We start from the raw sequence: 72,089 nt of genomic DNA, 5'->3' as shown, positions 1-72,089 counted from the left end.
CACAGAGGGCACTGAGACAGAGACAGGGAAATGAAAGCAGCCTCGCTGTGCAGCCGGACAGCGATTATCAGCTGTGGCCTCTCCTTCACCCCCTGCCCTGCCAAGCAATCACGCCGAGGCTGGGCTGGGGAGGGGTGATTGTTTGCAAGCATCGGCCTCCCAGGGGGCCAGGTGTTTCTCAGGCCTTTGAGCCATTTTCACCTCGGCCCCCCTGGGGCCCATGCAGCCCAGAAACGGTGTTAGTATTAACACCTCGCCCACAACCCTTCACATTCAGGGCATAGTGGGTGAGGAAGAATGGGTCTTGCTGTGGGGGCCAGGTGATGTTTGGAATTTTTTTTATTTTATTTATTTATTTATGCGATTTTATATAGCGCAGACTTTACCCGAAGGTTAGGAACAGCAATAATACATGAGGAGAAAAATTACAAGTGGACAAATTACAAAAGCAAACGTTAAGTTACATGAATCAAAAGTGACAATAGTGAGCAACCAAAATACATGAGGTAGCAATCTGTACATTACAGGAGGAAAAAGTGACATGTGTGCAGGTTACAAAAGCGTACAAAATACAAGTAGAGGTATAATACTGCAATAAATGGCACGTAGGCAATGGTGGCACTTGTGCAAGTATCTAAAGCAAACAAAAGTGAGAGGTAGCATACAGTGTGATACCAGAGAAAAGTGACGTGTGCAAGTTACAAAAGGGTACCATACACAGGAACAAGGGTAATACTACTGTAAATGGTAAACACTCAAACTGCCAGAACACACTGGGAAGGCACTTCCCATGCACCAGCTTCACCTCAGCCTCCCCCCTGGCTACCTGGCTACCTTGGATGACCCAGAAAGCTGTGTTTTGTGCTCCCCTGCCAGAACATTTTCCCGAGGCCTGGAGGGCTGATTAATTTACTAATTGCAGGGGCCTTACCTCTGTTCATCTGCTCCTGAGCTGAAGGTCTGGGGAGGGCTAAGTAGGTTAGTAATAGCAGGGGCTTTGCTGCTTTTCTGGTGCTCCTGTGCTGGAGGGCTGGAATAATTTTGTGACAGAAAGGGGCCTTGCTATTTCTTTTAGTTGCTCAGCATGTAGGCCATTGTCACCTTGGCCCTGTGTCCTGTGCAAGAACAGTATCCTCCCACTTTCATTCCTTGTCTGTGCAAATGGTGTTTCATGAAAGGGCACGCCCCTTGAATGTTGGCCACGCCCCTTAAATATGGGCCACGCCTCTTGAATGTGGGCCACTTTTTTCATCAGTGCCCGGTCCGAATTGTGATCCCAATCCGACGCTGCCCCAGCCTTGCTCTGAGAGCAGAGCAGCCCCGTCCACTCGCCCTCAAAGGCACATGAAGCATAACATGATAATAACTAAGTTATTATCATTTTATGTTTTGTACTTTGGGGCAACACTCCTCCGCCATAGTGGAGGAGTCACCACTGGACACATCACCAAGTAAAGTGCCTTGATTTGTTTTGATCATATTCAAATATTTGTTTCCATTGCAATTCTGATTTGTTTTTTAAAGTGCTTTATTTCTGCTTTCCTACCTGGTGATATATTTTAAAAATTGTGAACAGTACATATACAGATAGTTAAATGTTGTTGTGTGTTAGAAACCAAATGAACATCCTACAACTTTCTTTTTACACTCCAGCAAGATTGTTAGGTAATTAATTTAAGAAAATCGTCTAACTTTGCAGTCAGAGAAGAAAGTAAATAAAGACCAGTCACCATGTTAAAAAATTAAGCATCAATTTGTCAAAAGACATTTCCTGACATTTGTCCTCTTAATTTGAAGGCACAGGAAATGTAATAACATAAAAGCAACATTTATAGCCATTTGTATTGCTCATTCATCTTGAGAACTCCATCATGATTATAGGGCTGCATCCCTACTTCCAGCACCTATGATTCTAGAAACACTTGAAGTGATAAACCTGATCACTTTATCTGTCCTGCTGTTTTTGCAGGCTTTTTTTAGGTTACGCAAAAAGACAGTGCTAGGTACCCCATCAGCCTCATGTTTTCAGAAACTTCATAGTAAAAGCATCAAATATATGCCTAGTAACCTCACCACTGTAACACTTGTTCTTCAGCGCCATGAAACCTAAGGGTGTACGTGCGCTATACAAGCTCCTATTAACATAACATAACATGCCTATAGAGGAGCCTCTATTGAGGCCTCTTCATTCATTGGTCTGTTCAGGTGTAATTCAAAACTTTCTTCGCCCACCACAGACTGGAGCATAAGACAATGGGCATAGGTCAGCCACTGGCTCGCTTCACTTTGAGTGACGGAATGTGACTCTTGAACATGTAACTCTCTCCTAGAAGGTAGTACACTTCAATGCCAGGGTCCTTCATTCCTTTCATTCCTCCTATTATTTTTTGTTTATGTATACATTTTTGTGATGTGTCATTTTGCCTAATTGTTTTTGTAAACATATGTCTGCTACTTTTAGACTAAAGCAGTTTTTCTTTTTACCTAATGTTACCCCCGAGCAACTCAATGTCCAAAATAAGAGTCGATGAGTACAGAGTATGTCTTTGGTCTTCGTATTTTTAATTTTTTTTCTTCTTCACAGAGCATTAGGAGGCCTTCATACATTCAATAATGCCTTTATTGATTCAAGAGACATAAGTAGCCAACACGTGCTTCATCATTATGTGTGTCAACCTTTGACTTCATCAGGGCTATAATGAAAAAATGAACGCCATAAGGAGTAATCGTAATCATGGAAAAGCCACAAGGTAACCCGGTGCTCATTCATTAGCTACTCATGAGATAAACAATCAAGGTAATCGCAAGTGAGGTCACTAGTGAGCTAGTAGAAATAGTTGGCATGAGCGGATACTAAAGTTGTACTTAAAATCAGACCAAATCTATACACTGTTCTAGAAACACATGAATGAAATAAAGTGATATTAGACCAATAAAATTAACTGTTTCGCACAGTAAAGGTGGTCAATCCTCTCTCTATATCACAACCAAAATTGTATGCACCTGTATGGTTCCCAGCCGAGAAGGTCAGAAACCTCGGATTCTTACTGGACAAAAACCTCTCCTGCACAGCGCAGGTGAACCAAGTCACTTCAGCTTGTTTTCATATGATGAAGGTACTTAGAAAGATATTGCCTTTTATTCCACCCACCTTAAAAAAGACTGTCATTGCTGCCCTAGTAATGTCTCGGGTTGATTATTGCAACTCTCTCTATCTCGGTGCGGGAGAGAAGCAATTGATCAAGCTGCAGGCTATCCAGAACGCGGCCGCCAGGGTTCTCCTGAACCTGCCAAAGCGTCACCCCACTTCCCAGGCCATTCGAGAGCTGCACTGGCTGCCAATTAAGCGCAGAGTCCAGTTTAAAGCCCTCTGCTTGGCCCACAAAGCCGTACACGGAAAAGGATCAGACGATCTGGCCAAACTTCTCCCGCGCTATGTGCCCAACCAAACTCTAAGATCGGCTAATCAAGACCTGGTCTGCGTGCCTAGAATCCGGAAAGTGCGTTGGGGTGGAAAATCATTTTCTAATCAGGCCTCCAAACTTTGGAACTCATTGCCTGTCGAACTTCGCTCACAAGCCTCCAAACTGAGATTCAGAAAATCCCTGAAAACATGGCTGTTCTCCCTGCCCTGATCTGTCTCACATCACCTTTTATTCTACAGCGCCAAGACGCCACGGCATTCGAGCGCTTAATAAAAACTTCAGTCAGTCAGTCAGTCAAAAACAAGTGACTCAAGGAGGGTGACACAATGTGCTTCATGCATCACCATTGTGCTACCTTATATCCCATAGCTATATCGCCGTATTTGGATGTCATCATACGCGCTCACCTGAAACAAATAGCTGTATCTAAAGTAATAGCATTGGGGAAGACCATGGTTCATGTATCTCCATGCATCTAATATAAAAGAAGAAATACAGAATTCAGTACTACAAACTCAAAGTTGATAAATGAAAATCAAAATTTCGGACAACCCAGTGCCTAGTAGGCACATACTACAAATGGGTCTCACCGGTATTAAACCGAGAAGTAGGCTCCTCTCCATATTCAGTTCAGTTCCTTATGGCCAGGTATAATATCTGTAACTAAAGCCGATGCAAATTAGAATCAATTATCCAACCCAGGTTTAACATGACTAAGGCCAAACTGACTATTCATACAAACCACTATATACTGTGGTTTGTTCTTCAATTCCTTGTTGTCACTGTTATCAAATCTTTATGCCATGCTCAACCCAACTTTTGATAGAAATACTATCAGAGTTTCAAAATTTCCCATGCCATGTCCTGATCTCGTGAGCCCCAAATATCAACAAGCATTTGCAATGCAGTAGATCTCGCATTAATTAAGTTTGAGCTATTGGCATTGCGAAATACTGCAACACCAATTGCAACAAAAGTCAATAAATTGTAGGCAAAACAAATGTGTATTTATTTTTGTAGCAATGGTGGCATGCTGCGCTTTAGATGAATATGTTTAAAAGTAAAGTGTGCCATACTGCGATTGCTAAAATAGTTAATTGTGGATGCGTTAACAATTGATGTGTGCACTGATGGCTGGTGGAAGTGTGCATTGCCGGCTGGTGGTGTGTGTGCCTGGTGGGTGCGTGCACTGATGGCTGGTGGTGTGTGTGCCTGGTGAAAGCATGCACTGACGGCTGGTGGTGTGTGTGCCTGGTGAAATCGTGCACTAACGGACGGTGGTGTGTGTGTGCCTGGTGAAGGCGTGCACTGACGGCAGGTGGTGTGTGTGTGCCTGGTGAAAGTGTGCACTGACAGCTGGCGGTGTGTGCCTGGTGGAAGCGTGCACTGACGGCTGGTGATGTGTGTGTGTGCCTGGTGAAAGCGTGCACTGACGGCTGGTGGTGTGTGTGTGCCTGGTAAAAGCGCGCACTGACGTCTGGTGGTGTGTGCCTAGTGGAAGCGTGCACTGAATGCTGTGGATGTTTGTGCCCGGTGAAAGCGTGCACTGATGGCTGGTGGTGTTTGTGCCCCATGAAAGCGTGCACTGATGGCTGGTGGTGTCTGTGCCTGGTGAAAGTGTGCACTGACGGTGTGGTTGTGTGTGTGGTTGAATGTGTGGTTGTGTGTGTGTGTGTGGTTGTGTGTGTGGTTGTGTGTGTGGTTGTGTGTGTGGTGTGTATGTGGTTGTGTGTGTGGTTGTGTGTGTGGTTTGGATGTGTGTAGTGTGTGTGTGTGTGTGGTGTGTGTGTGTGGTTGTGTGTGGTTGTGTGCGTCGTTGTGGTTGTGTGTGTTGTGTGGTTGCATGTGTGTGGTAGTGTGTGTGTAGTTGTGTGTATGTGTATTTGTGAGTAGCTGTGTGTGTGTAGTTGTGGGTGTGTGTGGTTGTGTGTGTGTGTGTGGTTGTGGTTGTGTGTGTGGTTTTGTGTGTGGTGGTGTGTGTGTGTGGTTGTGTGGGTGTGTGTGTGGTTGTGTGGGTGTGGTTGTGTGTGTGTGGTTGTGGTTGTGTGTGTTGTGTGGTTGTGTGTGTGTGTTGCTGTGTGTGTGTGATTGTGGTTGTGTGTGTGGTTGTGGTGTGGCTCTGTTCAACAGAGGGCACCAGAACACTGCTGCAGGCCTTATTTTCAGCATGCGGGTGATCAAACTATAAGCCACAGCACACATAGAAGTCCTAATTTGGCAGTATAGTGAGTGCCAGGCAGTTTCATGACTTGGCTAAATGAGAAATTACCCTTGCTACTTTCCATACAACATGTTGTGTGTATACTCGTGTGGGGCTTTAATACCCATTATAACTACATTTTTGATGATATACATTGTCTTTTATGACATTAAATATTTTGAACAACTGTTTGTAAAAAAAATAATATATAAATATACACATTAAAAAAGAAATGGTCATAAGCATGAGAAGATACTTCTGTTCGCTATTTTGCTTTCAAGAGGGGTTTGTAATGTAAGGGCTCACTGTCGGCATCAGGTGTTGAATGCAGGCTATTAGGTGCAATCAAGGCAAGGTTAACTCAGCCATTCATCCTTTTGAGGTCGATAACTGGATTTTCTTAAATTGGTTAACAGTAACCCCTGTTGTTTACAGCACTTAGGAATGGTAAAAAAACTGCAGTTTGAAGCGGTTTTAAACAAACGTTATTCTGTTCTTTGAGACGGTCTTCAAATGATTGAAGGCTGATGAAGTATTTCTGAAGGTGCCTTGCAGGCAACAGAAGAGCTTCATCTTGTTTTCCTTCGCAGGTGAAGTTCGCAGAGGTCACTCTTGAGGAATAGAAAACCTGATCTTACTGCAAGAGCAGAATGGATGCTCTGCATTCAGTGTGCTGCAAACTCTTCACTGCTAAGGCAGGCCTGCAGCAAGGCAGTCATGTAAAAGAGGTTGGGGTCGCAGCTAAAAATTAACATTTTAATTGTACGCTTTCTGGACACTTGATAGCTTCGCAAGTGCATGAGATAATAGAACACTTCCCAAGAGAGAAAGTTTAATACGTGCCTGTCTAAAGGTACAGTTTTCTTTCTTTTTGTTTTTAATTAAAAACAAATCAGTCAAACCTTTAAAATGACACTTTATACTCAGGAACCTCTGAATTTGTAATGAAAGGGAGTGGACAAATAGCTAACCAAGCTTTCTTTACAAAGGGAAACGCACTGTAATGTACCTTCGAGCTGCCAGACTCACCTTCCAGCGCCACGGACACTTCTTTGGTAGTTAATGAGCCAGTTCCTTTGGCGTGCCCAAAACATCAAAGTGGCCGAAAGGGGAGAAAGGAGAGGTGAGTGTGACAATCCAGCGATCAGATAATAAAAAAAAACAATGATGCTATTTGCAACAAAATATAGCGCAAAATGCCAATTTTGTGTTTTGCCTAATATTGGGTATATTTTCCAAAATCCAACGTAATTATGCAAAAGGAAATTAGGTGCATTTCGCCCAATTCTATTATTTATAATTTGTCACTAATTCTCAAGATGTGCTTACAATGCTAGTTCCAACCGTCTTCCCCCTTACTTTTAAAGTTTTCTTTTCAGTCATGCGACCCTCAACATTTATCAATATTTTATATCATTTCATGTCACACTTCTTTGTGAATTCATGTATATCCTGAAGATAGGTCCGCAAAGAGCAAACCTAGTTTGAGAGTAGGAAAGAAAGGAGTGCAGAAGAGATGTGATAACGAAGAGGAGAACGCCTTCTATGGCGGTTGAGTATAGGGGGAAGAGTGATGACCTGAGAGGTGAGGTGAAAGAAAGTGACAGCACAAAGCAGAAGGTGGGAAGGCGCCAAGATGTCTAGTTCCACGGATTTTAATCAGTCTCGTGACATGGCTCCGCCATGCCCGGCGTGCTTCCCGCGCGCAACCACAGCGGAGAATGGCGCCCCCTGTCCTTGTCTGCGATGCCCTACATTTGCCATCTCCTCAGGGGGCCCCTTGTGTGGCAGCGCTGATTGAAATCGAGTAATGGTTGTGAATGACGTGCGAGGCTCTCGGGTGGCAGCGATGGTATCTCCCGGTCTGTCGTGCTGCTGGGCCCTCCCACCCTGATTACCTCAACTGGTATAAAACGTTGTGGCCTGAATGATGTGCAAGAAATACATTTCGGTAAAATCGCCTTTGACCGAACTTCGGTGGTTACCAGTTGACCCAAAATAATAATGTTCAAGTCATTATGCATTGTACAGAAACCTCTCCGTGACCCACGTTCTAGCTCTACGTCTGGCAGATTTTCTTTCCACAAACCAACAAGGATGCTAAGATTCCGGATTCTTACTAAATATATCAACGTTTAGAAGGAACACACTAGGAGGCAGAGCTTTTTCAATGCAGCAGCAAAACTTTGAAATAAGATGCCCTACAGCTACAAAAAGCCTCACACCTGCCAAACTTTAGGAAACTGCTGAAGAATACCTGGCTTTTTCCTGCTTCTGAGTTTGCCAGTGTATATTTCTGTACGTCTTACACCATACATGCCACATTTCAGGAGAGCAAAGTGGGAGATTAAAAAAAGAAAATCGGGAGAATGGGGCTTTGAATCGGGTTACTGGCATGTATGGGCTTTGGAAGTGGCTGCTGTAGGATCGGACATTTGAAACGCAAATGCACATTTTTTTCTTACCTTTCAGAAGCATGGAGCATAATGGCAGGCAGAGAGGGTGATGCAAGTGTTGGGCACTGGCCTGGCAGGTTGTTGGCAATGCATGCACCCCCCACCCCCCTGTGGCAGCCCGGGCTGAAACAGCCCCCTCCCCTCCCCCCCAGTACTTCGCAGGTCTTTAAAAGACAATTCCCTTGTTAATTATGCTTTGTTGGTTTTGCACCCCTTCGAGAGCCCCTGCATCGCCACTCTTTGCTGGAAGAATTAGCACTTTACACAATACCAAGCCCTGTCAGCTGAAACCCCCGAGGAATCGGGTTTTTGCTTGTAGGAATCGGGAGGCGGGAGACTAGCCTTCAAATCAGTAGTCTCACGCCTGAATCAGGAGGGTTGGCATATTTGTTTACACAGTCAGAAATCCAAATATGAATCTTTCATTTGATGGCTTTCTCCAAGCTGAAAGGGAGCGAGCATATCTTTACTGTGGTCTCTGATCTTTTTTATAAGGGACATAAGGAAATTCTTTGCCCCATGCCTTTTGCTTCACTTTTGTACTGCTCGTGGGTACAGATGTTACTGTTACGACTGTCCGGCTAGAAAACAGGGCCACTGGTTGTGGCTTTTGCTTGTACTTCACACTCTCCTGGACTCACTGGAGCACTGTGGGCTGCAAGCGGCCTGCGACTCTAGACAGAAGCTCCATTCTGTAGGGGTGCTATTAATCTGTATAGTGCACGGTTCATGCACTAGCCGTATATACTTCTTTAATATTGCACATTTAATTGTGTTCTAGTGTTTCCACCAAAGAGCGCCCACTTTTAGCTGAATTGATTGTTATGAACTAAATTTATATCCCGCGTCCTATTACAATGTATAGATAGTATCGTAACATTTCAAAATTGGCAGCGTGAGACGTTATTTTGAGATTTAAATATTTTGGCGAAGATCTGCGAGGGGTCTAGTGTGAATGCAGAGACCATGGGTTTGCATTTTTCATATAGCGTGAAGTCGTTAGATGGCTTTACATGAGCACCAAATTACATTACTCGAAGTCAGATTTTTGTGTGTTTTTTAGGCACGGAGATATTAATTGATAGAGAAATGAAATGATTTGCCTAGAATCATAGGCTGTTGAGCTGACGTCAGGGCTACACCCTTGTCCCCAGTTCCAAGTCGACAGCTCTTGCTCCTCCCCTTTCCTCTGCAGCAGGGCATGGACATAGCTGGGACTGAATGGGAGAGTTGGGAGAGTTGGAAGAGTGTAGATTAAACTAACTCGAGATGTAGGTTAGTCCATACCTACAGCTTAAAACAGAGCGCTGCCTGTTTGTAGGGAGGAAGCAGCTGCGAGGAGCCCAGCCTGTGAGAGGCCGGTTACTGACCCCGGAGAATGATGCAGAACATTTTACACAAACCAGAGTAAACAGAATGGACAGTGGGGGCTTGAAACTAACTATGCGCGACTTGGCAGAGAAACACGTCTGTGAGAAAGGCAAGCATTGTCCGCGCGGCCATGAAAGAGACACCGCCGCGCACCCGTGAAAGTGAAAGCGTGGCCGCGAGACGCGCTCTTTGGGGGGGAGGGGCTAGCAATAAAAAGGCAGATGTCGGCTGTGAATGCGCACGTTCAGAGATAATAAAAACAAGATGACACCACTGGAAGCTTAGCGAGTAGGGGGGAGGTGAGTAGTGCTTTGGGTAGAGGCTAGAGTGAAAAAGCGATGCGCGCTCTGTGCTGGGGGAGGGGGGGCCATTAAAGGAAGGGGGCGGAGAGGAGCCTGTGAGAACTCGCGGCAGAGATCAAAGGAAGGGTGGGAGGGACATTGGCGAGCGAGCATATGGGGGGTGAGGGGGTGTGCAGCCTGGTGAGCTGAATGCGCGTGGCAGCAGAGGCGCGGCAGCGCGCGCATAAAGTGTCTGGTGGCAAATGAAAGCTGTGCCCAATGCGCGTGGTTGTGCTCACATGCACTGTACCCGATCCGCACTTTGGGTGCACTTTTGAAAGCCCTTACTTTGATCTCACCAAAGCATCCCTAACGGGATGGCTTCAGCGAGACCTAAAAAGCAGGGAGTATAAAATAAGTTGTGAATTGGAAATTGTGTTTAACTGTCTAACCTGCTTGTTTCCAAAAGGAGAGTACTCCAACGTCGCGTGTGTGATGGCGAGTTAAATCAGCACCATGTTGTGTTTGGTTTAAATATCCTGTAGAGTCCACGCTCATCATTCACCACTTACAGACATTAGCCTAATTCACGAAGTTAGAGGTAACTACATTCCAACATAACATATTTACCTCGAGCGGTTCTCAGTCTTATCTTATAGACTAAAGGTATATACGATTCTTACCTGATATAAATGAGATGTTCTATTTATTTATCCATATGCCACTTAATCAACATGGTGACCAAAGTCGCGAGCAACAACTCCTATTCTATGAGGCTGAAAAAACGTCACCGTCCATCTTCAAATGGTCATATCCAGTTATGAGTTTGTGAAACCGAACCAGCGAAAAGGGGAGGGGGGATGTCCTAATGTCCCAGAGTAGGTAAATGTCCAAATAATACTAACAGGGTAGGTAATGTTTTAGAGACCAAGTAAGTTGATATATTAGATCATCCAAATTACGGGTGATTTTCTCTATCATAATTAATTACAGTAATCCATGTGTGCAAAGGTTTTAAGTATCATAAGTGAAAGCCAATGTGAAAGTTGACAACCCTAATATAGGCATGAGGTCAATGAGTTTCCATGTTTATCCATACTTGTGACTAGATATGGGCAACTATTCAGGGATCACCCGATGCAGGGATGTGTGGTGGCACAAAGTTCTGAAGGGTGTTGCAGTGTGCCATAACACACCGTACAGGGTGGCACACAATTATACAACATGCAACCACTTCCTCAGCCCCACTGCTATGCCTCGGGTTACACCACTAGTTTGGTGTAAGGGTATATCTAAGTCATGCAGAGCACAGACCAGTATTTAGGCTGCAAGCAGTGAGGCAATGATTCTTATGCCACTGGGACTCTCCTTTACAAGCACATGCAGTCTCGTTTGGGGGTGCAAAGGTGTCACATGAGACTAATATATGAATGTTAGAGTGGTTTGATATGTAGTGCCGAGATGGCCATTACCCTGCTGGACTGGTGCAGCTTGCTGTAGGAGAGCATTTTTATGCGAGCTGAATCCAGTAAGCTGACAGCTTACTGATTGCGTGGCTGCCATTTTGTGGTGTTACCGTCACTGTTGTGCAATCAACAAGGCAAGCTGGTGGTTGGCTGCAAGGTGATAGCAGAAATCATCTAATGAGCAATCAGCAATTGAACGATTTACATGGTCTGCTTTATTTCATGTATAGAGGGTAGAAGGCTCTCATGTGGTCTTGGAAACTTGTTGATGATATTAGCTGTAACATCAATTTATATCTACTAAGGTGACCAAGCAAAATGTACATGTCTCAGTATGTGGTGATTGCATTTAACTAATCATCAAGGCAGTACACACATTGCCTTTTGTACTGTGTTCACTTGCAGGACTACGGCAAGCAGAATTCCCTCAGCTGCCATTTTAATTCTGCTGATCGATTTGATCTTTCAGCGATCGCACGTAGCAGTATTCATTTAGTTGGCCCCGTTAAACCTCAGAGCTATTCAGGTTGTTTGGATGGCAGACTTCACCTTCTGCTATGTTTCAGAAGCTGTGTATGTTAGGTAGGGGGAATTTGTTAATTAGGACCCATCTGTGATCCTACGTCGGCATTGACAGAAGTGTACGTTTTCAGAGATTTATGCCATATTGTGATGTGGCACATGCCAATATGCCACTTTATTGGTGATTTAGCCCTCAATAGTTTTCAATGCCAGGATGACGCTAGATAGTTTGATGGTTACATGGCCGCTGGTAATTGTGCAGGGTGAGAGATTGCCGCTTCAAGTTGTTTGGTGTACGGCATAGCTATGGAGTCACCATTTTCGTTTCAGCAAGACTTGGCCTTGCAGCGGTGGGTGGCTTATTTCTATCGGTTTGCCATGTTTTTTTAGGTTTCACTTTGATGTTGTTTTTTGCCTTACTTGCTCACTACTTATTTTGGAAGTCCAGCACTGTTCATAATCTTGATGTTCTTAGGTCCCGTATGCTCCGGTGCAACTCCAACCCCTGCGGTATTTGCAAGAGGTCCAAAGAGAGACGAGTGGCAGCTGACAGTGATGTCTTAGACGAGAGCTAACAGGAAGCGGAAATGTATCCTTCTGCTCACCAGATCATCATCTCCTCAATACTGTCTTTCTTGGTTCGAAAGACCACCAGGAACACAGACTTTCTATCACATTAAGGTCTCCCTGGAGCGGAGCTGCAGGCTCACACTGCCGTCTTCCTTGCTCTCCAAGCCACGCCATGGTATCCCTGCAGGAGAAGAGGGAACAGAAGGCTCATGGAACCCCTTTTTAGAAAAATGGTTCATGAAGAACACAGATATAATCTTCAAAAAGCAACTAGATTTTGGTAGGGCACTCAGAATACCAACGAGGAAGATTGCTCACCAATCTCAACCACGCCCTATCATATGTAAGACACTTCGCTACCAGCATGTCGAGCAAATCACAGAATTTATGAGGGAGCATAACCACATACAATGAAAAGGCAACAAAATCTTTGCCTCATGAGCCTATTTTAAGTCTACAGTTGAAATCAGAAAGGGTTTTCTTGTCCTACGTCCCTGACTGAAAGTGATTAACTGCCAGTTTATGTTTGCAGGCCCCGCCAGATATCGGGTACCAATACAATGCATCTTACATGTCTTCAATGATCACACTACACTCAGGAAATTCTTGGATGAAAAAGGCGAAGCCAAAATGGTTACCTCAAACCACAAGACTTAATCTACAAGATCTAATCACTATCTTGATTTGAGTGTTTTACTGATCGCATACTCACCCGGTTATAAATTGCGTTACGACTAGTCTTCTCTTGGGGTGCAAGAATCTGATATAGAAAAGTGCTAAATGTATATATGGGTGTTAAGTAATATAGATAGACATCCTACAATGGTTCTATTCCAGTGAGCAGCTGTCGAAATGTAAGCAATGAGAACCTACGTTTTTCACAAATGCATCCTACTAAATGGCAACAACAACAACACCGTGTAACAGACAATAACTACCGTCTTACCCATCCTCCGCAGTAGTGATACCTTGCATAGATATTATATATAGCTTACAGTTGCATCAAGTAGTCTACTTTGATGATTATGTGCTTTGATTAATGAAGCTCTATAAATCACGTAGCAAAAGATGTATTTATGTACCTATATTTATTAGCAGCAAAGGAGTGACTAAGATAAAAGTGGTGTTGTCCCGCTTGATGTCGCAAGTGTGGTCAAGACTCACACATACATGCTGGCATCCAGCAGGGAAAAACACGCTGTCTCCCTTAGTGTACCCAGTTGACTTCTGTTTGCAGGAGGAAACAAAAACGGCCTGAAAATCACCATGTGTTCAAAACAAAAAGTATCCTAATTGTTTAGAAGGACCCTCACTCACCACTAGTTGGTGACATGCTTCATCATCGGGTCCCCGCAGGGGTGACCGAATGTCCCCCCAGCGTGCTACAACGCCTGATTGCAGCGGAGCAGGATGTGGTGAATGTAACAGTGCCGAAATTAAGAGGTGACTATTTGTGAGGTAGTGAGTGTGTTAAAAAATGCAGGATTGTGTCTTTACAAAAATCTTTAATATAGACCAATCTGCATTGTATAAAAACAAAGTGGGCGGATCCCACAGGTTCTAAATTAAGGAACCGGGATCCTGGTCAGTAAGAATCAATGGTCAACATGTTTCTGCTGTCAATTGCGTTTTGCTCAGCATTCATCAGGACCTAAATCAAAGTCCTCCGGTGGTGTGCGCGCGCTAAGGCGCACCCTCCCAGGAGGCTCGAAGTGTGAAAAATATTTACAGTGGTCAAGAAATTATCTTGATATGATCACTACAAATTCAGTAGTGAGAGGTAAAAACCTGTAAAAAAGGGACAAACGGGAGACAAACAAACAAAAAACATGAAATTAGCCAATGCTTTTCTTTTGTCAGAAGCATTTCTGATCACTGTTGATTACAGTTTGTTGCGTCGAAATTGAATAATAACGCGCCAGGACACAGGGTGTTGCCCCGTATCAAGAGGTTGCCTGTACCCAAATGTGAAAGTGATTAACTGCCAGTTTGTGTTTGCAGGCCCCGCCAGATATCGGGTAACAATACAATGCATCTTACATGTCTTCAATGATCACACTACACTCAGGAAATTCTTGGATGAAAAAGGCGAAGCCAAAATGGTTACCTCAAACCACAAGACTTAATCTACAAGATCTAATCACTATCTTGATTTGAGTGTTTTACTGCTCGCATACTCACCCGGTTATAAATTGCGTTACGACTAGTCTTCTCTTGGGGTGCAAGAATCTGATATAGAAAAGTGCTAAATGTATATATGGGTGTTAAGTAATATAGATAGACATCCTACAATGGTTCTATTCCAGTGAGCAGCTGTCGAAATGTAAGCAATGAGAACCTACGTTTTTCACAAATGCATCCTACTAAATGGCAACAACAACAACACCGTGTAACAGACAATAACTACCGTCTTACCCATCCTCCGCAGTAGTGATACCTTGCATAGATATTATATATAGCTTACAGTTGCATCAAGTAGTCTACTTTGATGATTATGTGCTTTGATTAATGAAGCTCTATAAATCACGTAGGAAAAGATGTCTTTATGTACCTATAACCTTAGTTACAATGCTCCGCATAATGTATGCATATGGAAGATGATCACTCTAACTAGCAAGCTTCTCTGATTATAGTTCCATGCTGTTAAAAACGATTCCCTATGTTGCTTTGAGAAGTCTCCTTACTGAGGAAATGTTTGAAATACCTATTATTTTATGTTGATGGGTTGTATTTTCCTGGAGGAGCAGTTTTTTCGTCTTATCACCATGCCCTTTGTGTATCTGGAGGAGGAGGGGTGGGGAAGGGTTACAGAAAGGGGGGATTGTTTATTTACATCACATTATTTGATTGCGTTTTTTATTTTCTACCTTTTGGTTTTCTTTTAACCATTTTATTTATCATCGCTAATATGAAATGGAGTTACTGTACTCGAATGGATACTGTCAAACAAATAACTTACACTGTACCCTGGGAATTAATAAACTCCCTGATAATCAGTCATTGGAGCTCAGCCAGACCCTACCATAACTTTAACGTAACCCTTGCTACATCGAACCACCTATCCAAGTCGGCCTTAGTCATGCAATATGTAACTCACTACATAGCTTAAATAACTCACAGATAGGAATTACATGCTTTTACAGACCCTCCAATGACAAGCTCCTCGTATAATTTTAAAGTAGTATCACTAAATGTGAAAAGGAATCAACCAATGGATCAAGAACAAGTAAATCATTGACTGTTTATACAAACTTAAAGGAGATATTATTCATCTTCAAGAAACCAAGGTTGATTTCACACAGGTGACATCTCAAAAATAAACAATTTTCTGATGTAGCATGCTCCGCCGCAGTTGGTAAAAGAATGGTGTTTTAACGTTGATCAAAGTGAAATCAAAAATAGACATTATATCATGTTTCTCAGACAAGCAAGGAAGATGGATTATTTCCAAACTCTCAAATGGTGCCCCACCATCTGGTGTAAACTCTCTGCACAACTCAGAATTATACCAGAAGCAGCCACACTCATCCAAGCAGGTAATCTTAACCTACCACTAAACCCTAGGCTAGACAGAAATTTACAATGCCCATTCCACTCTAATAAATCACATAAAGCTCTTAAGAACCTCTGTGATAAATTCAGCTGTGTAGGTGCATGGAGAACATAGAATCCAGATGAAAGGGAATATACCTTTTTCTCATTCCCCCATAACGTATATGCATGCATTTACTTTCTACGAATATCGGGCCACTCCATTAGGAAAGTAGATCAAATGACAATGGAGCCACGAGTAATATAAGACCATTGCTGTATAACGATGTCCATTACTAATCTCTCACCAGAGCCAAAACAAAAACAATAGTGATTCAACAATGAAATCATAGGACACCAAAATAACAAACAAAGTATCAAAGATGCCTTCCACTTCTTGGCAGGCACCCAGCAATGCATCATGGGAGATATAGTCAGGCACACAAGATTGACAAAAAATATTTCTAGCAGCATAGGCGCAGTTGAGAACCACATCCAAGAGACCAATGACCACACTGTATTTTGGTAGATGAAATCACTTTTCATTAAAGTTCAAAATGTCACAAAGCTGTAAACACTTAGGGCCTGATTCTGATAAGGTTAGGAAAGCATTCCCACCTAGGGCCTGATTCTGATGCGGTTAGGAAGGCCTCCTAATGGCATTTGCTCTTTCCAAATCAGATCAGAAATGTGTCCTTCCAACCCAGGGCCCAATTATGATTCGGTTAGGAACATATCCTCCCATTGAAGTCAATGGGAGTCCAACCAAATCGTATCTGGAAGCATCCGGATGCATTGTACTCCGCTGGTCGGACTCTCCCGATCTGAGTGGGTCGGAAACCATTTTCAAACCGATTCGGTCGGGAAGCTTTCCAACCCGCATCAGAATCAGGCCCATAATACTGAAGTTGTTTTGCTACATTTGCAGATACCCCTGCACCCCAGGGTGATGACAGAGCAACAGATGATCCAGAGGAGACCCGGGAGCAGGCAGGGGAAGAAGAGACATTCACCACAATGCCAACAACACCTGCACCAAGAACACACAGGTACCCTGTGGTTCCATTACATGAATTTGAGGTAAAAGGCGAAGACACAGAGGAAGAGCTGCAGTTGAGGCCAGATGAGCAAGCACAAACCAAAGTGATCAGTCCCACTTGCAGCATCACAACGCCAATCATGGGAGACGCAGAGCAAGAGCACACAGTGCTGCTGAGGAAGGAGAGGGCTCCTCTGTCTTTGCTGGGCTGGAGGGCACCATGGTGAAGGTGCACCACCTGCAATTAAAAAACATGCAAACCCAGCTGTTGCGCCTGAAGAACAATATGGTGGAAATTAAGGGCGGCATCAGGAAGTTGACCAAAACAGTGGCGGAGGGCCATAGGGCAAATACAGAAAGCCTTAGGTACATGACAGAAGCCATTAGAGCCCTTTGCAACACCATGCAGAGGGAGCATACCTCCAAACACAGAAAAAGTCACCACCTATTCGGCCGTTTGGATGGTTACACCAAGGCAGTAAACTGCCTGAGCAATGCCACAGCTGTCCTTTCCAGATGCCTTGTGGGAAGGTCACCATTGCTACTATAGCTGAGACAAGTATACTGGGTGCATGGGACAGTGAGGAGGCATTCATCCACAGCAGCATCAATGCCACAGTGACTGAAACCAGACAGCAGAGTGAGAGGCAAGGTACGCCATCCAAGGCCTCATCAAGTGAGGACAGTGTACACACTGACCATTCCAGTGCTGTGCGTGCCCGTAAAAAGTAGATAGTGATGTGACAAAGGCATGCCAATAAGTAGGGTAACCTGTTGCATGTGATGCTCAGTGTAGAATGCTGTGCAAGTTTATTTTAAATCCTATGATGTCCTACAAATTTACACACATGTAAAATGATGACAGTTGTGTTCATACAGTTTATCTGAGATTAAGGTGAATAAAACACAGGGGCAAATAAGTCATGAAGTGCATTGTTTCAGCATTGCTCACTTAAAACATCTCTGTTTACCATCTGCTGCCCTTGCACCATCTGGTGCTCTGCGGGGTGGACATGGTTAATTCTCTTCATCACACTTAGAATCTGCCCGGTCAAATGGTATGCCATTGGTTGTCGGAAGGTCGTGCAACTTGGCACAAGTGGCCACAATTTTGCAACATATCTCCAGCCTATACTGCAGTGCACCTCCACTTTTCTGTAGGCAGTGGAAGCTCTTCTTCAGAAGGCCAAAGGTATGCTCTGTCACATTGCGTGTTGACTAATGTACAGCATTGTATTTCCTTTCACTTTGAGTTGTAGGGTTTTGGTATGGGGTGGGTATGAAGGAGCCCACAGCATATGCGCTGTCACCTACAGGGCAAAAGTCAATAGGTTAGTAACTGGACTGTTTTACCATATTCAGAGAGTCTTCCAGACTGTGCTACATGCATTTAACTATCAGGTATCCTTCACCAAATTCACCCTCAAAGAGATGTGTATAAACCATTGTGTCTGAAAATGAATGAATCATGTGTACTGCCGGGAAATTTTGCCACTATGTCAGTTATTATGTTTGAGACAGTACATATGACCTGGATGTTGATTAAACAAAAGGATTTCCTGATCCTGAACACATACTCATCACCTGGGTTAAATGGTTACCTGTTTACCATCAATGCACCCATTTACATGAAGAATTTGGCTATCTAGTAGAAATATACTTTAGACTAATGCAATTCCTGTGGTTTAGTGGGGAATCTAATGGAATGGTGTGTCTTCTGGATCATTACGTCCAAGAAGGCATTGAAAAAGTTCAAACGTGCACTTTGGGAGACACCTCCTGCTACTGCTATCACCCACTGGTCGCTCCCTGAAGCTAGTGGGTGAAGTGAACATAGGAACTGCACATGTGTGGGAATGGCATTGGTCCTGCGAGTCTGATTCTGCAGTAGTGGATGTAGGTCAGCTATCAGGTCTAGGATTGTAGCGGAGTTTAACCACTTGGGTGCTCATGACGGCTCCACACTGTCATGAGCACCCAAGTGGTTAAGGCGTGTGCTCATGATGGTGTGGAGCCATCATGCTGCTACCGCTCCGCCCACGCGGCACTAATTCCCCACCTTTGTGGCCGAAATAATGAGTGGGTGGGGTCATGATGGCACCACACTGTCATGAGCACACGCCGCCTGTGACTCGTGACGCATGGAGCCGTCATGAGCACCGAAGAGCCACGCCCCCCCTAGCCCCCCCGCGCCGCGGCATAATTTGCAGCGCAGAGAAGGGGCTAATCTATATTTGTCATGGATTTCTTCCTCTGTCTACTAAAACAGGGTTAGGCGCACTCTAAAAATGTATTCTTGTCTCCTCCTCCTTCTCTGTGCTGCTGCTTGAATCCTCATCCATCTCACTGACATACAGCGCTGCCATTGTGAAAGATTTTGAGCCCCTCTGGGCCTGTTTAACTAGTTGGTACCTGGTTACCATCTGATTGGAATAGGTGGTAATTTGCCCATGCAAAATTGCTAATTTGGGATCATTTGCAATTTGCAAATGGTTCATACATTGGTCTGCGATTACCAATTTGCGAATTTGCAATTTGAGATTTGCAAAAATGGAATTTGCAAAATAAGGATTCTCAATTTTTGCAATTTCCAATTTGGGAAAGCAATTTGGGAAAGGCCATTTTGCATTCGCAAACAGATGATTTTTGCTATTCGCACCATTTGCAAATGCATAATAGTTTCATACATCTGGCCCATACTCCAAGGGTCCAATGTACGAAATTCTTATTTTGCATTTCCTAAATAGCAATTCCATAGGAATCACTATTTTGGAAATGCAAAATGAAATGTACAAAATGTTCAATGTCCTAATAGCAATTCTTACAAAGTAGGAACCTATATTAGGAAATCGCAAATAGGAAATGGTTTTGCATTTCCTAAATTGCGATTTGCTAATAGGAAATCGCAATTTAGGGAATCTATACTCAAGGGTGCCTCTGGGCTTCAGGCCCCCTTGAAGGCAGGCCGAAATTTGTAGTATACATGTAAGTGCACATATGCCTTAGTGGCATATGTACGCTTCTTGTCACATTAAAAAATGCATTTAAAAAATCTTTTTTTAATTTTGCACATGGTTGACGTTGACTTTGAGTCAATGGTGATAGCATTTCCTAAATTCCCAATTGGCATTTAGGAGATGCTTTGCACATGTTCTTTAGGTATTCCCTATTGGCATTTCCTAAATCGTGTTTGCAATTTGCAATTTCTAACACGTAGAAATCGCAAATTGCGATTAGTTTTGGCTTTTGTACAATGGCTGTTTTGCATTTCTTGATGGGCAGAAATTGCAATTCGGCTTGTTAAGAAATGCAAAAAGCTTTCGCACATCCGGCCCCAGGTTCTTTCCAGTAAACAAGACACCTTCTAGTTAAAAAAGAACAGTTTTTTTTTAAAAAGAACAAGCATTTATCAACATTTATCTGGAATGTATGCTGAAGAATTTGTTTATACAGGTTGTTTTTTGATGAAGTCGAAAATGGATTTTTATACCAATGAAGCTCAGAAAACCATGATACATTTTGATTGAATTACAATTTGGACTTAAATAATGACATAGAGTTATGTGAACCCAGTTCTCGAATATTCACGAGCCACTCTACAGCAGGCCCTGCTATCGGGCAGAGATCAAAAAGATGGCAACGGCCTCGAATGTCGGACTCATCGCAGCATTTTTAAATGAAACATAATAACAAGGTAACAAAAGTGGTGTTTTATATGTTGTTTATAGAGCGTCGCATTAACTCACAAAGCTATCTGATCAAAAGTAATAAAATACTACGCATGGGTGATCAAAATAAGTCAGTTATCTGCATAAACATTGTTATGAAGTGAAATCATGTTAAGGAATTGAAATGATGCTCACATTGTTTTCAATGTGAGAAAATAAAAGAAAAATTCGTGAAATTGCAGTATTTATGACGAATAACAAATTTGGCAGTAAACAGAGAGCAACATTAAAAACTCGTGGAACAGTGTTTCACGAAGAAAGAATGCTTGAATGGAGCAAAGCCTATCTTTGAACCTGCAAAGATCATGCTTGGACCACCCTTCACTGGATCTGACATCCATCACGAGTGATGTCGAGGGAAAAGAAAAAGAGATAAGCAAATTATTTTACCACTAACATCTCTGAAGCTCGCAGAGGCATCAATAGCCCTGCTGTTGACAGCACCGCACCGACATGTTTACAGCATCTGACAGCATTAAGTAATCATCTGAGATGGTTTGTGTTTTAGAAAGAGTAGATCAATGGAATAAACAGTACATAATGTATTTATTTTTTCATGTGAAAATGTGGGCTTCTGAAAGGTTTGCATCTACCCAACAAAGAAGGTCTCTCAAACGGAAATGGAATTTCGGGATAATGGAAGTTAAAACGGAACACTGGATATGAAAATGTTATAGTTTTTAAAAGAAAAGAAGGACTTGAAAGAGGAACTTAATTTACAGCATTATTATCTATCAAGCACTGCACACATCAACAAGAAAAGAACAGCATATTTTAGCTATGGCATGCATAGTTTATGTTCAATGGACGTGTGAATGCCTGGAGCACATAAGCTGAAATTATTCGTTCTCTAATGAATTTGTGCACACATGCTATTCTCACATTTTAATGACCCACACATATTTTATTTTCTTAAAGCAACATATGAATGCTAAGCATATTAAATTAAGAAGGTTCGATTAAGGTTATGATTATCGTGGAAGGTGGCCCTGCAAGTTCCAACATATGAATGCTAAGCATATTAAATTAAGAAGGTTCGATTAAGGTTATGATTATCGTGGAAGGTGGCCCTGCAAGTTCCAACATATGAATGCTAAGCATATTAAATTAAGAAGGTTCGATTAAGGTTATGATTATCGTGGAAGGTGGCCCTGCAAGTTCCAACATATGAATGCTAATCATATTAAATTAAGAAGGTTCGATTAAGGTTATGATTATCGTGGAAGGTGGCCCTGCAAGTTCCGTTTTTTCTGTAAGTTAAATATTTGTACTTTGATTAATGAATTATGTTTCCACCACAAACCCTGTGGAATCTGGATGTTTTGGTGCACTTCCACTGGTGTCTCTGATGGGGGCAGATTTGGCCCAAGCCCCAGAATATTTTTTTTGTGACCCACAAGGGGCTCTTCTTCTACAATTGTACACTGCATATACACATATCCAAAATATTACAAATACGATATCAGTTGTAAAGTCAATCAGATACTTGGGCGAACAGTCAAGCCCAATTTCCTATTCAATTCAGACAAACCGCACACTTAAAAATCCAGGGAAGTATCCCCATCAAACATAATATTGTGGATAAAAGTGCAAATAGTACAGGAGCCATAGAACATAGTGTCAGCTACAGCTACCAATGCTTGATGGAATACTAGAATTGGAACATGGGTGAAATGTAACGCTATTTACTAAATATATTATGACGCAGGTCATTAAGATACTCTCACAAACTGTCCTATGTATTGTAGCACAGTGCTCTATTGCCAATATTCCCTTTCCTATGAATCACTATATAGAGATACACTGGCTGCTAATTTGTCCTAATTATTAATTTTAAAGCGCTTGTGATTTCCAGTAGGGCAGTCTATGCCCGAACTCTAGAAAGACTTGGCTTACTGTTAGATGTGGTTCTTTACTCAGTAGTTCACGGTTTTAGATTATTTTAATGTCAAATAAGGTTTATGACAAACATCAATTTAGAAGGTCATGGCAAAACAACATTATTTTGTGTCTTCTCCTTAGCGTCAAGTCGTAGTCAGTGCCAAGAAGCTGCAGCACTAAGTGTATTTAATACACTGAAAGTAACATACCATTACATAAAATGATAAAACACAGTGGCTCTTGGGGTGTAAAGCAACACTACTGCAAATAATTCGTACCATACATCTCGACCACTGGCGGTCAGGGAGAAGTGTTATGCCAAAGTAAGGCACTGGCTACTAAATCTGCAAAATATAATTTCTCTACCACTGGATGGCTCCATCGCCAAATAGGAATGTAGACCTTTTGAGAAGAAGAAAAGTCCAAGGGCCACTGAACTTCCTAGATACTATATGTGAGCATAATTTGAGTTACACCTCTATCTTTCATTCTCACAAAGCTATTGCAACAAATCATCACTTAATCAGAAGGGCATGCCACGCTAACAAGGAAAATACTTGCTTTAATTCTGCACTCAACCCCTGACAGGTGATTGTTTAGTTTAGCACAGATATGAGCCTCAACCAAATTTCTGCACTCATGCATTCCAGTCCTTCTAGGGAATGTAGGCATACCAGGAAAATCCAATTTTAAGCATGCAAATAAAACAAACTCATGTAGGACCTATAGGTCTCCAGCTCTAATAGTGATTTCAGCAGCCATTAGTCAACGCTGACATCACAGGAGTGTACTCCTTAAAAGTTTGTATGGTACGATATTTAATACAAGAATGTTGAGGTACAAAAATATTATGACAAAAACATTGATGACCATAATATCAATTTTCCTAAATCCGTATGTCAATATAAAAAATATCGACAGCAAAAATGCCATCAATCAAAACCTCGCATTGTCAACAATTTCGAAATAGAGTATATAATATCAATATCAAACTCAATCAACTGTAAAACAGCAAATATATGATAACAAGCATATAGAAATGTAACCAGTCAAATTCAATATACATAAGGTTTTATTTCAAGCCTAAGTTCTGTCATTGCATGGTTTGTTTCCACATAATGTTCTGCAATAGGATAATGCATTATTTTGCAGTGGCTGTGTGATTTGTAGCCTCTCTGGGTCTCTGCCCCACTCCCCCTGCTTGGCTCCTAACACTGGGACTCACCTCCATGTGTCAGGGACTCCAGTTCTTGCCTACAGTCCGAACTCTGCCCCACTGCTTCCCTCTAATTACCTGCCAGTAATTTAGGGGCCCCTTTACGTTTGTTATAGTTCCTTCTCTGTTTGGTTTTACTTTTGTCTTAATTTATTTGTTTACTTTGTTAAATTCACTTGCTTTCTGCTGTCAATTCCTTCATTGCTCACTTCTGGCCATTGGTCCCACTGCTATTGCATCTCAGCTGCTCTCTCCATGCTTCCCTTCCAGCCGTGTTTCCCCTGATCTCCCACCTCCCGCTTTTCCCCTCCCACCTCCAGGACTACTTATGTAGGCCACTGCACTTGCTGAAGGTGCACCAAAGGAATGCCCATCTGCGCCCATCTGTGCTCATCCGCGCCTGGACCATGCCATGTACCAGAAACCCTGGACCTCCACACTCCCACTGGTACTTATCTGCCGAACTTCATGCCCTGGACCTCAGGCACACCAACAACTGCTGCCTTGCTCCACAGCCACAGCTGGACCCTTTTCCTGCCTTTGCTACTGTTTCACTGTGATCTCAACATTGATCACCGCCACAGCAACCTGTGCCTCACCAGCACCGTAAGAGAAGACTCCACCGGCACAACTCACCTGCCTTCTGCTCAATGCCAGATCGTTATGCAAACATGCCACCAAAGTCTGCAACTCGATCTCCACCCTCACCCACAACATGTTGTTCATCACAGAAACCTGGCTCACACCTGCAGCCAACCTGAACATTGTTGTGGCTACCCCCAGAAGATACAAAATAAAACACTGCAACTGCACCAACAGACCTGGAGGCAGCTTTGCCATTATACAAAAGGAATAGATCACTTGTACCATTTCCAAAGATTAAATCCTGCCAGTCATGGAACACATGGTCCTACAGCTCCGCACAGAAATAACACGACTTTCAATAAAACCATTGCATACAGACCGCCAGGACCCAAAACCAACCTCAGCACTGCCATCCCTGACTTCATCACCCTGCTTCCTATTGAATCCAAACACTACATCTTACTGGAAGACCTCAATTTCCACCTGGACCACACAGCCAACAAAAGCTCCACCGATTTCCTGGAAAGAATTGACAACATTGGACTCAAGCAACTAGTCACGGACCCCACACACAAAGTTGGACACATGCAGGACCCCACCTTCAAGTCCAGCAACAGAATCAAATACCACCACAGCTCAGAACTCACTTGGTTGGACCACTTCATCGTACACTTCACCATTGCCAGACCTTCCCACACCCCCCTTACGGACACAGTTCCCCCTTTTGCAGCTGATCAAAAGTCACCAAGCAACAGTGGACCGACACCCTCTGCACAACACAACCCAAAGACACCACCAATGTTGACCAGGCAGTACAGAACTTCAAATACTGGTTCACCAGTACCGTCTGATTTGCCCTCACCAAACAAAACACACAGACCCCCAAGCCACCGAGCTGGTTCACCCCTGAACTCTACATGTCAAAATGCAGGTGCCAACAACTTGACAGAAGATAGCCCACCAGCATGAATCTCACAGACAGAGCCATCCTCCAATCAGCCCTTAATGACTACCATCGACTGATCAAAGCTGCAATACAAAGGTCCAATCCCACTGGATTGCCGCAAGCAGCAACCAAGCCAAGGAACTCTTCACCATCATCAAGGAGTTCACCAGCCCGTCAGCCACAGAAACCTTTACCCCAACATCCCAGGAACTCTGAGTCGCCCTCACCTACCATTTCCACAAGAAGATAGCATCCATCTATAAAAAATTTGACCCCAACCATCCAACCTTTAGGGCCCCTGATCGACCACTTCCACCAACCACCCACTCGCTGAACAGGAACAACTCACTACTCTGTACATTACCACTCTGATGAACACTATCCACTCAGGAGCACCCACCAACCCCTGCCCCCACAGACTCTTCAACCTTAGAAAAGAAATAATTAGCCACCATCTCACCTCAATCCTCAATGCCTCGATAACCATGATTCAGAAAAGGGGGTGGTGATGAACAGAGTGTCTGAATTAAGCAGACCACTCTTACCCAGTCCACAGATCAGGGCTTGATCCATCACCGTTATTTAGCTCACTGCCCCATCCCAGCTCAGAACCTGGCTATATGCAAATTAGTCTGTCCCTGGCCCAGTGCATCATGGGAACAGGGCAGACCAAACTACCAAGCCAATTCTTCACCAGAAAGGAGACAAGCTTCCGGGGACCGGTTTCTGCCATTTCAGGCGTCGTCGGCCCGGCTTGCTTGAATCCTGATGGAGCAGTGAGCAAGGGACTCATGTCTGAGTATACCCTTCCACGCTTATGGTGGACAAAATGATTCAGAAAAGGGGGTGGTGATGAACAGAGTGTCTGAATTAAGCAGACCACTCTTACCCAGTCCACAGATCAGGGCTTGATCCATCACCGTTATTTAGCTCACTGCCCCATCCCAGCTCAGAACCTGGCTATATGCAAATTAGTCTGTCCCTGGCCCAGTGCATCATGGGAACAGGGCAGACCAAACTACCAAGCCAATTCTTCACCAGAAAGGAGACAAGCTTCCGGGGACCGGTTTCTGCCATTTCAGGCGTCGTCGGCCCGGCTTGCTTGAATCCTGATGGAGCAGTGAGCAAGGGACTCATGTCTGAGTATACCCTTCCACGCTTATGGTGGACAAAATGATTCAGAAAAGGGGGTGGTGATGAACAGAGTGTCTGAATTAAGCAGACCACTCTTACCCAGTCCACAGATCAGGGCTTGATCCATCACCGTTATTTAGCTCACTGCCCCATCCCAGCTCAGAACCTGGCTATATGCAAATTAGTCTGTCCCTGGCCCAGTGCATCATGGGAACAGGGCAGACCAAACTACCAAGCCAATTCTTCACCAGAAAGGAGACAAGCTTCCGGGGACCGGTTTCTGCCATTTCAGGCGTCGTCGGCCCGGCTTGCTTGAATCCTGATGGAGCAGTGAGCAAGGGACTCATGTCTGAGTATACCCTTCCACGCTTATGGTGGACAAAATGATTCAGAAAAGGGGGTGGTGATGAACAGAGTGTCTGAATTAAGCAGACCACTCTTACCCAGTCCACAGATCAGGGCTTGATCCATCACCGTTATTTAGCTCACTGCCCCATCCCAGCTCAGAACCTGGCTATATGCAAATTAGTCTGTCCCTGGCCCAGTGCATCATGGGAACAGGGCAGACCAAACTACCAAGCCAATTCTTCACCAGAAAGGAGACAAGCTTCCGGGGACCGGTTTCTGCCATTTCGATAACCATGGCCACCTTCCCCAACACGTGGAAACACCCTGAGGTCAGCCCACCCCTCAAGAAACCATCAGCATACCTCAGTGAGCTCCTGAACTATCACCCATCTCGCTACTCCTGTTCCCCGCCAAAGTTCTGGAGAAGGCCATCAGCCTCCAACTCACCAAACACCTGGAGAAGAATAAACGACTGCACCCCTTACAATCCGGCTTCAGACCCAATCACAGCACCAAGACAGCTCCGATCACAGCAACAGATGGCATCTGCACCCTACTTGCCAGAGGAGAATCCGTAGCTCTGATCCTACTTGACCTCTCTGCAGCTTTTGACACGTATCCCACAAAACTGCCACAAGCTAAACACAAACAAGAGGGAAGTCCTCATCTTCGGCAAACTCACCTCCCACTGTGACAAATCCTGATGGCCTGCAGATCAGACCCACCTGAGTCTAAAGACTACGCCCGCAACCTCGGCCAAAACCTTGGCAGCAAACTATCCTTGAAACGACAAGTCAACATTGTTGCCTCAACCTGCTTCCTCATGCGCTGAATGCTCTTCAGAATCTTCAAGTGAATACACATCAGCAGCAGGAAGACCATAACACAGACCCTCATAACCAGCTGACTAGTCTATGGCAACACAGCTTACGCAGGCACCGCCTCCAGCCTCATGCAAAGACTATAATCAATCCAGAATACAGTGGCCAGACTGATCCTCAACCTGCCCAAGAGAAATCATATCACTCAGCACCTGAAGGACCACCACTGAGTTCCAGTTCCGAAGACATGCCACTTGGAGCTCCTGTTCCACGTCTAGGATGCCCTACACAACCTAGGACCAGCCCACCTGAACCTCTGCCAGCATTTCCACAGACCACCTAGAAACCTGTGCTCAGCACCCCTTGCCCTCACAGAGATCTCTCTCCAACGCCGCAGCCGCCCAGAGAGGAAGATCCTTCTCCCATTGTGCTGCAAAAGCCTGGAACACCCTCCCCCTCTAACTCTGCACTGCATTATCTCTCACCGACTTCAGGAAGGGGCTCAAGACCTGGATTTTTGACTGAACCCAGCAGCAAGCTAAAGGATTCCCACACGGGTGACAAGCAGCTCTATACAAATTCCTCTTGATTGATTTTGGCTGAAAAATGCACTTCCCTATTTCTTAGTTGGTATTTACTGTATAGGCTTTCTCACAGGGGCCTAGTACACAGTGCTCTACATTTTTTGTATTGCAGTTACTAAATTCTGCATTTTTATTCTTAAAGGCCCTGTATTTAAATGTGTTGCCTTGAGTGGTACTATCGCATGTGGAGCAGTACCCACATCTGTGGTGGCCTCTCACTTGGGGGAGATTAAAAAAGGAACCTAGAGTTGGGCTCCGGGGTTTCAGTGTTGTGTTATATCTTACAAGATTGTCTCATATGTTTTAGTTACATTTCAGTGCAAACATCGGCAGTTCTTTGAAGGGTTGGAAGCCCGTGAAATCTTATAATTTATTCAGATCGAGTTCTTTGTTAAATTGGTAACTCCTGAGAAGGTTGTGGCACACACAATTTGGTTGGTTTGCTGTTTTTTGCCTGGCTGCAATAGATTCTCTCTCGGTGTGAACCACGCCTTGTTTCATGGCTCATTTTAAGCAGTTTCGTCTGGTAAGCCCTTTGCTGAAGTAGTCTTTCTTCTTCTTTTTCCATCATAAAACTTCTTATCCTTATGGAACAATAAATAGTTTTTGATGTGGAGAACCTGACCTTATGGGCCAGGCGGCGCAGGGCACGCCTAGGATCTCCGGGTTCACCTGCCTCGACAGACAGAGACACGAGACACTCTGTTAGGCGTAGAAAAGCAGATTTATTTGCTGCAGCTAAGCACAGTTATCTAAGAAGTACCACACAGGTAGGTTCTCAAGAGACTGCCACTTCATTCCGTGGCGTACAGTCTATTATACAGAACAAGTTTACAATGACAACTCCCAATACACACAAAACTGACAAATAGGAATAGTTGGAAAACAAGCTATCGGATGTCCAAAACACACCCTCCTTTTAGACCCCGTGTGCTCTGCTCCCCTCGGGTTAATCAACACTAGTGCCCGTAATTCAATTTGCAGGTGGTAGAACATGTGTAGAATGCTTCAAAGGAAGGGCTATGTAACAAGAGAACACACAAAGAGAATGGTGAAGGCCAGTTAACCAAGATAAAAAAGAGAAGAATGGTGGGACCCAAACAGTGGAGTAAGACATGGATTAATCAGTCTAGACATGGCTTTACGAACTCGTCCAGACCCTGACATCGGTTTTGTAAACATGGACAAGGGTTGTTCTTTAACAGGAAAGACACGTAGCAGCTGAAAAGGCAAAAACACCATATTTACCGCGTTAGCCGTGCTGCCTGAGTGAGGCAACACAAAATGGTGGCTAAGCACAAAATTGCGGCTGAATACGAAGCGGAGCCGAAAACTACGTAACCTCAGACCCTCCTTTTGCCATACTCAGGCAAGGCACAAAGGGACCCATGTTAGTCTGAGTCGATATCAATGGTCATGAGGTCATTGAGTTGTTGCTGCAACATCATCCTAATATTCTCTGTTTGCTATGCTACTGGCTTGGAAACACAGACAGTGGCACAAAGTCCACAAATAGCTGGGCCACACTGTAAACAGAGACAGCAAGAGAAGATTATTGCTAGAATCATTCCAAGGACAGTTAACACTTTCCATCCCCAAGTGGCAGTAGTCCCCAAAACCATCCCATCACAGTCCAATCTCCAGTGTCCTGATGAATGGATTCAGAGATGACATGTAGCTTAGAGATGGCTTGGTATACTGTAGGGGCATTATCAGGAATATAAATGCAGCAACTAGACCCAATCAGTTTACAGACTCTACCTGTATCTGCAAGAACTATGTCTAGAACCATCCTATTCTGTAAAGTCATAAGATGATCTGCCTGAAGTTCGGCTGTCAAATTCTTCAATGATTCAGAAGTTCCGTTTATTGTGGCATCAACCACACGAATCAGGTGTCTAATGTTTCTGCTATTGGCCATTGGACCCCAAAAGGGAAGAACCCCTTTCAGAAAATCTCCTCCCTCTTGTCCAGCTGTGTCCTCCGAATCTACAACTCCTCTACCAAATCTCTTTCTATGGTGATCAGCGGAATCAGTATATGTAGGGGGAAGGACAAAAGCTATATAACATGTTCCCGAAAAATATGTGGGAAGCCATGTATAAGCTCTGTCGTGACAAATAAAATATGTCCCTTGAGACGGTACTAATGGAGAAGAAATCAGGGGTGTATAGACATATGTATGGGAACAATTACCTTTCTCTTGCTTAATTTTGGTATTCTGGCCATTTATTTGCAGGCACAAATGACCTCTTTGGGGTAGGACCCAAATCGGTGTAAATCTCTTCTGTATAACTTTGTCAGTGAGGCTGATAGTATAACGAGTCACATTCCATCCATCATATGCTTTCTTCTCATCTTCGGGAATTTTGCTAATATCAGCAATCTTTGCCAAAGTTACTATTCCCTTTATCAAAGGACTGTGACTGAAATCCACTCCACCATTATAGTACCCACCAGGAGGATATCGAAGTTGATTCTGGTATGCATTGGAAAACATAGCCAGATAAGCCCAAGCAGAACCTTCATAAGAAAATGGAAGGACTAGATACGGCATTCCTCTCTCTGTATTATGCGGCATGAGACCACAAACCCAACAATCAGTAGTATTTACTATCAATTGATGCTGGTGTAACAATTGAATGAATGAATTGTTAAAATATTCCATTCTTCTCATTTGCTCATGGTCTGGGAGTGAGTAAAATCTATGCGGAGAAACAGTAGTAGGGGAAATTAGAGAAACCGAAGTAGAAACAGGTGCTAGCTGCATGATATGTACAAGCCATCCTATGCATGCTAATAAACTGCATAAACATACTAAAACACACAATGCTACGCCACAATGACTGAATAATAATTTCTTATAATGAGCTCTTTTCGTCATTTTAATATCACTCCCTTTTCCTGCACTATCCATTACTCTAAAGGCGTTGCTCAAGATAATCTTCCTTAATCACTTGGCTGTGATTGTTAGCCGTCCTATGACACTGCAAGTCCTGTTGACCTAGTCACTATTCAGGTCACAGCTCAAGACTCCTACCGTGACCCTGCAACTTGATGGATAAAGGAAAAAGGAACGTTTCTTTTTGAAATACAAACAGAATTATGAAACACAAAATTAATTGTCTTTAGGCAACCTCCTTCTCAGGTTGTATCATCTCTTTCCAAGTTTCGATTGGTCCTTGAATAAAGTTTCTGGATCTGTTGTATTCAGTCTTAAATGTAAAGGTACAGCTTCCTGTAAGACGTTGTCGTCTTCCTTCTCTGAGCTAGTCCAATCCAGGCGTGCTCTGATGAACGGTACAAATCTGGGTACTTTCTCACCTTCTCTATCACCAACACCCTCTCGGACGCACTGGTCATAAGGTATAGGCAATGGTACCCGTTTGCAATGCACGCCGTGGATCCAATTCTTCTTTCCAATGACTTTTAGAGCTGTACGAGTGGTTAGTAGAACTTGTCTCGGTAGCCCCCAACGAGGTTCCAAATTCTTCTTCCTCTGGAAGTTTTTAATGCAGACCCAGTCTCCAGGTTGGATGGAGTGTCCTCAATCCAAGGAGGCCTCCGGCAAAGCGTTTTGGACCTGTTGACGAATAACATGCAATATAGTGGTGAGGTCATGCAAGTAGTCAACCAACAACGGATACGGAATGTCTGAGTACTTTTTGGGTCTGGGGACTCCCCAAACATTGGCTGGGTGTCCAAAAACAATCTCATATGGGCTAAGCCCCAAACGAGAATGAACAGTCGTTCTAGTTGAAAGAAGTGCCAAAGGCAAGGCATCAGGCCAAGAAAGACCTGTGCTGGCCTGAATCTTCGCTAACTTAAGTTTGAGAGTGCCATTATAGCATTCTACCAGACCCGCTGACTGAGGATGGTTTGATGCATAGAATTTCTGTCTAATACCAAGGCCCACACACACCTTCTGCATAATTTGGCCTACAAATTCACTCCTATTGTCACTCCAGACAATGCACGGCAAACCAAACCTTGGGAAAAATTCCTTCAAAAGGATTTTAGCAGTGGACAAGGCAGTGTTGTCCTTTAGGGGGTAGGCCTCTATCCACCTGGAAAAGGCACACGCCACCACCAGGACATACTTGAGATTGTTAAAACGTTCCATATGGATATAGTCTATTTGCAGTACCTCAAATGGATACGTAGGGGAGCAAAATAACTTGCAGGAGTTGGAGTTCCCTTTCCTGGATTGTGCATCAAACAAATAATGCAATGTTTCACCACATTTTCTGCACATTTGGGAATACCTTCATTTTGCCATACTGGAGCTAAAAGTTTGCATATACCCCTTGAATTAATATGGGCTGGACCATGAGCCATAGTAACTACAGGTAATAGATACGCATCTGGTAACAACCATCGCTGATGCTCTGATAATTCCGTCCAACATCCCGTCGTATCCAACATTCCCGTACTCTCTTTCCACGTACTCAATTCTTTCTCAGTGGCCTCATTCTGAATCGCTTTCACGCTTTCTATTGTGTTTTCACACATACCACCTTCTGCGACCCATCTTGCAGGGCCTGCAACATACATGCGACTTTCAACATTCCTCGCTGTTTCCCTCGCTATTTCATCCGCAAACGCATTTCCTCGACCCACATCATCAGTAATCTTTTTATGTGCACTGCACTTTACAATCGCTATTTGAGTAGGTAAAGCAAGTGATTCAAGAAGGTCAGTTACTAACTGACCATGCTGTATTTTAGTGCCGTGGGAGGTAAAGAATCCTCTTTCCCTCCACAAACTACCAAAACTATGGGCAACGCCAAACGCATACTGACTGTCTGTATAAACAGTCACTCTTTTCCCTTTCGCCAACACACATGCTCTCGTTAATGCAATCAACTCTGTAGCTTGCACTGAGTTCTGTGAAATATGTGCAGTTTCTACCACTGTGTGCAAAGTTGTAACAGCATAAGCAGCTGTCGTCTCGCCATTAGGAAGCTTGAAACAAGACCCATCTACCCACAGGATCCCATCCGGATCCACAAGTGGTGTATCTTTCAGATCGATTCGACCCTTTGTTTCCTCTTCTGTACGAAGAAAACAATCATGTTGATCTTGTACATTTTTCTCATCCAAAACAGGCAACAATGTTGCTGGATTTAGAACATTACATCTTTTGATATGTATATGACTAGCTAAAAGTGTTAACTCATATCCGGACAAACGGGTGCTCTTTAAGTGCAGGGTTTTCGTCCTATTAAGAAGAGTATCTACTGCATGTGGCACCATAACGTTAAGAGTATGATCCAACACCAATCCAGCAGATTGACGAATAGAAATCGCCGCTGCTGCTGTTGCTCTAAGGCAACTAGGTAATGCCTTAGCTACCGGATCTAATGTAGCCGAAAAATAGGCACATGGCCTTTGTTTGTCTCCAAATCGTTGTGTCAGGACTGATAATGCGCAACCTTCCCTTTCATGAACATAGAGTGTAAAAGGTTTACTGTAATTTGGAGTACCCAACACAGGAGCAGAACACAAGGCAGTACGTAAATCAGAAAAAATCTTTTGACAATCATCAGCCCAAGGAAGAGGCTGGGGCGTATCTTTAAGAGTGAGTGCCAACAGAGGTTTAGCAAGTAGGGAAAAATTCGGAATCTGCTGTCTACAGTAAGAGGTAATGCCTAAGAAAGCACGCACCTCTCTTTGTGTGGATGGTACAGGCATCCGTGCAATTGCATGAATACGTTCTGGGTCAATCGCCTTCCCTCCATCGACAAGAGATGACCTAAATCGGTAATTTCTTGTCGGCAATATTGCAGCTTAGAAGATGATACTTTATGGTGTAAATCAGACAAATGTTGCAGAAGCGACACAGTTGCAGTTTTACAGACATTTTCCGAATCATTTACAACAAGGGGTGGTGATGGACAGAGTCTCTGAATTAAGCAGAGTACTCTCACCCAGTCAAGAGATCAGGGCTAGATCCAACACCGTTTTTTAGCTCATTGCACCATCCCAGTTTCAGAACCTGGCTGTATGCAAATTAGTCTGTCCCTGGCCCAGTGCATCATGGGAACAGGGCAGACCAGACTACAAAAGCCAATTCTTACACTGGGAAGGAAACAAGCTTCCGGGGACCGGTTTCTGCCATTTCAGGCGTCTTCGGCCCGGCTTGCTTGAATCCTGATGGTGCAATGAGCAAGGGACTCACATCTGAGTATACCCTTCCACGCTTAGGGTGGACAAAATTATTTACAACAAGGGGTGGTGATGGACAGAGTCTCTGAATTAAGCAGAGTACTCTCACCCAGTCAAGAGATCAGGGCTAGATCCAACACCGTTTTTTAGCTCATTGCACCATCCCAGTTTCAGAACCTGGCTGTATGCAAATTAGTCTGTCCCTGGCCCAGTGCATCATGGGAACAGGGCAGACCAGACTACAAAAGCCAATTCTTACACTGGGAAGGAAACAAGCTTCCGGGGACCGGTTTCTGCCATTTCAGGCGTCTTCGGCCCGGCTTGCTTGAATCCTGATGGTGCAATGAGCAAGGGACTCACATCTGAGTATACCCTTCCACGCTTAGGGTGGACAAAATTATTTACAACAAGGGGTGGTGATGGACAGAGTCTCTGAATTAAGCAGAGTACTCTCACCCAGTCAAGAGATCAGGGCTAGATCCAACACCGTTTTTTAGCTCATTGCACCATCCCAGTTTCAGAACCTGGCTGTATGCAAATTAGTCTGTCCCTGGCCCAGTGCATCATGGGAACAGGGCAGACCAGACTACAAAAGCCAATTCTTACACTGGGAAGGAAACAAGCTTCCGGGGACCGGTTTCTGCCATTTCAGGCGTCTTCGGCCCGGCTTGCTTGAATCCTGATGGTGCAATGAGCAAGGGACTCACATCTGAGTATACCCTTCCACGCTTAGGGTGGACAAAATTATTTACAACAAGGGGTGGTGATGGACAGAGTCTCTGAATTAAGCAGAGTACTCTCACCCAGTCAAGAGATCAGGGCTAGATCCAACACCGTTTTTTAGCTCATTGCACCATCCCAGTTTCAGAACCTGGCTGTATGCAAATTAGTCTGTCCCTGGCCCAGTGCATCATGGGAACAGGGCAGACCAGACTACAAAAGCCAATTCTTACACTGGGAAGGAAACAAGCTTCCGGGGACCGGTTTCTGCCATTTCAGGCGTCTTCGGCCCGGCTTGCTTGAATCCTGATGGTGCAATGAGCAAGGGACTCACATCTGAGTATACCCTTCCACGCTTAGGGTGGACAAAATTATTTACAACAAGGGGTGGTGATGGACAGAGTCTCTGAATTAAGCAGAGTACTCTCACCCAGTCAAGAGATCAGGGCTAGATCCAACACCGTTTTTTAGCTCATTGCACCATCCCAGTTTCAGAACCTGGCTGTATGCAAATTAGTCTGTCCCTGGCCCAGTGCATCATGGGAACAGGGCAGACCAGACTACAAAAGCCAATTCTTACACTGGGAAGGAAACAAGCTTCCGGGGACCGGTTTCTGCCATTTCAGGCGTCTTCGGCCCGGCTTGCTTGAATCCTGATGGTGCAATGAGCAAGGGACTCACATCTGAGTATACCCTTCCACGCTTAGGGTGGACAAAATTATTTACAACAAGGGGTGGTGATGGACAGAGTCTCTGAATTAAGCAGAGTACTCTCACCCAGTCAAGAGATCAGGGCTAGATCCAACACCGTTTTTTAGCTCATTGCACCATCCCAGTTTCAGAACCTGGCTGTATGCAAATTAGTCTGTCCCTGGCCCAGTGCATCATGGGAACAGGGCAGACCAGACTACAAAAGCCAATTCTTACACTGGGAAGGAAACAAGCTTCCGGGGACCGGTTTCTGCCATTTCAGGCGTCTTCGGCCCGGCTTGCTTGAATCCTGATGGTGCAATGAGCAAGGGACTCACATCTGAGTATACCCTTCCACGCTTAGGGTGGACAAAATTATTTACAACAAGGGGTGGTGATGGACAGAGTCTCTGAATTAAGCAGAGTACTCTCACCCAGTCAAGAGATCAGGGCTAGATCCAACACCGTTTTTTAGCTCATTGCACCATCCCAGTTTCAGAACCTGGCTGTATGCAAATTAGTCTGTCCCTGGCCCAGTGCATCATGGGAACAGGGCAGACCAGACTACAAAAGCCAATTCTTACACTGGGAAGGAAACAAGCTTCCGGGGACCGGTTTCTGCCATTTCAGGCGTCTTCGGCCCGGCTTGCTTGAATCCTGATGGTGCAATGAGCAAGGGACTCACATCTGAGTATACCCTTCCACGCTTAGGGTGGACAAAATTATTTACAACAAGGGGTAGTGATGGACAGCGTCTCTGAATTAAGCAGAGTACTCTCACCCAGTCAAGAGATCAGGGCTAGATCCAACACCGTTTTTTAGCTCATTGCACCATCCCAGTTTCAGAACCTGGCTGTATGCAAATTAGTCTGTCCCTGGCCCAGTGCATCATGGGAACAGGGCAGACCAGACTACAAAAGCCAATTCTTACACTGGGAAGGAAACAAGCTTCCGGGGACCGGTTTCTGCCATTTCAGGCGTCTTCCGAATCAGCAGACACTAACAAATCATCAACGTATTGAATAAGAGTAGCACCCGAGGGCATAGAAAAGGTGTCAAGCTGAGACTTCAAAGCTTGGCTATATATTGAAGGACTTTCACAATAGCCTTGAGGTGCACGCTTAAACCGGAAGCTTCGGCCTCCGAGAGAGAGAAACCAAAGACATCCCTACTCTCCTCAGCAATAGGAATGCTAAAGAAAGCATTTTTAAGATCAATAACCGAAAACCAAACTGCTGAAGCAGGAATCATAGTGAGCAAAGCAGTGATATCTGGCACAACAGGAAACTGAGGGACAACAATTTTGTTGACCTCTCGAAGATCAATTCCAAAATGTTACACAGGTGGCTGAGAGGGATCAGTACGTTTAAGATTAGGCAAAACAGGGTTATTGCAAACATTCCCTCTAGTCTCTTCGACTACACCCTTCTGAACCAAGTCTTGGACAATAGCCAACAAAGCTCTCTCACCATCGTTAGATATTTTGTATTGAGGAACACGTGGCAGCTTAACGTCATGTTTAACAGTAATCACATACGGTGGAATTTGAAGCAAACCAACATCATTCGGACCCGTAGCCCAAAGCATAGGAGGAAGTGAACGCAGTTCAAGTGGCAGCTGTTCCTTAGATACATACATCGGAGAAGTCAATTTATCACCCAAAGTGAGATGTACACCAGAGGGTGAACAATACAGCGTAGCATGCAAGCGTTTCAATAAGTCCAAACCCAACAAATTCTCTCCACAACCCGTTGTTAAAAGAAGCGGAGCTTCCAAATCATACGGACCAATAGAAATTGGCAACGGACACGAGACCGGATTAGTAACTGGGGTGCCAGAGAATCCTACAGAAACATTCATTAAGCCAGACAAAGGTGCCCCAGGGAGTTTGGAATGCATTATGGAACTTCTCATTGCACCAGTATCCAAGAGAAATGGTTCTGTAACACCTAATGCTACAACATTAACATAAGGTCCTTTCTGATCCACTGGAACTGATACGACTCCCTTACTTTGTCTATGTCTGTCCTAGCTAGTATGAAAATCAACATTCTCACTATCAAAACTATAGTCGTCGTTGTAATATTGTGCAGACTGAGAATTTTGCTGATCAAAATAATTAGTGGAATCCTGAGGGGGAGAGGGACGTCTTTCCTGAGTCGACGCACCACGTCCCATACCTCTGGATGCAGACCGAGAATCACCACGACCCCGTGGTGCTAACGATCCACCATAATGCTGCAATAAAATCAGACAAGCATTCTTAAAATGACCTTCCTCTTTACAATAGGCGCATTGATTAGGACCCAACGGAACTCGCGGAGCTGAGGATACTGGTTTCTGCAACAACTTCTGAAACTGTGGGGGCTCTTGAAATTGGGGCTGAGCAGAACGAGGAGGATAAGCCTGTTGCAGAAGAACCTTCGTTTTTAATTCCCTAGTCTTTTTCTCCACTTTTTCTTTATCTTCCTTATCCCTATTCTTATAATATTGGGCAGTAGCTAATATCTGGGCAGTGGAAGAAACAGCCCATGAGCTCTCTGATTGTTTCACTTTATGCGCTAATTCTGGAAGCAAATTAAAGACAAATTTATCTACGATCAATCGCTGTCCACCTTCAGTACTCATATCTTGACCACTATGGTCGATGAAAGTCTCCTCGAAGCGAGTAAAGAAATCGGAGACACTTTCATCCGTCTTTTGCTTGCACGCCGCTAACTTATCCCAGTTAATGCGTACCGCAGGCATTATTGTTTTCATAAGATCTATTATTTTACCAGGTAATTCCGTGATTAAATCATCAGGTTTGGCACCACCTATTTGCCCTGCATCTGCTGCTAAAATAGCAGCCCAATTAACGCCTAAAGCTGCATCATGATCTTGTTTACGATCTTGCTCCATATCGCTTGTGGGACTACATTTCCCATAAGTAAATCAATATCTGCCAAATTTATAATGCAGGCATCAACAGTCTGGGACAGCTCTTTATAATACCCAGCAGGATTCTTACGAGGGTCCGGTAAAGACTGTTAAGTGCCAATACTTCTGATCTTTTCCAAGGAACATGTACCCATATACGCTGAAAATGAGCAGGAATAGGCAGATTAGCACCTGCTTGAGGAACCTCATCTCTTCATATTGGAGGAACCTCTCGCATAGGATATTGTGCCATTTTACGACGAACCGCAGGATCAGGCTCAAGAGAATTTTGAGAGAAAACGGCTGTACGGAAAGCAACAAGCTTTTGAATAGCATGCTCTACAGCAGGACCCACAATAAGTCCCTTATCAAATTGATCCTGTACTTCGAAAAAATCCGGAGGAGGTGAATCCAAATCCACATCTCCCCATCCTTTAATAAGAATTTTGCACATAGCATTAAACACGTATCTCTGTGTAGGCGCATTCCATTGAAGGAAAGTATCTAAAATATCGCGCACACTATACTGTACACTACTCATAATCCAATTACGAGCAAGAGAATCTAACGTAGTCCGTTCTTCCAAATCTGTAATCTGACTACGAGATTGTCTCCTAGACGATGCAGGGGAAAAGTAAAGAGGCCCAAGAAAAGGTGACAAAAGACCTGAAACAGTTTCGACTAAACGTTGTCGGGCTGTAGGGGAATCTGACACTAAAACAGGAGACAACGTATTCTGTAAAACAGAAGAAGAATAATCCATAGCAAAAGAAACGACAGATGAAGGAGACAAAGGCACAGAAGATTGGGGTACAGAAGTCGCTGGCAAAGGGGGCGGAGCCGGAATCACAGGAATAGGCAGTTGTGCGGGAACCAAAACAGCTGGATTAGCAGCAGGTGGTTATGGTGGTGCATTAGCACCTAACACATAAGGTGGAGGTAATGTCAACAGATGAGACATAAAAGAATCTTCGTCAGGATTTTTACTCTTTGACGCAGTAGGTAACACAGGATAACATCTATCTATTGCCATGCGATGTTGTCTTTCCGATACCGCTATCACCTGGTCAGCTTCGTCATTTTTAAACTGTTGGACAGCCTGTAAAATCGTCATACTCTGCTCTTTCTTAGCTTTCTTCATTTGCTTAATTTCTTTCTGTTTGGCTTCCTTACGCCATAGGCGGAAAGAGTCAAACATTGCCGGCCGGGATTTTCTCTTAAATAGAATCGCTTCCAAATTATCTAGTATATCAGACTCAAAAGAACCATTTTGTGGCCACTGTAAGACACCATCCATCTTTGTATATCGGATCCATGTTTCGGTAAAAACAATAGGACCCAAACCATGCTTTGAGTGGAGCTCGTAAGTGGGAGTTCCAACTGGAGGAATTGGACAAGAAACCTCTAGCCGGGAATCCCTAGAACAACCAAAACAACAAAATTTCGCAAACTTACTAAATCCAGGCATTTCTTAACGAACTGGACTTTCTTACAAACGTCAAGGGGGGGTTTAGACAATAGTCACAGCACAAACGTACTTACCCCTTGGCTTCGGTTAGCGCGCTAATCGAATAACAAAAAACATAAACAAAGAGTGGGCGCTACCCACGAATACTTAACTAAATGTTTTTCTCACGCCAACAGATGTCCGTCTAACGTCTCGCAATACCGATCATCACCAGAGGGCCAAGGCAGGGCGACAGTCAGGGCAGCAGTCGTCAGCAGCCGTCGGGAAGGAGTAGTCGCGCTTCAAAAGACCTTCGGTCCACTTCGACATGCAGGGGTCGCTCACGTGGTTCGCGAAATCCTCCGGAATTTTCTTGCGAAGCTCCTCACGACCTTCGGGCAAAAACTACTACCACTGAAGTCGAGCCCCACGTTGGGCGCCAATTGGAGAACCTGACCTTATTGGCCAGGTGGCGCAGGGCACGCCTAGGATCTCCGGGTTCACCTGCCTCGACAGACAAAGACACGAGACTCTCTGTTAGGCGTAGAAAAGCAGATTTATTAGCTGCAGCTAAGCACAGCTATCTAAGAAGTACCACACAGGTAGGTTCTCAAGAGACTGCCACTTCATTCCGTGGCGTACAGTCTATTATACAGAACAAGTTTACAATGACAACTCCCAATGCACACAAAACTGACAAATAGGAATAGTTGGAAAACAAGCTATCAGATGTCCAAAACACACCTTTTTTTCAGACCCCGTGTGCTCTCCTCTCCTCAGGTTAATCAACACTAGTGCCCGTAATTCAATTTGCAGGTGGTAGAACATGTGTAGAATGCTTCAAAGGAAGGGCTATGTAACAAGAGAACACACAAAGAGAATGGTAAAGGTCAGTTAAACAAGATAAAAAAGAGAAGAATGGTGGGACCCAAACAGTGGAGTAAGACATGGATTATTCAGTCTAGACATGGCTTTACGAACTCGGCCAGACCCTGACATCGGTTTCGTAAACATGGACAAGGGTTGTTCTTTAACAGGAAAGACACGTAGCAGCTGAAAAGGCAAAAACACCCTATATACCGCGTTAGCCGTGCTGCCTGAGTGAGGCAACACAAAATGGCAGCTAAGCACAAAATGGCGGCTGAATACGAAGCGGAGCCGAAAACTACGTAACCTCAGATGTAGTATTGTTATCTGATGTTACACTGTAACTGTGATTATTATATTGAAAGTGCTGTGTTGCTCGAATGGCTATGGCTTTGCTTTATAAATTCAATAAATACATAAATTGATGCACAGCATGCATACACTGAAAGACAATGAGTGAGTAGTCGATATGGAATTAGTAGTACAAGGTGATGGTTTGAGGTGCTGAAGGAAACCCCATATGATATACCTGTGCCAGCAATGTATGAGGCACAGGTCACAGGATGTAGAGATGAGTATTGGAAAGGGTCATGTCACCCTAGACAAGTGGAGAAGTGTGGCTCACTGGTTAGAGCGGCAGACTCTGAAGCAGAGATCAGGCCCGGGACCAGGGTTCAAGTCCCGACGCGGCAGGGTCTTGAGCTCAATGTCCGCGGACTCGATAATTCCCGCCTCTGCGCCTACTCTAATCATGGGTCCCACGCTGCAACTCTGGGCAATAGCTTGCTTAATCCCCACAATGGCCCCTACAACACTGGGATGCCTGGCTTCACCTTGGGGTTGCTCAGGAGGGGCTTCTCACAGGGAGAGCCAGGAAGGGTTCCACAGCGTTATACAGCGCCGGGACGCCCCGTTGGGGCAGCTGTGTGCTTTACAAAATACACTACATTTACATTTACCTGGATAACCAAGTGCATTACAACATAGTCTATTTCTGTGTCTGTCCTATCTCCCAAATGCACTATTAGAATGAGCCTTTCGAGTGATTGAATGCCAGGAGCAGGGTGCATCAGCTCCTAGTACCACTACCTCACCCGTGCACCTGCAGTACTGATTGCTCCTGTTAGCTCATGCAGTTCTGTGTCTATAACTCATTTCACTGGCCTTCCAGACATACCTATGTAGGCTGACAGGAGACAAGGGGCCAGATGTACGACCCTTACATTTTGCGACTTGCAAAATGCAATGTACAACAGTGTCACAGACACTGTTAGCGATTCCCAATGGGGTCGCAGATTGCATACCTCATCAGTATTCATGAGGCAAGCGCAATTTGCGACCCCATTGGGAATGGCTAGCACTCCCAGGTATGGTGGCCTCCTGGGATCAGCAGACCATCATGTCTGAGACTGCTTTTTAAATAAAGCAGTTTGTTTTTAACAAATGCAGTCCGTTTTCCTTAGAGGAAAACTGGATGCATTTAAAAAAGAAAAATTAAACTTTTAAGTTTCATTTTTTAAGGGCAGGCAGTGGTCCCTGGGACCACTGCCTGCTCTTAAAAAATCAGTTCTCACACACTCACAAAGGAAAAGGGGTCCCCTGGGGACCCTTTCCCTTTTGCGAGTGGTTTATCACCTACTTGAAGTAGGTGGTAAACTGCAAGTGTTTTGCGGCTGCAAACACAGTCACAAAACAATAGTACATGGCAGTGAGTCTGGCTATTAGGAAGGGATGCCCCTTTCTAATATCGAGAATGCTATTTTGCAAATCAGTGAGTTGCAAAATAGCAATTGTGCATGCCATTACCTTTTTTGCGGTCTCAAACTGGACGATCTACCGTTTGCGAGCGCAAAATGGGGTTGCACATCTGGCCCTAAGAGAGTCAATCAATGCGTCTGACGAATCTAAAATTCATATTTCATGCAGCTTAATTCATACATGTGTTGGCAGGCAGCAACAACTTCAAAACATTCATGGTTTCCTTTGGAGTCCTGTAAGACATCTTGGGACATTTTTGTAGTGCTTAACAGTGTCCATATTAACAGTGACGTTCCAGTGCTACTGCCATCCTTCTGTTGCTTGGTGGCAGTTAGCAGATGCTACCATGGCAGAGGTTGCCTCATTAACCCTAGCCAGAGGGGATGTAGCACTGGTCCTACCAAAATTCAATTTAAAAACAGAGGAAGGAGGAGGATTGAGCTAGGTTCACCCTCTTATGTGTTCAGAGTACACCAAAAGGATCCGTAGATGATGGATGACAAGAACCTAGCCAAGGAAAATGGGGGGTTCACCAATTTGCCCATAGGTGACAAGCTTCATCATTGGGGCCATCCCAAACATCTACTTCTTGGGGCATGCTGCGACTTGCGGAGTTACGTAGGAGCACTTATTTTGTGAGAATATGTGTAGTGCAGTGTAGGGGGAGTCGTGTGTGTGACAATTAACATTTACCTAACTAGTGAGCTAATGTTTTATTCCTGAAGAAGAGGTTTTAGGGGATACCTCGAAACATGTCGACCCAATACTAGGGATTTTAATTACATAACAGTTATTTTCCCCTTTTATTAACCCCTTTTTATCCTTACCAACCAGGAGCAGGAAAAAAACATTAGCTCACTAGTTAGGTAAATTTTATTTGTCACAGACACCACTCCCCCTACACTGCACTACAGATATTCTCACAAAATAAGTGCTCCTATGTAACTCCGCAAGTCGCAGTACGCCCCAAGCAGTAGATGTTTGGGATGGCTCCAATGATGAAGCATGTCACCTAGGGGCAACCCTGGGTGAGTAGGGGGACTCAAGAAAAGACATTTTTCTTTTCTACTAGGAGATGCGGTTCACACCAAATTGGTGAACCCCCGTTTTCCTTGGCTAGGTTCTTGTGCTCCGTCATCTACGGATCCTTTTTGTGTACCTACCAAAATTCTTACATAGGTATCCATGCATTCATCTATTGCTGGGACCATTTTGTGGGAGATGTGCGATAGCTATTCTTACTTCAATGAGAACATTTACCCTGGCATATTCCATGATGCCGGGCATATATTTCCTGTTTAAGCCCTCCGATGGCTTGCTCAATTATGCATCATATCTGTAAATTTGCTCATTCACACTTCTGTTGTTCTCGTGCAGTTGGTTTGTGATATAGTGCCATCAATCATGTCTCCAAAAGTAGCCACTCTCATTTAGGGATAAAGTGGAGAGTCATAAGTGATTAGAGACCCATGAAGAGATGCGATGTTTAGTGTCATTGCGTGCACATTTCACCTAGTAGTAAAGACTTCCAGTATCTGAATCTTTGTATTTATATCAAAACTTTGTTGACATTGAGCTTCATGGTATAATGGCAGCAACCCTAAATGTATTTAGAGTATGTGGTAAAACACAGTAGACCACCACTCACAAACGGTATATTTCAGTTGATGTATCATTTGCGGTTGTAAGTGTCTTTTTGGCATATGAGGATAAAGTATGTGCAGTTGACGTCATCGCTGGCTGTGGGTAAGCAACAGATGATGTAGATGTCCTCTGCTTCAGACTCGGGGAAAAGGTGACAAATACAACAAATAGGCTACTACTGGGGATATTTTAAAGAACGTGTGATAATCATTGTCAAAATCAGTTAACGCAATCTTTCATATCGCCGTCTATCGTGGGAAAATAACTCTGTGTCAATGTCGTATTCTCAACACAGCGGTAACATTCAATAGTTTCCCAACAACGCGTCAAATGTCTGTGTTAAAAGCCCCTGGACGGCGATAAAAATCTAAACCCCAAAGTGAAACAACTTGCGATGGGCACAACTGCGATAAAAAAATCCAGCGAGAAGCAGCGCCAGCCCGCATGTCCCACAAGTCAGGCGGCCAAAATCACTATAAAAGCGGCGACCTAAAACACAAACAAGACACAAACAACTGCGAAGCACCAAGGAGGTAGCCGGAGCAAGAACAGAGGACAACCAGAACCCCACAAACCCCATGGAGTACCAGCCTGGGACCATCATCGGGGAGACGGTGGCAGGAGTTGGGGGACTAGACACTGCACTACATGGCCTGAGCCAACAGCAACAGGGTGAGTAACGACCAGGGACTGGGGGTATGGGGGGAGATGGGCACAATGGCACATATGCACAAGTAGATATAGCACATCTGAGGACAAACCATGCGCAAGAGTCACAACTCCAACCAAGAGCCCAATTTACGCAAGTCCGCAACATCTCAGCACTATATAAGCACAAAGGTGAAAGGCGCACTGCCTGAAAGAGATAAGGGCTAGCCAAATCAGAGCCCAAGGGGCAACTCACCCACAATGCAGCACGCACACATAAGATGCAGAGCACCCAAATATTGACAACAATGTGGTACAAACTGCAACACTTTCACAACAGAAGAGAGGACACAATTGCTGCTGCTTGTGTGTAAAAAATAGCCATTCACATTTGGCATAGCAGGAAACTGTGAGATGAAAATGTACAAGTACAACCCCACATCCCTGATGGTGTAGAAATGCCAAGTGTTTTATTTTTTCTGTTTTATGCTGTTATGTTTTTTTACACTGAGCTGCCTAAGTAAAGCGCCGGGACACTCTTATTGAGTAGCCGTGCGCTATAGAAATAAAATTTAACATAACATAACAACATAACAAGTGTACTGCTTCAAATAGGCGTCTCCTCATAAACAGTCACAAGGTACATTGCCATGCAGTCTGACAGTAAATGTGTACAATGCGTGAACATACATGTGAACACAATGTCAATCTGCATTTCCCCCTTCACATTGCAGAGGGAATACCCACACCTCCTGCAGAACAGACACAACAACTGAGCACTGATGATGAATAGGACCCCCCCAACATCTACACTGACGAACTCCAACAGCTCAGGGACAGCTCCGGCACCCCACCTCCAGGAGCAGGTAGTCCAGCTGCATCCATGAGACCTTACCCCCTTGCACAGACCACACTGCAGGAAGCACCCACCACTATGGCTGTCTCCCAGGACCCCCATGACCAACACATGGCCTTCCAACGCTGTGTGTCAGGGTGCCAGAAGGAGATGTCTGACCAACTGCGGGTGGGGTTTGACCTCATGACAGCCAAACTAGATGCCATACGTGGGTGTCTAACCATTCAGAGTCCCTAACAGACACCCACTGTCAGCTCCTTGCTCTACAACAAGCCATGGCTGACATTGCTGGAGTCATGACTCTGAGCCAAGAACAACTGTCTAGTCAGAGTGGCCCCAGCGATGTCATCCGTGAGTTGGGACACATAAGGAGAATGATGGAGAGCTTGGAGCGGATGCAGGCAGAAATAATGTTTGCCACGGCTGCACACCAGCAAGATGTAGCTGTGATCTTCCATGCCCTGGACATCCTCGTATGGTATTGCCACCACAAGGCCTTGCACTGATGGATGCTGGTGCTACTACTGCATCCACATCTCCTCCCCCTGAAGTGTCAGTGCCACACAGTTCGGCAGATTTACCACCTCCGTCCCCTGTTGTGACACTGCCACACAGTGATGCAGACAAAACACCACCACCTGCATGAGAGGCACCTGACACATCAGAGGACGAAGATGATGATGAATCTGGCTTTGTGGCTAGAATGAAGTGGTAGCATTAATCTCCGCTGTATGGCCGGGTTCAGCTTGGCTCTGACCTCTGCATCATGCCCTGGAATAACACCTCCCACTGTCACCATATACACTGAGCGACACTCACTTTGGACCGCAACAGGGTCTGCCACATTTTGTTTGGTTACCAATGACACAGCAATCACACTTCAGACTGTATTCTTCCTCTCCCTATGAACTTGTCAATCCCGAAAGGACTCTGGCTGGCCCTCCACGGGCCAACAACGTAAAGTGGGGTTTTCATGGCCCGGTACTGGTCCAGCTTCAACGCTCCACTGAATGTGAATAAAACATTCCAATTCACACAGATGTGTCATGGCCATGATCAATCAAGAATGAAAGTAGGGACTGTGATTCCACAAAAAGGTACTCCCTGGGTAATGCTATTAAGGCGCAAGTATGGTCCTGACCCAGATAGGCATTGAGACACACATTGTCATTCAAATCAACACTCATAACAGTTGAATATAAGTGAAGGTGCGTAGACTTTATTAGCATATGCATGTCAGTACGGGCAAGATAAGTGCCACAACATGCAGACCAATGCAGCAGTATGTCAGAATGAGGAACGTTGCCAAGCGCCACTGTTCACTCATGGTGAGTGCCTTACCTTTCACAGGTGTATATTAATCCAGGTTGTTGTCCGCTCATGTATTCAGAGTCCAGGCGAAAACAGCCATGTCCACTGTTATGATGGGATGTGTGACCAGATGTGCAATGTGTTCTAATCTGTTGCGGCAGCAGGTACGTAGTTACTCGTCCATGAAAGCGATTGCAGCTTTGTAGGCTAACATTTCCAACATGAGGTCGTTGTCGACTTCATCAAACAGGACGGCGAGGTGACCCATTAGCAGGTCCGGACAGATGTGCTGCATCCACCCCCTTACACCAATTAGCACTACAGCCCAATAGAGGAGGGGTTCAATGTAGTCACCGCTCGCGAGGATTTGTGCAATCTACCAGGTACAGCTGCCAGTATGTATGCCAAGTGTCAAGGCTTAAGTGTGAGTTGGAGTATGGGCTGAGCATCAGGCAGACTACTCCTGGTGGGGCTGTATCTCTACAACTCAACTACCTGTAACTGAACTCAATAAATCTACCTAAACTACATCCTGCCTGAGGACTTCATCACTTCACACTGGTTACAGACAGCTATCCTAAACACTCCTTGGAGTCCTCCCCAAAACAATGGAGGAGCAACCAAGAGCAATGTATAATGTACAATCTATGTAACCACTTCATTCTTCTGATGGGACAGTGAGGAGCTCCAATTTTGCACAGAGTTCCTGAGAGTTATTTTGTATTTCGTGATTGGTAGGGTGTTAGTTGTGGCTTTGCTTATGTAGGAGGTGTTGGGTGAAGTTCATCATGTTAGAAGATATGCTCCAAACATAATGTTGTGGTCTAGAGGTGGGCTACTGGATGAGGTGTATGTGTGTTTTGCATTCATGTGAATACTTTGCGTATGGAGCTATATACATCTCTGCATCGGTAGGGTGGTATGTGTTTAAATCTTTCTGTCCACATGTATTTTCCTAGTGTTCTATTTGTGTATTTGTTGATTTACCTTGAATCGATATGACAATATGTTTGAATGAGATATACATACCAAACAATGTTTACAACTTACTAACACACAAAAATGAGTTTGTGTGTTATACAAGTTTAGGTACTGACAGCTGCAACTGTTTTTAAAGAGAATCTTACTGAAGGTGAATATCCATTAGGGATACTTACTAGCAGGAGAGGTCCTAAGCTTGAGGTACAAAGCAAGAAAACTCAGGGGAAGATGGGGTTATCTGAAAAGAATATGCTACCCTACATTATTATTTGAAATAACACCTTTAACTAATTCTTTAGATCATCAAAGAGTTTCTTAAATTAGTATGCTCTTAAAAGCAACAGTGTTTATCAGAGTGATTCGGAGTGTGGGGCCCCCAATAACAGGAGGGCTTTAGGAAACTTAGGGTCAGGTTGAATAAACGTTTTTCAGAAGTAATAGTTTAGTATTGTTTGCTCCTACCTTTGACACTCAGGTCAATAGGATTGTGAGTTCTTGCTTTTTCATTATCAAAATCCTGAAAAGGATTTTCCCTCTCATACCTGCTCAGAGTAACAGTGGTTAGTGCGTTAATTACATCGCACCTTGACCAATACAATGCTTTATACGTAAAGATCAATGACCCCTCGATTAACATACTGCAGGTCTTTCAAAATGCAGAGGTGCACCTGGAACTGGATTAACTTAAAAATCATTCAGTCATGGAAGGCATTCGGTCCTGTCACTGGTTAGGAGGGAGTGTGATGTTTAAATGGCTCAGCATGGTTCATTTGGCCCTTTTCCATCAAGGGCTGGTGCCCCTGAGAACAACATTTCAGTAGTATACCCTTAAGAGACAGAAAACCAGGTGGGGCGGCCGCGCCTTTTCTGTAGCAGCAGTCAAATTATGGAATATCTTGCCCCCACATATTGGGAGTTTGTACTCCTATGTAGTTTTCTACAAGCAACTGAAAGCCTGGTTCTTCTCTCTCCCCTGATTGTAGTGCTCTGTTGTTTTGTGGCTGTTTTATATACCTGTGTTACCACTTGATGCCTGTGGGCATAAAGCGCATTGCAAATTATTTTATACCTTTTTTTCGTTCAGAGTTGGGGCCTGGAAAGGCCTGCTTTAATTTATATTGGGAACATTTGCACATCGGTTCTTTTTGCAGGAACACTTTCAGAAGATGTGAGTGTTCATTCAAATTTATAATGCCATTCAACCCCAGTATTCCTATGTTCATCATGATGACAGACAATCTAATGGCCTTTGGAAGTAAAACAAAATCACTTTCCTCTTTCACAAGGCATCTCGTTTCACCTTTCATTTGTCTTTTTCTTCTTTCTCTTACCAAGCTCTTTATCTCTTTTCTATAAAAACCCGCAACCCCATTATTAATATTGCCTTATATCTGCATTCTGGAGTGAGTTGTGTATTGTTATTGGCACTATGGGTGATTTTGCATTTATGATCCTCGGAATATCCCTCATTCAGACGTGGGATGTGAAAAGTTGATAATTCCAGGCAATGATATTGCCATCCTGCCAGCAACTAGTCCCCCCTTGTCTTGCTATCAGGGACGAACACACAAATACCTACTGCCAACTGCACACTGTCATGTGACCCAGACAGTGGTTTCAGGCACCTAATAGTGAGGACAAGAAAGTGCCAATTTTATAGAAGGCATTTTCAGAATTGTGCCTTAGAATCTGATGTTATCTTTAAATAGCATTTTAGATTACAATTCTTTAGAGACCAAACATGAGATTTCTACCTGTTCCAAAACAAGCGTTATCACATAATACATTTAATAAGTTAACCCAATGTAATACGATTTTTTTAGACCTGGTGGTTTTGGGCTGGCTGAGATGCATTGAACCCAGTCAGAATCCATTGTTCCAAACAGGATTTGTACAATAGACTTGTCCGCTAACCTGGGCTTACCCTCTTGTAGCTTGGAACCGAGTAGTCAGGCTAATCCTCAAGGCTTAAGTGTAAAATATTGGCACAACACCTCCTCTTGCAACACACTGCGTTTGCCACAAATCCAAAATTGTCTCTACATTTGGAGGCCGAAGCCCCAGTAGTTATACCCAGATTGTCCTTTGAAGATAGATCAGTTCAAAAGGCCACCTTTGAAATGTACAGGCCCTCTCTAAATGTTGTCCTCTCTGCTGTTCTACCCCGGGAGGTTGGATCACAATCTTTAGAGAGGGCCATGACCCTGTCCCTTGCAATGCAGGTGCCAACTACACCACATTGTAACCATCCCAGAATGGCCCCTCAGAGTAAAAGGACATCAGTTTCTATTGAACGCCTAGTTTATGGTCTTCTATCAGGAATGCATAGATGTGTCTGGCCCTTTAGCACCCCGTTGTGAATCAGGAGACAGGCCACCAGGCACACAGAGCCACAAGCATTGAAATGCCCACTTTCCCAAAGTGACATGTACATCACCGTAATGTTGAACCCTATCCCACTATTGGAGCAGGTTTGCCATTGTGAACTGATCAATACCAAACACTATACTGTAACTATTCTGCCCATGGGAAATAACACTCGAAAAGCCTTTCCCTACACCCTCCCACCCCAAGTCCCGTCATACCGAACACACTATCCAGTGTCATTCACGACTCTTGTATGTAACACATGCATACTCCTGCGCAACCTCTTCCCAACACCGCACCCTGTCACCACTGGGAACTCTGATATAGCGGGAGACATGCAAAACCTTTGCACATAGCTTTTTAAATGCCAAACATTGTAAGAGTAACCCAAGCACTTAGGCCCCACCAGGGAAAGCCTGTGGCACAATCAATGAGCTACCTCCGTGGATGGCACAATCAGTGTGACAGGCACACAAAGGCGCATTCGAGATACATCCACGCCTGGACACTCCAGAGTTTTAGGGCGCGCTACAAATTCTTTATAACATAACATAATATAACATGCCCCAGGCATAAGTCTTACGCCATGACAAGGGACAGCTAACGTAAATCAGCCAACCATATAAATATCGATCCATGGTATGTATATGTCGAGCACAGTGCTTTCATACTACACGGCAGTGCCAAATGCACTCAATCCAAAGTCAGCAAAATAAGGTACAAATATGAGGACAGGAGCTAAAAAGGTTAGGGGAGGCCACACCAATAGATCCCAGGTCTAACACTATGTGAGAGGTATGCCTTGCAGTAGTAAAAAGCAAGTGTAAGAATTTCTCACTACCAGGACATGTAAAAGTTAAAGGTACATGCCCAACACTATAAATACACTGCACCCTGCCTAAAAGACTGTCTAGGGCCTGCCTTCTGCATTATATGTATTAACAAGCATTGGTAAATGCATGAGGTTTTGCCTATGTGATTAATATATATATATTGGTAAGTTTTAAGTTGGTGAGCAGTTTGCCAATAAGTTAAAGAGACTCTGTAAAAGTGTTTTGACTTGTATTTTGAGAAAGGCAATATATTGAGCGGTATCGGGTGGTTACATAAAGCAATCCTGTACCTTCGGGTGATGTTGGCGCTATATAAAGCTGACTCTAAAATAAAATTGTGAAGAACAGATTTGAATGCGGAGGTGATTTGAGGGGTGTTGGGGATCTATGCAACTGTGTCAGAGAATTTGTCTCCTGTATTCTGTTTGAGCACCGCAAATTATAAGATTTCTAAAGTTGGTGTGTAATAAATATTGTTGGCTGTAAGGTACTTTTTAGTAGCTGATTATGACATATTTGAAAGTGTGTTGGATGTGTGAGGTGAGGACTGTCTATTGTACACTAGCTGTGGCATGAGTTGTGGATTTAGGTGATGTTTGTAGCACAGAATCAAGGTAGTGTTACCCAAGTGACACTTTGTTTCCATGCACACCAGGAGCTCCCTTATTCACTCCTCTAACACACAAAACTAAAGTGCTGAACCCATATATATGTAATAATATATAATTTTCTTGTTTTAGCAGTAAAAATTGTTGAAAAAACAGTACTCATTATTAATTAAAACACATCCTGGCGAATTCTGGTACTGATCAGAGAGTAATCGCTTGGTGTAAATACAGGCATAGTTTCTCAATGTACATAACCTAAAAACACATGAAATCATCAGCATCACATTAAAAAAGCACATAAATATCTAACATGTAGCTATCCATATGTACATGTAAAATAACCAAAACCATAGAGTTGTCGATGCGGTGTTTCAGTGGATGAAAGCTCATTTAAACCACCTTCTTCAGGACTCTAATTTTATGACACCAGTACTCTATTGGTAAAGATATAAAACATAATTACTACCAATTATAATGACACAATTACGTATAAAAAGTTCAGTTGCTATTTACACATTCATTCTAAGTTATGTATGCTCATTAATACAATTTCTCATTCAAACTGACATTATGAGGGTATTTAGTAATTTAAAAAAAAATCAAAAAGTTGTTTAAAATGTGTTTGTTTTTTAAACCAGATGGACTGAAGCAATATGCCTATCAGTTAGAATACCAGGGTATATCTTAGAACTCATTGCTTAACACCAAAAGTATATTGTTATCCCACAGTTAGTCTGGGAACCTACTATTTTATAATCTATATAGGCCCCACAAATACTATAACAATGATATATTGGGGTACCTGTTAGTTGTTTATGGCGAAATATATATTTATTTAAGAAATTCTGGACCATAGTCAGTCCCAAAATCAAAAAATAATCTCTATGTAACTCCTGATTATGGGCTCAACCCTTTCACCTTATAAATCGCTTGCACTAGGAATCGTTTCCTTCAATGGGGGGCAGTGAGTATGCCCCCAAAATGGTTCCGCTATTTCAAAACATAAAAAATCCAACTGGCAAACTAGTATCTGGTCAGGCACTCTATAAAAATAAAATGTAAAGTATCAATTAGGGTATTATCCCTGAGTCACCCTTTACATATTCATTATTAGGGCCCAGTAACTGGTTTGTTTCCCTTACCAGTACCCTTAATGCTCCCAGAGTATCTTTCTACTTGTGTTGGGGCAGGTAATGATTTCCGCCTTTCACTATACTTTTTTCGCCAGGCTTTCCTCTGGTTTCCTTATAGAGGCGCCACCATATAATTCTAATGAAAAGGAGACTAGAATATATTTTCTTACTTGCTTCAATTATCAGAGGTATTGTAAATTTCTTAATACTGTTGATTATATTTATGAATGGGAAATATTACAGTTGCCAAAAGAAGAGATACATATGATCCCTGTGCACCACACCAGTTCTATACTCTATGCGGGTTGACATTGTGTCACAATATTTCCAGCCTGAAAATGCCAATGTCCTGAATTTGAATAGGAGTTTAAACAAAAATGTGCATTGAACTCACGTTCAATTTTGTATCATCCCGTCTACACGATCCGCTGTCCTTTACCTTTTTAACGAGGTGCTGCCCATCCTCTTTATACTCTGCTGGGGGCCATTATATTTAACGCACATTTACGTCCCTATACTTTTTTCTCTTTTTAGAATACACACTTAGTGTAACATTTACACCCATGGACTGACTGCAGAGATTTGCGTCCCGCATATTCCTACTGTTTTGTAACCTTAAGCGAGAACCAATATTGACTTAGAACGTTATTGGTGTTCTATTTATTTATAATGCAGAATGCAGCATGTTCCCTATTCATTATTTTATTTTAGCTAAGGGGGCAACATTTTGGTTGCATATATGTGTACCAGCTGCTTTTGCTGAAATAGTTTGTTCTCATACTGAAATAACTATATTAATCCTACCTAGCTGAAATAAGAGGATTCTTTTCGGCACCAATATTTATATTCCCCCCAAAAAAGGAGAAGGCCGCCCGATCATGTAGACGGACGCTGCAAAATTGAATATGAGTATGAAGGAGGGGATAGCCGAGATTGAGTTTTGATGCAATGTGGAAAGGTATAGTGTGGAGTGCACACTGGAACTAGTTGACTGCTGAAATGAGGTTGTATATATATATTTTTTAAAGTGGGAAGCAGTAATGTGCTTTCATGTATAGCCCAACTGAGAGGCCATCAATGCAAATTTTTATTTAAACTCTTAGTCAAGTTCAGGGCATTGGAATTTTCAAGCTGAAAGTATTGTGACAGCACGTCAACACACATAGAGTGTAGAACTAGTGTGGTGCACAGGGATTCTTTGTAACTCTTCTCTTAGTAATCGTACTACTTCCCATTCATAAATATAATCGACAGTATTAAGAAATGTACAACACCTACGATAATTGAAGCAAGTAAGAAAATATATTCTCTATCTCCTTTTCATTCGAATTTCATGACGCCGCCTCTATAAGGAAACCAGAAGAAAGCTTGGCGAAAAAAATATATTGAAAGGCAGACATTATTACCCACACTTGTAGAAAGATACTCTGGGAGCATTTAAGATACTGGTAAGGAAAGCAAACCAGTTACTGGGCCCTATTAATGAAATTGTAAATGAGACTCAGAGAGAATATCCTAGATTATAAAATAGTAAATTTCCAGACTAACTCTGGGACAACAATATAATCTGGGTGGCAAGTAATGAATTCTAGGCTATACCCTGAAATTCTAACTGATGGGCATTTTTCTTCAGTCCATCTGGTTTTTAATTTTTGGAATTTTTAATTTTTAATTACTAAACTCCCTCATAATATCAGTTTGAATGAGAAATGTTATTAATGGGTACCCGTGAGTTAGAATGAATGTGTAAATAGCAACTGAACTGTTTACTTGTAATTGTGTCATTTTTAATTGGTAGTAATTATGTTTTATATATATACCAATAGATTACTGTTGTCATAAAATTAGAGTCCGGAAGAAGGTGGTCTTATTGAGCTTTCATCCATCAAATGCCACGTCTACTCTATGGTTTTGGTTATTTTACTTGTACATATAGATAGCTACATGCTAGATGTTTATGTGCTTTTTTAATGTGATGTTGATGATTTAATGTGTTTTTAATTTATGTGCGTTGATGTATAAACTGTGCATGTATATACACAAAGAGATTACTCTGTGATCAGTGCCAGAATTTGTCAAGCCATGCTCTATTTAATAATGAGTACAGTTCTTAACAATTTATACTGCTAAAGCAATACAATGATATATTATTACATATAAATGGGTTCAGCACATTAGTGTTGTGTGGTAGAGGTGTGAATAAGAGAGCGCCTGGTGTGCAAGGGAACACAGTGTCACATGGGGACACTACCTTGATTCCCTGTTAATTGGCCCTGTCCCCTACGCTGTAAGGGTATCTCTCAAATTTTTGTGGAGATATTTATAGCACAGCCATAGTCAATTGTAAGGCACATCATAGGAGTCTGGATCACTGGGCAGGTAGGTGTATGTATGTGTACGGGTAAGTGTGAGTGATATCTTCTATTTCACAATGTCACAAACTGAACTACTTATGGGATAATTTTGTGTTCTATATTATTGCAAAGAACTGCTCACAAGTTGAAAAGTGTGCAAGGCCATGATTAAAGACACAGCCATGAGTTACTACTATGGTGACCATGTTGGCTGCTGTTAAACAAGTATGGAGCACACACTTGAAATATACAATCCCTTTACTACACTATAGACCACATCAGTGCTTAATCTGTTAAGAAAAAGTTAGTACCAGGGCTCTTCTCAAGTGGCCACTGCCGCTTGCGCCACCCATTGCCCTTGCATGTGGTGCAGAAGACAGTACTAAGTACTAACCATAGCACTGCCACAACTGTGACCATTCAGTGAATATTCCATGCCACCCAAAGATAAGAAATTCTATAGGCAGCTGGTATTACTAAATTTAATGTATATTTAAGTACTAAACATTGTTTTTGCACTCATCTAAAAAATCCAACAAACATCACCACCATGTGGTTAAAAATTAATCGCAGATGCTGAAGACTGAAAACTATCGGCTCGAATTAAGCCCATATACCTGTGTACTTTGTAAACCTTTAAGCCTCACTGGGTGAAATGCCTTAACCCACTTGCTCAAAAGTGTCAGGGAACTTATAGTGCTGTGTGCAGACTACTCAAGACTTGGTATCTAACCATTTCCAAGCCGGACATACCCTGTTGGATATTCCAGCAAATAGGGGCGGGTTAGGAAAAGTGGGTGTTAAAGCTGTGCATGGTGTTAAAAAATAAAGCGTGGCAGTAGAGGCATGAATGAGGTGTATATTACAGTAGTAACAAGCAGTAAACTAATTCTGGTTACAAAATATATTTTGTGCTAGTTGTGGTGTTTTCTAGACTGTCCCATTAGCATTTTGCGTGTCCATACTAATATTATAAAGAGAGAGCCCAAACCTTTGAGGCGGGTAATCTCAGTAACCACAGCACCAATCACAACACCCAATACAGCGTTGGAAAGGGCAGTTGCAGCAGAAAGACATAGGCTATGCAGACGGATAAAAAAATGTATTCAAAAATTGCAAAAAATCCATACTATACTATATACTATCCATATCCATACTAATATTATAAAGAGAGAGCCCAAACCTTTGAGGCGGGTAATCTCAGTAACCACAGCACCAATCACAACACCCAATACAGCGTTGGAAAGGGCAGTTGCAGCAGAAGGACATAGGCTATGCAGACGGATAAAAAAAATTATTTAATAATTGCAAAAAATCCATACTATTGATCCATACTAATATTATAAAGAGGGAGCCCAAACCTTCGAGGCGGGTAATCTCGGTAACCACAACACCCAATACAGCGTTGGAAAGGGCAGTTGCAGCAGAAGGACATAGGCTATGCAGACGGCCACCATATTATTTTTGTTTTTTTTGCAGAGTTTTATATAGCGCAAACTTGACCGGAACTGAATCAGGTATCAGAGCGCTGTACATTCCAGCTCCGGGTGTCCACCCTTCTCCCTTTAAATACCCCCTGCACCCCATAATCATAACCCACCCTTACTACTTAAAATACCCCAACACCCTTAAACACTAACCCATCTTAACCCTATAAATATACCCTGTACCCCAAACCCCAAACCTATCCCTAAACCCTAAAAATACCCCTGTACCTCAAAACCCAAACCTACCCCTGAACCCTAAAAATACCCCTGTACCCCAAAACCCAAACCTAGCCCTGAACCCTAAAAATACCCCTGTACCCCAAAACCCAAACCTACTCCTAAACCCTAAAATACCCCTGTACCCCAAAACCCAAACCTAGCCCTGAACCCTTAAAATACCCCTGTACCCCAAAACCCAAACCTACCCCTGAACCCTAAAAATACCCCTGTACCCCAAAACCCAAACCTAGCCCTGAACCATAAAAATAACCCTGTACCCCAAAACCCAAACCTACCCCTGAACCCTAAAATACCCCTGTACCCCACAACCCAAACCTAGCCCTGAACCCTAAAAATACCACCGTACCCCAAAACTCAAACCTAGCCCTGAACCCTTAAAATACCCCTGTACCCCAAAACCCAAACCTACCCCTGAACCCTAAAAATACCCCTATACCCCAAAACTCAAACCTAGCCCTGAATCCTAAAAATACCCCTGTACCCCAAAACTCATACCTATCCCGAAACACTAAAACTACCCCTGTACCCCATAACCCAAAACTATATCTGAACCCTTAAAATAAACAAACACCCCAAAACATATACCTCAGTACCCCAAAACATATACCCCTATACCCATACTTACCTTATCCAAACATTAAAAAAACATGCTTTTACCATTCATGCATTTACAACAAATTTCGTTGTAAATGTGTGCGTGGTAAAAGCATATAAAATGTAATGCCAGGCGTTATAATGGCATTGCGGAGTCATGGTACTTTCGTAATGAAAGTATGCGGAGTGATGGTATGCGGAAAGAAAGTTGCGGAATAATGGGTGTTTACCCTCCCCCGGTAAGTACATTGGTGGCACGGCGGCCCACATCTCCAGCAACATACTCATATTTTTTCACCACCGATTTGAAAAATGCACAGGTCTCTCTCATTGATGGCCAGCACCGACATACACTTTTAGACACACCTCCCGCCACAAGTTCTAGAATTGCGAACTTTAGAGCTGGGGAGGTACGTTCGAATCTCGGCATCAGCTCAACATCTTGTGATTCCAGGCAAATCGCTTTGTCTCCCCGTGCCTACCACAAATGAATGTGTTCTTCTGTAACGTAAATTGTGCTCATGCCATGTTGTCGAGTTCGCGCTATATAATATTGCAAGGAAAAATAAAGTAGGGAAACTCGAGTTCACACACTACTGAACGCGCACTCTTAAGTGCATCAGCAGTGCACTGTGAATCGGAGCGTTTCACAGGCCTGTCACAGATAAGAAATGCTATCAAAACGAAATCCTACAAAACAATATACTACTGGCCGGCAGCAATTCATACCCGGAAGACGTCGGGACGGGCTGCTAGTGTACATATAAAGGTACTTCTTTTACCTCCCCAAAAAAAACGTTTTGGTGAAGGAAATACCAGCGTACTCCTCCAACATGTCAGACATAAAGATACATTTGGTGCAGAACATACCATAGCCCAATTTAGATGTATTAGGTAAATTAGACATCTGCAACACATAGGTGGGTCCTTGGTTACATTAATTAAATACATGGTGTCGGGAGAAGGAAGTTAACGTCAGCAATAAATTTGTTTCAGGTACTGCGGTATGAGTTTTTCAATTAAGGCATGTAACAAGCAAGTGCGTATGTTAGTAATATTAAAAGGTAAACCAAAACTACCATTGACTTGTGCGGCAATTCTCTAAAAAAAGAACTTCCTAGTAAAACAAACTAATATACAACAGTGGAAATCGGGGCGGTTTTTCCATGGGACGTCCTGTGATATTTAGTATTATTTTACAGCGTAACCGTCAACGGCTGACAGTACAGTACATCATAGCAAGTGAATGGCAACATTTCCATAATAGAACTGAGGAGGAAGCACTGGGTATTGAGGGTTGTAGGGCTGCTTAGTGTAGATTAGAAAGGCAGGGGGCGATCAGAGAGAAATGTAGCCACTGAGCTGAAACAAACATGTTAAATACCAGCGCAGTGGGAATATTGGCGCTGGAAATACCAACAAGGCTGTCATCATGGCAAACGAACAGTAAATGGCTCCAATCAGACTTGGTAGGACAGGAGAAAGGGTTTTATCACTGCCAGTGACCCCTTCTGTAAACATTTCACAGCTCCCCCCGCGTTTGAGTGACGATAAAGTCTTGGCAACTAAACTGTAAATGCATGCAGCCAAACGCTGTGAATGTGTGGAGCCAGATGGTGTAAATGCATGCTGCCATAGCAAGAAAACTAAAGGTAAACAGCAAACAGCAAACAGCAAACACTGTGCAGTGTTAATAAAATAATATAAAAATTCCAGCCACCAAAGCGGAGCAGAGCTGATGAGAATGAATTGAGCTACCAGATACTAAAAAGGGTGAACTCTTCAACCAATAGAAACGAAGGAAAAGTAAAGTGATAAGCACACAGACAAATCACAAGTTAAGGAGGAATGTAAGTCCCTTTTAAGATATATGCAATCCAACAGATTTAGCAAGCAGAGCGTAGTCGCTATGCAGGCGAAACTTAAAAAGGAAGGTTCAGGCCTGGCAAAGTGGTTATTTTGTCCAATCAAGTTGGCAGTTTAAAACTGCACACAGGCAGCAACGGTAGGCCTAAAGCATGTTTTAAAAGTCTACTTATGTGGGTAGCACAATAAGTGCAGCAGTCGCACAAGTAGCATATAATTTACAAGCCCTGAGTTTATGTAGTCCCATTGTATTAGGGACTCATACATAAACTGATGTGCCAAGTGGGTATAAGCCAATTTTACAATGTTTAGGAGAGGGAGCGCAAGCACTTTAGCACTGGTTAGCAGTGGTGAAGTGCACAGAGTTTTAAGGCCAACAAAAGCTGATTTTATCAAACGGGAGGGGAGTTGGCAAAATGTTAGGGTAAAGAGCCCCCTAAGGCTGTTAGGTCTAACACAACCATTGCCCCATAGGAGTATCAATATGCACATTCATAGTGTTCACTAAAATTGAAAGGAGATGGCATTATTGACTGCACCATATTTAGTTGTTATTGTCGAATGAGCTTCTTCTCAAGTACTCTACATTAAAATATATATGTGTTTGTTGTGACATGCAAAGCACACGCTTAGCAACGCACTCAATGTTTATGTCTTGCTCTATTGATTTCTGCTTTTCTTGATTTTCAGCTTGCCAATGTTGTAGCATTGACTTGCTGAGATGATTTGTTTTTCAGACAAGTAGGCTGGTGAGTCTTGACTGTATTGCAGATGATCTAAAATGTCTTGAATAAGACGTAGAACTAGAAGGACACTCATTGTAGAAACTTCACAGTAGTTGTGAGAAGATCGTATTTGGTATCCTGTTAGTGTGTTAGGCTGTGGCGTGCAGGACATTCTTTACTGAGGTCAATGTAGGCAAGAATTTGCAGAGAAGATGGTGTGGTATTGGTTTGGCGATCTTTGCCTGGTGTCCAGGTGCTCATTAGATGAGATGATGTCAAAGTTCTGTGTTTATGGGAATGTGGAGGGGGACACTGTTCTTGCAATGAAATTTGTGTTGAATTTGTGCCTTGTGTTGTTGTCAGTGTTGCCTGCAACATTCCATAAAGCTGGGTCTCTGCTGAGGGCATGAGATATAATGTCTGATGTTTTGATGGTTTGTGAGCAGGTTCTATGAGTATGGCATTGCTATGATACTAAGAGTGAATCTACTTCATATGCTGTGTGCATATGATGGTAAGGAAGCAGTATGTTTCTGGGTACCTGCTAATAAAAATCTGTGAGGTAAAGCACAGCATAGGCTCTGACATTTGGTCCTTTCAGAGCCAAAGATGGCATAGCAGAATATTAACAGCGATACTTTGACGGCGGACTACTGTTTCTGCACCTCACACTAGTTTCAAATTAAATCAGGGTCCGTAAAATCTCCAATTCTGTGAGAACTAACTAATTGAAAATAAAGACCCATTTTAAAAATCACATTGACTCCTTGGACTTCATCACCTCCGCACGCCCAACCCCTCAATAGCTTAGCAGAATATGTACAAATGTAGCTTATGTCTTCTTCCTTTCCTTGCTTTAGACAACAAGATAATGAAATCTCTAGTGACGTTGTAGATAATGGGGTCGTGTTGGGGAGGACTGTTTGCCCCCGATTGACCAGTGAGGCTTGTTCTTACCCTAGTTAATTCGGTTTATTAGGTAGCTTTTCTCCAAATGCCTCACATTCTTTGTTGTCTGGCAGCAACTTATTTTTTCCCGAATTGGAGCACTAATGGAGGAAAGGACTGTCAGCCAGTCTGCCTCATTAGCTGCATCACCCAGAACATACATTTTAGGTGGGAAGATGTACACTGAAGGAGAAAGAAAGGACAGAAACATATCTGAAAAAATATATATTTCGAGTCAGAGGGTCATGCAAAGCACCTCCTCAATTACTTAGGCAGGAGCATCGGGGAAATGGAAATTTTCTTCTCTGATATTTCATTTAACCAATCACAAAAGAGCTATTGCTCAATAGGCTTTTACAGATTGGATAATGAAATCTCATTAAAAAAAATTCACCAATGATTGCTTTTTAGCTTCCAGGAAAAATTCCAGAAAGTTCGCTCTAGCGATGCAAATATGCACCCATCATGATGCTTAATGTATGTCGTCTTTTAGGCTGACTTTAACTTTTAATGGTGTGCATTTATTTGTAAATCCAGTTCGTTTTCTAAGTCAGCTTGTTTTCTGTTAGACCATAGTGAAATGTCAGAGTCAAGACAGCCTTTTTAGCTTGATTTCACATTTACGCTCAAGTGAAGCATTGCTAAAACAATATACCGCGAGCTACAAACATGGCCATTTGAACACTGAATTTTAGTCACTGGATCAAGGGTTTCAGACCCTGCAGGCTCACATGGTCAGCGACTAGCTGCCGCCTCCCCCCCAATCCGGCACCCAACACCCAGGAACGTGGACACGAGACGTGTTTTACTTTTTGGAAGGCGGGCGCTAGTCGCCCGGCCGTATTTATTAAAGTATGAAATTAAAAAAGGATTTAATTGCATAATCAACAATGAATACAAAAATCAGCAGGACATTCAGTGATACAATTGTTATCAACAAGTTTGAGAGCCTGACCTTAACAAAACTCTAATACAAGTTGTTCCTAGCTTAAACTAAACATCCTACCTTGATTTTTGTACATTTCTGGCCATATGGCAGGGTCACTACCGGTGTCAGGTCCTACAAGCTGCGCCTTCCCCCTAGAAGTGCGCATGCGCAGTGTTACCCCGGGAATTGCCCGGTCTACGCCCCAAACTCCATTTACCCACTAAAGGAGGGCCCTTACTCTGCGCCGGTGGCGTCATGAGTCCACGCGCGCGGGGTGGCTACCAGCCTAAGGAAAGCGTGAACTACTCCTACCCGCGCTCCTTTGCATATTACCTTGCCCCTGGAGTACTGGGAGTGGCCCGCAGGCCCCTCCCCCCGGGCGGGAACCTCCATAGGATGATGCCCGCCCCCTCAGACCTCAAATATGTGCTCACCGATAATGACCTTACCGCCACAGGCCAGTATTGTTAACCGACGATCTGGCCTCCCCCTCTATCCCCTGCCTAAGGACACACTCCTCCTATCCCAGCCCTCTAGCCAAGCCCAGATATTGTCGGACCATAGGACATTACCCTCTTCTGTCAAATGAACCCCGTCCTTCAAGTAATACTTGTGACCCCAGATGCACCCATGAGGTATTGACTGTAACACGGGGGTTCGAAACAACCTATCCAACCGTGTGTTGATCCTCTTTACCGAGTGATTCAACGCCCTGACCGAATGACCCCCCCGCCACTGAAGTCGAGGTATGAGTTGTGACCACACTAGCGTGCACCCGGGGCAGGTCCTAGCTATCCAACCCGCTGTTGAGATAATCTCTTCAATCAAGATGCGCCTGCCCAGTGTTGCCAAGTCGTTCTCCCCAAGGTGAAGTATCACCACTGACGGTGGAGACCGCTGGCGTGCTAACAGCCCTTGGAAGAAACCCCTAAACTCGTGAAGACACAACCCACCTCTGCCAAAGAACGTGATATTCAACCCTAGTTGTGCCGCCCTTTCTTTCTTATCACCTGACAGGAATACACATTCCGCTCGCTTCACATATGAATGACCGACAATCCAGACATTGTTCTTTGTTGTTTCCTGTTCGCCGCTCCGTGCCGATGAATCTTGGCGGTGCCCGACGACAAATTCCTCCCCTGCGTAACAGGTCTGAGAAACTGTAAGAGAGCGGAAAGAGACCAAGCGTGAGTGACAAGTAATCATAGCATGTCAATCCGAACATAACGTTTATAGCAGTCTGATGACCACCTTCCAATTGTCTTCACTCTTTCCACCGGGAGGCCCCCCGCCACCGCCTCAGTTGCTGCCCCAATCCTGAAGGAATGAGATCCAAAATCTCTAGGATCAAGACCTGCTTTTGTAACCCCTATTTCGAACACTCTCCTGAATTGATACCTGGTCAAGGGGCTCCCGTCGGCGTGACAGAGCAACGCCCTGCCTGCTGAACCGACCATCCGTCCCATGAGTGCTTCTACGTGCCTCACCGGGCAGCACGGGTTGGCGGGTGCCCGTTGCAGAACTATGGTGTGACCCCTAGCTTCTTGATCGGTCTTTGATTTCTGGATAATCACCCACATGGTGTCACCCCTTATCGTCACCCCAGCCTTCTGCAAGCCACCTAATATGTCAGACTTGGATCCTGCCACAAGTTCACTAATTCTCAGCGCCCCATAAAATGCCAAGGAGAATGCCGCCTTAAAAAGAAGCACTTCCCACTCCGAGTTACAAACAATCTCCAGCGTGCCCAGTAAGGCTGTTAGCCGGGCCAACCCCATGGGCTTCCTCTTATCCTTCTGGTGTCCCTGAATACGGCGCCATCCCCTTAAAGCCTTGCGTATCATAAAGGTATTAGTGGGATCCCTGAAGCCCCTAGCTTGAGCGAAGAATGACACTGCTGCCCTATGTCTGGTCGCCGCTGCCACTGAGCGCCCCTCTTTGTGCATCCATTCTAAATAGGCTGCAAACCCATCCTCCTTCGCCCAAAGCACTTCCCACTGTGGCCCCAAGAAAGAACAATAAGACAGAAACGCCCCTTCGTAAGCCGTCTTGGTCCTGGGGGCTAGGCTAGCGACCACGAGGTCCTGTAATCTGGGGCACCAATCTGCCAAAGTACTGCTGGGAAGTGTGCTGGCGAGGGGTCTGCTGTGGGGAGATGTTCCCTGAAAACCTGCATTTTGAAGCGAGAAAGGGAGTCAGCAGCATTGTTTAAGACACCAGGGACATGTTTGGCTCTAAAATTAGCATTCAGTTTAAGGCACCGCAGAACAATTTCTTTGATCAGAGGAAGTATGAAAGGACACCGCGCCCCCTGCTGATTGATACATTCCACCACTGTCATGTTATCTGACCAAAACACCACTGATTGGTTACATAGGTGTTCGGGCCAAACCATCAGTGCCACCCATATTGGAAAAAGTTCCAGGAAGCCAATGTTGCTGAGCAAGCCCCATGTGTTCCATTCTTCTGGCCATTGTTGAGCGACCCACCTATTCCCTAGGATGGCACCAAAGCCCACACTACCGGCCGCATCAGTCCATAATCCCAACTCCGCCGATGTCGTGAGCGGGCCGGGCCAGACCACCCTACCGTTAAAATCCTCCAGGAATGCCATCCAAATGAGCATATCCTGGCGAATTTCAGACGATAGGCGCGTGCGGTGGTGCTTTTCCTTCAGCCCCCTCATCGCATGCGCGATGGAGCGAGAGAAGGGGCGAGCCATTGGGATGATTCTTAGTGCGAAATTCAATTGCCCTACCACCTCCTGTAATTGCTGCAAAGTGACCTTCTCCTTCCGGAGGCATAACTGTAGCGATGCCTTGAATTTGCACACCTTGTCCCTGGGTAGTCTAAAACATCTCTCCATTGAGTCAATCTCGATGCCCAGAAATTCCAAGCAGGTGGTCGGGCCCACCGTCTTCCCAGGCGCAAGCGGGACCCCAAAAGCCCGCATGAGCACGCAAAATTCCTGCAATGCCAGTGCGCACTCCTGAGAACCCGCTGTACCGAGGAAGAGGAAATCATCTAAGTAATGCATGACCCTTTGATGGCCCGTCACTTGTCTCATGGCCCATTCAAGAAATGAACTAAACATCTCAAAGTAGGCGCAAGAAATAGAACAACCCATAGGCATGCATTTGTCCATGTAGAACCTATCCCTAAAGGTGAAACCTAAAAGATGCTGGTCCGCTGGGTGGACTGGGAGGAGGCGGAAGGCGGATTCTATGTCTGATTTCGCCAGCAGCGCCCCGGGTCCAGTGGCCTGCAATAAGGTAACAGCCTGATCAAAAGAGGCGTACTTAACACTACAGATACCTTCGTCAATGGCATCATTCAGTGACGCCCCCTTTGGCGCTGACAGGTTATGAATCAATCTGAATTGCCCCTTCTCTTTCTTGGGGACAACTCCCAGTGGGGAACACACAAAATTGGGTACTGGCACTGCGGGAAAAGGGCCAGCTATCCTGCCTAAGGAAAGCTCTTTGTCAATTTTGGCGGCCACAACAGCCGGATTGTGTTTGACTGATAATTGATTTCTACAGTGCGCACTGCCTGCGTATCCCCCGGCCGGGATCCTAAAACCTTTAGAAAAACCTTCCTGGAGTAGGGTGGCCGCTTTGTGGTCAGGGTATCTGTTCAACAATGGAATCATTGCCACCACATCCACTGGAGTGGGGGGGCGTAACCTGTCTGACTTATAGTGGCTTTCCCCTACCCCTCTGTCCTGTGTTACCTTGCTTGGACCTACAGGTAGTTTCTGGATGAGAGGGGTGCCCACAGGAGGAACATGCATGCCTAAACTTACACGCGGCCCTTGCGCAGGTACGCCTATTAAAATCCCAGCACACCCCTTTTTTCTGTGGCCCACCTGCCCTAAATTTCCCAGGTATTTCACTCGTTTGGGGGGGCCGAAAGGGCTGCTGCGGTCTAGTGAACGCCTTGACCGCACCGAACTGAGGGGGCGGTGCAGTGTCAGAGAACTGCTTGTGCCAAGCCATGGAATCTACCGAGTCCCATGGCAATGATCTATTGAATTCCAATGCCTTCCTAAAGTTGACATCATAACCCTTCCATGCTTCCCCAGAATACTGTTGACTCCACCCCACAATCCTGCTCGAGTAGCAAGCCAATGCAGCCTGCAGATCTGGAGGACGCTCAGCCTTAACTGCAGTGAAAACAGCCCATGCTTGCATCCAATTATTGAGATTTTCCTCAACCCTGAATCTAGTACACTGCGCCCTCCATTCACTTGGGAGCATCCACTCTTTCAGTGCTTTTGCCTGCTCCATTTCCCTATTATCCAACAATAAAGAGTAAATGTACACGTATTTATCAGCCCAAATCATTTCTTTCACAGCTAAAGACACATGTTGAGCTAGATTTTCGCTCCTGGAAGGTATCACACCGTCCCCCAAGAGCGGCAATGCCACTTCCTTACCAAGTGCGGGCACCGGGGGCGGCTGCCCTTTTACTCCGTCCAGCTGGGGAACACCTGGGCCTGCAAGGGGAGAAGAAATTGGCAATGCAACACTGTCGGCGACCGGTGCCGATCTGATTTTTTCTACAAACCTTGCCGCCTCTGCCGCATGGTCTGCAGAATTCGGGAAGGCTCCCCCTTTTTGGAGCCATGGCATCATGGCCGTTAACTGAGTCAACAATTCGGGTGGCATTGAATCTACATTACCCCCCGGGACAACAGGTACCACTGGGGTTATGCCCAGTGGTCCTGGCACAGCTGGCAGGGCGGGCGCCGGGTGTGGCCCGCCTGTACCCGGGATTGTGGGCACCGGTGCGGGAGCAGACCCAGCGTCTACTGGTTGACCTGCCGGCACCGGCACCACAGGGGCAATGGGTGTAGGCACATGCGGGGTGGGACTACCGCGGGCGGTGCGGCTGGCAAAGGATCCACTGGGCCTGGGGTGGGGACCGCCTCCTTGGGCCGTTTGGACCTAGGTTTCCCTTGCGGGGTGACAAATTCCCATCTTGGCACTGGTGCCACCCTCTTGCGGATCGGTCTCCCGGACGGGCCCGGTGCCTCGCCCTCTCTATCCTCCAACCGAGCTTCCCGCTCCTTAATTTGTCCTAGCTGTTGCTTAATGTCGCTCATCTCCCGCATCATAGCCCGCATCATAGCCTCCATGTTGGACCCCCTTTTTCCACCCCTTGGACCTGGCATGATGCTTACCCCAAAAACACCCCCTGCCTACTTAGCTCCCAACAGGTCAACCGTGTGTACCTTTCAGATGGAGGGTCACCAGGGGGCTTTCAGCACCATGCAACGGCGACCGCAACACTAGCGGCTTGTCCGCTTATGTAAGGGGTGAGTAAACCTAATGTAGACCCACCCGGCGGCCACCAGGAGCGATGAGTGCTAGCCCCCCGTACCCCTCTTACCGACCAGTCCCTTGTCCTCGCCTGCGATAGCAGTCCACGGCTCTGGTCCACACCCCCTTTGCGTGCTGGATGCTCTTACGTCCTGTCCGCTAGTGAGTGGCCCAAAATTGTCGTTAAATTGCCTGGAATTAAAAAGTATGTTATCACCGTGTAGATGCGATATTGAAAATCACACTCCTTTGAATAATATCAGCACAATCAGCCCAAATCACCACAATATCCCACCTAAAAAAGACCTATTGCACCATTAATGTCGTTAAATGTCTGCAATATAGCTACGTATCATCAGCATGTAATAAAGAGGTGGGTTGTTTGTAGGGAAAACAGAACCCTCGTTTCTCCAAAACAATGGAGGCTTGCAATTAAAAAACAGTGTCAATAATGCAGATCAAGCAGTATTCAAAGATCTATGTAGGAAATGTCCCTTTGTTTTAGCATACTATTATATACTTTGTGTCACTTCATGCACAATAATTACACGATCACTAACGTTGTAACAGCCGTGAAAACAATTCCTTTCCTACAATTACAGCCTCTCACTAAGGGTCTCCCATCCAGGTGCTGCCCTGGTCGACCCTGCTTTGCTTTGCCCGAGCTAGATCCGCCTAACGTCCCTGTCTTGCCGCTTTAACCTTCGCGCCAAAATTCACCCCCTCACGAAGCCACAAACCGATGCTCCTCTGGCATCTAGGGGACAACAGTCTATCACTGCCGGTGCTTCCCGCGTTTTCTCCCGGGCAACCTCCGCCTTTGTTTTGGTGCCGGATATTCCCGCCCCCACACAATACCTCGCGGGCCCTGTGATACGGACCGCCGCACCAAAACTCCTTGGTAACCCGGTAACTGTAAACCGGCGAAGAAATGCTCCGCGCCTGACTCCCACGAGGCCGATTGACGAAGTCGATCAAGAAAACGGCCACAGACGCTCTCCGCCTTCACGAGGCCGCTCCCTGCCTTCCGACGCTGCTGATCCTTCGCGGGGCTCCGATGGTTCCTGCGCCTGCTCACAGACAAAAACCTGAAAAATAAAACCCAAAAGGATTATTAAACAAAGAAGCCCCGAACGCGGGGCACAGCGTTCAGCGAGGGAGCGTCCAGGGACAAGGGGGTCTCCTGGGCGCTCCCCACTTCTTATTCCCGAGGGGCCGGGTGGCCCCTCCTATCGCCCGCCCCCCCCGACCCGGAACCAGTCCATTGACTCCGGGTCAGGAGGGGCGCCGGCCAATCGGCGGTGGGCCGCGCCCCAGGGCACGCCCCCACCGTCGAAGGACCCGAGGGAGAGAGGAGGTGAGGCGGTCGCCGCGCCGCCATGCGTGCGGGGGGCCGAGGGCCCCCCCTTTTCATTAGTGCGCCACGGTCGCCGCCGCTGGCTTTGTCAGCTGGACAGGAAATGGATAACTGTTTGAAGCTCTGCACACGATTTCAAGCGCAACCGTGAAATACCAGGCAACATCTCTTAGACTGCGTTCAAAAAGGACATTTTATTGAGTGTGAAGATGCATTAGAAGTTTTACAGCGAAGGGGCCATTGAGAATGTTCTTGCCATAATAAGTTAATTCGAAAAAGTTTATTACAGCTACTATCTATAAAAAAAAACCTTTGTTTTTTTTTTGTGTACTCTTTTTCTTTGGCCCAGTAACCACTGACAGTGTGTATACGAGTTAGGGGAGTAGATAATCTTACCATTCTTTCGATGTTGCATGCTTTCAATAATACATTCAAGCCTTCTCTCTCTCTCTCGCTCTTGCGTTCTCTCTCTCTGTCTCTCGAGTTTTGACAGATCCTCTTTTATGAGCTCCCACAATTTGCATTTCAAAGTATTAAGAGAAGAAATGAAAAAAATCCTTATGGCTTGATAAATATCATCTATAGTGAGAAAAAGTGCATTGCATTTTTTCGGTTATGATGACAAGCATTGACAAGTCTTTGCTTTGGTGTGCTTGTGATCGCACGAGGTGAATCCGAAACTAGTAATCCGTTGAAAACGTAGAAATAATATAGTATTTGGTATTAGTGTGTTACAATTTTTTCTTGCTTTTATTGTTGTCCAGGTTTAGGTTAGCTCTGAAGAGTCATCCTTTGCCAAACTTGAAAGTCTGAAGCCCATTGTCTGTTCAGACCACTCTGGATATTGCATCTGTTTTGCCAAATAGTGCAACCACAAAATACAGACATTTGGCCAAAAAAGGTAAATTGCAGCATTTTTGTGACTGTCACAAAAATACAGTGAAGTAGATGTGAGGCCAGCAAACTAGCACAGCATAGCATGAGACAGCTGTGAACACAAGTATTTGGTGGCAGAGAGAGCGCCTCTCTGTCACCACCCTGCTGGCACGCTTGCCAGCATCAAATAAATGGTGCGGGCATAGTATCTGAGGCATTGTTCAGAGAGATATTTATCTCATTGACCTTCACTGAACAGGTTTGGCATTGATTTGCCCCTATTGCCACAGGGCTCTGCAATGACCTTCCAATACTTTCTAGTATCTTTTAGAACAGCAGCCTCACTTCCATCAACCAATTTACGGCCAGACTGAAGCTTTTTAAGAGTGATTTTATACCTAACTCTTCTCCTTTTCGGGAGGCTAATTATCTTTCCTCTCACAGGAGAGTAAAATAAAACGTACCTTTTCATTAATCTATACATTTTCTTGTTCTGAATGCATTCTATGGGAGAGCACTTCTTAAGAGGCCTTTTTCTTTTTTGGTAAATCTATCTTTCCCCCAAAAAAGTTCACGTAGAGTTACAAGTAAGTTTTGTTGAGGCGCTTGCAAATCTGTGATCACTATTTGTAATCTTTCTTTCAAGTCACTCTAGATTATTTGAATTCCAGAGGGTGAGCTCCATAAATATTGAATCAAAATCAATAAAACTGAATATTGAAAAAACATGTCAACAGGTTAATATGTCTAGATTTTCGATACCTAACTCCATATATATGTGTGTATGTGCTGTATATCTTCAAGAGACGTAAATGTGGAGTTATGAATAGTAATTCTACACTATCCTTCATGCACTTACTTTTGTGCCTCAATATTCTGCCCTCAATATTAGTATGCCACGGTATTGTTGGTGTTGATATTCAATAGTACAAGTATTTCAGTGTATTACTCCATAAAATTATTTACAATATCAACCTTTGTATTCCAAGACATTATTCCTTCAATGGGAAATTTAATACTAAAGGGCAACATTTTGTGATCACGAAGAAATTTTCAATAATATTCAGGTCTTACAACAGCTCGAAGCTAGGATTTGATACAATTAGATAGTCTATCAGGGAAGATTTCTTATTAAAACAGTTAGTTTAATTAGATGGAATATCCTTTTTAAGTCTCCCATTCACAATAAGGCATTCATATTCCCTTGGAAACTTCAAAATTATCGATCCACATTTAACAGTTTTGTTTTTAAGTGGCAATATCCTAGATGGACGTTTTAGAGCCTTCTCCCGATCTACATTTGCAAAGACTTGCATTTTAGAATTAGACACTTTTACATTGAGGCCATCTAACATAATAATATATTGAAATTTCTCTGATTGAATAATTTGACAAATAAAAGCAATCAATGCTTTAGTGAGGAGAGCATTCATCAGTTCTGAGGTAATATACAGATTCATGAAAAGAAATGAGTGATCTTTTGACAAAAAGACAATGTTCCTAGTGATCTTCATACGTTTGACTAGATTTGATGAGAGAATAAAACAAGTTTAGGACCATAGGTTATTAGAATTCAGTAACATTGCAATAACTCTACTCGCATAACCCCTCCTGGAAGTTTTGGCAGGACAACTAAAGACATAATAGTTATGGAGTTGATGATTTATTCTTGACCCTGTTTCCTGGATGCAAACAATGTCTTCTATTAAACTATTTTAAAACATCTTGTATTTTAGAAGAAAAGGCTGCCATATTCCAGGAACGAGCTCTCAACCCATTGTTATATGTGGGGGTGTGACAGGTGTGACAAGCTTTCTAGAGAGTGCTTATGATTTGAGTGTACCAGCCAACTAATTCCAGGGTGAAAGGGCATCATCCTAGCTGTATTATCTTCTTCGACTATGGAAACCAATCTTCAGCCATCTCCAAAAGAAGCAATCATATGTTTTGCCTTTTTTAGAAGGTCATCATGACAGAAATCATAATAATCATGGTCAGGGAGTATTTGTCTCCTTTGTTAATGTGGAGCTGAGAGTGTAACTTTAATTTATCAAGGAGTAATCAACATTCTGCAAAATCAAAGTAATTGTTACCATAGAATTTAAAGTCTCTAGAAATCTCCTGCCATAAAATGAGGAAAAAGGCACAACTGTATGTATGTCACTACTCTGCACCATCTTCGACACATCAATCATAGATAAACAATTCAAAACAAAATATATGTTTCATCTGACCAACAAAGAGTACAATGAAAAGTAAAATTGATGTATATTGGAATTGTTAGCAACATTTAGGGGTCGATTCCGATCCTGGAAAAAAAACGTACGATTCGTATC

This window comes from Lissotriton helveticus, chromosome 4_1 (assembly GCF_964261635.1).
Source record: "Lissotriton helveticus chromosome 4_1, aLisHel1.1, whole genome shotgun sequence".
In the NCBI taxonomy this organism is placed as follows: domain Eukaryota; kingdom Metazoa; phylum Chordata; class Amphibia; order Caudata; family Salamandridae; genus Lissotriton; species Lissotriton helveticus.
Note: the sequence above shows the minus strand (reverse complement) of the source record.